This window comes from Lactuca virosa, chromosome 5 (genome assembly GCF_052849685.1).
Source record: "Lactuca virosa cultivar CGN04683 chromosome 5, Lactuca_virosa_CGN04683_v6, whole genome shotgun sequence".
NCBI classification, from domain to species: Eukaryota; Viridiplantae; Streptophyta; class Magnoliopsida; order Asterales; family Asteraceae; genus Lactuca; species Lactuca virosa.
The window spans coordinates 234441613-234513701 of NC_136430.1; the positions used below are offsets into that span (position 1 = coordinate 234441613).

The 72089-nt window shown below is 36.9% G+C and overlaps 2 protein-coding genes and 1 pseudogene across 4 annotated transcripts in view; 1 reads left to right on the top strand and 2 right to left on the bottom strand.

Moving 5' to 3' along the window:
* Nucleotides 1-6, bottom strand: part of LOC145116411 (uncharacterized) — a 1867-nt pseudogene extending 1861 nt beyond the window's left edge. Inside the window, exon 1 of the transcript XR_013712059.1 lies at nucleotides 1-6. This exon is cut by the window's left edge and continues 776 nt beyond it. The product of XR_013712059.1 is annotated as an uncharacterized LOC145116411 (transcript).
* A 35210-nt stretch (nucleotides 7-35216) lies between these two features.
* LOC145116892 (pfkB-like carbohydrate kinase family protein) lies at nucleotides 35217-37758 on the top strand. Its single transcript, XM_079053200.1, is given in 11 exon segments — nucleotides 35217-35313; nucleotides 35316-35450; nucleotides 35644-35720; nucleotides 35905-36014; nucleotides 36098-36212; nucleotides 36286-36348; nucleotides 36569-36732; nucleotides 36794-36855; nucleotides 36964-37030; nucleotides 37212-37391; nucleotides 37524-37758. Coding segments are annotated over 11 exon segments (1080 nt in total). The 5' UTR covers nucleotides 35217-35234; the 3' UTR covers nucleotides 37552-37758.
* Nucleotides 37759-39460: 1702 nt separating this feature from the next.
* LOC145114864 (nuclear transcription factor Y subunit C-3-like) lies at nucleotides 39461-43666 on the bottom strand. Of its 2 annotated transcripts, none has more exons than XM_079050973.1 (4): nucleotides 43538-43666; nucleotides 43376-43457; nucleotides 41069-41867; nucleotides 39461-39788 (listed from the first exon to the last, which is right to left on the bottom strand). In XM_079050973.1, the coding sequence occupies exon 3, from the start codon at nucleotides 41854-41856 to the stop codon at nucleotides 41080-41082; it is 777 nt and encodes a 258-aa protein (XP_078907099.1). In that variant the 5' UTR covers nucleotides 41857-41867; nucleotides 43376-43457; nucleotides 43538-43666; the 3' UTR covers nucleotides 39461-39788; nucleotides 41069-41079. The 2 variants fall into 2 exon arrangements, with proteins under 2 accessions (XP_078907099.1, XP_078907100.1); XM_079050974.1 differs by having other exon boundaries at nucleotides 39461-39800.
* Between the last annotated feature and the right edge of the window lie 28423 nt (nucleotides 43667-72089).

Here is a 72089-nt window from a genome sequence, read left to right on the forward strand (position 1 = left end):
CGAAAGTTTGACTATTGCAGTTTTTTATGTTTTGATGACTTGATACTAAAATTTTATTGCTTCTTTAAAGCAGTTTAATATATGATTCAAAAGTCAAAACACTTAATTACATCGTTCACAAACATGTCATTTTTGTAAACAACTTTCTATCCATGTGCCATGTTTTTTATAGCCCACCAAATTATTTCCCGGCCTATTGCCCATCCTATGTATAATTGTAGAGAAATTAAATATTCTTCTACTTTCTTTTTCTTATAAACCTCCTACCCAATTAAATAGTGGTATGTATGACATTTAATGAAATTTTAATATACAAACACTACTAGAAACCTGACCTACAACGACAAATTTTATCTATAGCTAATTAACCACGGTTTACTGAGGGATCACTGATGGAATGCATAAACATTTCGATCAAAATAATTATAGAAGTTTAGAGATGTATTACCAAGGGATCAACGACGGATTGGTATGATTTTATCGACAAAAAAACAGTCCCACGCTAAACCGTCGAAAACTAAAACCTCTCAACGACGGATTGCAAAAAATTAGTGGCTTTTTTTTTCTGGCCCTCGCCAAACCCTTGCAGAAAATCATAGCCTTCTTTTTTTCATTCTCGACTTTTCTTCCTTTATTCGTTCACTCATTTTATTTTCATTCCCTCCGATTTATTCCAAAGCCCTATATGACCATCAAATCTCTACTATGTCCAGGAAATCGCCTCCACCACAGTCAACCTGCATCATCCCTCTTTGAAGCCTCTCTCTCAAAGGAAAACCTGATCTGAAATCACATCCTCATTGGCTTTCTTCTCGGTTCGACTTCCTTCCTCGTTGACTCGCCGCTTACTTACATGACAATGCCTTTCGATCTTTTGATTCACAGCTACTCCAGACCGTACAACTGCTTACCTGATAGGATAGCGGCGGCGGTTCTGTTTGGCGGTAGCTAGAACACTGAGGTGGTCATCCCATTCAAGCTCTTGTTTATACAAATTTGATTAACTTTGAACTTTATGGACGATATGCATAAGTTTAGGTCATTGTATTGTATTGTGTTAGACGATAGGATTAGCTATGAATTGATATTCTTGACAATTGATGAAGTTAATAGCATGTACCTAATTGAAAACAAGTAGCAATTTACTATTTATTGAACATAATGGCTGAAAAATTCAAAGTGCAGCTATTTAGTATGCATTTTGAGCCATTGTTATGGTAAAGCCAAAGTAAAGAGGTGTAGAAACAAGAGAAGAACTCCTCAAATTCTACAAAGAAAATTACTCAATGAATCTCGTGAATCTTGTTGTATATGCAAAAGGTATGCATATGTAATTTTTTTATAGCCTTAATGAAATAATTTCATTAACCGATTGTATATTCAATATTGTTATCTCCAGAAAGCTTGGATAAAATTGAAAGCAGGGCATTGAATAAATTCCAAGAAATAAAGAATATTGATAGCATCCATCCCTATTTCCTGGTCGACCATGCACCTCTGGACATCGTTAGGTCTAAGTCCTTAAAAAGCTTCTTTGTCTATCATTTATATCATGAGTGATAAAGGACTTATGATTTTGGGATAAATATTGTCATGTTGTATTTATTCTACAGGTTATTGTGAAAAACGTTACTATTAAACATCGTCACAAACTGAGAATTACATGGCCATGGTATGTGTTTCTAGTCTATGTTTCATGAAAACACCAAAAAATGTTGAACATATATATAACTGAGTTCATTTTCAAATACATTTAACTCTTGCAACAATCTTGAGTTTGCAAGTGGTTCTTTGATGAGGTACCTAAGAACACCATCAAATATTATCATATCATGTTCACGTTTTTTTAATTATCTAATGATGTTATTTTGATATATGATTGATATAGTTTTTTTTGCCTTAGAAACCGTAACAAATCTTTTGTGACAAGGGATGCAGCAATTAATACTCACTCAGTCTGTTTGTAGAAGAATTTTATCACATGGAGAACTAATCAAGGTTAGAAAGGTATTCCTATCTTTCTTCTATACAAATTATGTTTGTCGTTAGGTAATAAAATTATTTTGCGTATATGATGATTTATATAATGCAGGCTGCCAAGTCAAATGTTGCTCTCCAAGCCAAAAATAAAACGGATGAACAGATCCAAGAACTGATGTCTCAACTGGAGGCAAAAAATAAAGAAATTGAAAATCTAGAATCTTATATACAAAAGAGATCACAGAGTATCCCATAAAGGAAGAGGGCGCTTCATAGATAGAAAAAGGACAGCTTCCTCGACGTGAAGACGTTCCTATTACTGGCAATGAGACAGCTGATAAGCTTACTGCTGAAAATGTCAGACTCAAGGTAATACAATTAAACAATTACATTATATATTTTAAAATTCAAAACCAAACCAAATAAATATATATCTTTCATTTGTTTTCAGCATTATATATTTTAAAATTCAAAACCAAACCAAATAAATATATATCTTTCATTTGTTTTCAGTACATGCCTAGTGCCCTGCAAAAGAAATTTGATGATGCCCACAAGTTGCGTGAAGAGAGGTCATAGCAAGCTAGGGATGCAGAGACAATGGTAATCGAGCTCAAGACCTCCATGCAAAGGTGATTGATAAAATTGTAAATATTTCATTATTGAGGCAAGGGCAAAGTAGTAATTTATCCTTGAATTCATTCAGCCTTCAAGAAAAAGGATGTGACATGGAGGAGGAGGAATTTATTCTTCGCCAGCAAGCCATGATGAAGTCAGGTTCTTTCATGGCTAAGGCAGTGTTGTAAAACTCGCCTGGCCGATTACTCCTCCGAGTACTCACCGATCGGCCCTTACTGACCCGGTCAACGCGGTGATTAATATATATAATATACTTAACGATTTATTATTTAACACACACATGCGATTATTACTACATATATCTTAAATTTTTTAGTAATTATTCACGAAGTGAGACCATTATGTGTTTTTCAGTTTTTGTGTATTCTCATGTATCTAATTTTGTTATATATTTCAATCAAAATAAGATTTTAACTTGTAATTTTGACATATATCAGTTCCCTAAAAATATTTCTACATGAATTATCAAATCCGAGTACTCCCGAGTACTCGCTACTCGGTAGTCGGCCGAGTAGGTACCGAGTAACGAGTTCTACAACCATAGGCTAAGGTGTATATATATATATATATATATATATATATATATATATATATATGGGAAAAGTGAATATACATTACAGCCCCACCTAAGCTTAAGTACTAAACCTCATTAAAATACGTTGTTTTACTATATAAAGATTGCATTTATGGGATTCACGATTAACACATGAAGATGTAGATTCAAGATCGACGCAATAGTTTCGATAAGGAAGCAAAATATTGATTATATTCGACCTTCGTGACAGTGGAAAAAAATAATGTTCACTGGGGAGAAGTAATAATCGATAATGGAGGAAAGAAAACAGTGATAGTAAAATGTAATGGAGAAAAGAAATTTTGTCGAGTATGATATATTTACCAAGTGAAAACCAAACCGGGTATAATTACTAAGTTAAAATGACATATTTTAGAGGTTTAGTACCTAAGCTTAGGTGAGGCCGTAATGTATATTCTCTATCCCCTATATATTATATATTATATATATATATATATATATATATATATATATATATATATATATATATATATATGTATTAGTTTTATTTTTATTTAGTTTAGATAGAAATATCTTGTAAAAACGGATTTGATGCAGTATGAAGAAAGCGGTCAACATGGAAGTCCAATGACTCCTGGACGTATGAAGAAATTCAACAGCAGTTTGAGGCGTTCTTCCAATGAAAAGCATAATGTATGTATGTAATTAATGCATGCATGTGTTTGATTTAAAGTTTAAAGTAATATTTAAATAACTATATGTGAGTTTGACATTCAATATTATTCAGGAGAATGTTGATGCTCTTATTTCGGCTGTTAGACAAGAGATGGGTTTCAGTCAAGGAAAACCAGTCGCTACTTTAATAATATACAAAAGACTTTTACACTAAAAACTTTTGAAGCTGAAAAAACAAGTGTATTTGATCGTCTTATTCAGATGATCGGTTCTGCCATTGAGGTCAGATCATTTTCATTTTTACTTCAAATTAAACCATAAAAAGTATAACACATTTTTCCAAAATGGTTAATTTGGAAATTACAGGGTAAACCTACATATCTCAGGTCAATTGGTTACTTATTCGAATAGTCATTTTGAACAACATTACAGTTATGCCCTTCAAAAGACTGACTAGTTGGATCATCTTTACCTTCGACTTTGTTGTACAAAATGAGCTCACACAAAACAATGGTAGGTAGCATATCATCTATCAACGAATTTGTTAATGTTGCCTTAATTTATATGATTTCCCAATTATACCCTTTTGTTGCCGCCAAAATCTTTTGGGAGTCAACAAACTTTGATGGACATACTGAGCTGGCATAGCCATGCTATGGAACTGTTGAAAAATCATTGGTTCCACCATTCAGTTATTACTTTGACTTTTCTTTAGATGTGTTTTGACTTTGTAATCAGAATGATATCACATGTGTAAATAAATTACAGGAATGGATGAAAAGCATTTGTTAAATTGGATTTTCTACTCCATAAGCAAATGTTCTTACTACTATTTCTACAAGGTTATTCATGGATTGCTTGAATGAACAAGGTTACTTTTCGGTTGATTTTACTTGATAAATATTTCTTATTTGTACAGTTCGGCTTACGATGCTAACATCTTATAAACAAAAACAAATCGATGTGTGGGGAGATGGTTGCTAAAGTTGCAGATATGGAGGCCAAACAACAACAAATCGATGCAAGTTACGAAGCAATGGAGATGATGTATGTGGCAATGCAAAATATGATAGAAAACTGAGAATTATGGTGAATTATACTTGAAATCAATGTTAAACTTTTATATTTGATGTTTCTAGAAGCTTTGGTAAACTAGATAGTTGATGCTTTTGGTATTTTAATGTTAAACTTTGGTTTTGGATTGTATAATAATAAGTGATTTTGGTATTTAAATTTAAATGTTTGTTTTGGGATTGTATAATTATTTGATTTTTTTGGTATTTTTGTTTTAGATTTGTAAATAAGAAAAAAAATAATGATATTATATATTTGCAAGGGATCAGCGATGGAATGAAAAAAATATGGTATCTTAAATTTGCAATGGATCTGCGATGGACTCTAAAAAAACAGATATGGAGATTTGCGACGGATCTACGATGGAATAATTTTATTAGTTTTGTCGCCATGCTATAAAAAACTGTAATAAGTGGCGAATTTGCGATGTATTATCCGTCGCTAAGTACGTCGCAAGGAAAAACTAGGTTGTCGCTAAATCCCTAGCTAAGTCATTAGCCACACTTTAATTGGCTATGGAGGACTTCTGTTGCTGGTCTGTCGCAAACTTCCATTAGCAATGGAATTGCGACGGATTGTTCCGTCGTTGTAGGTTAGGTTTCTAGTAGAGTAATATGACACATGTCTTTATTTAATTGGTAGAAGAATTTATAGGAACAAAAGTAGAAAGATATTTAATTTCTCATAATTGTAAAAAACTTATAAAGAAAATTGCATTAATAAACTTGATATGCATTTTATTATTATATTTATTACATTTAAATATTATACGTAATTTAATAAAATGGAAAAAAAACCCAGAAAATGACTTTCTCTTGGGTCCTGAGTGTCTCTTCCACGTAGTCGTTGGTTCAAGTCCCATGGATGGTGCCAAATGATGCGAATTGGTTCTCCGGGATGACTTCTGGACAACTATTATGATGGAGATCTGAGGATCATAGAGCAAAGTTGTTAGAACCGCCCCAGGGGATGTGCCCCAGGAGCAGGCTCCGACGATCAACTTATATCGGTTGGTTGAGATGAGATAGTTCTCCTTAGCTAGAGAGAACCATCTTCGTGTTGGGGTAGTGTATGGACATGGTGGTTGTAGGTGCTAGAGTGACGGTTGAGCCAAGGGGAAGCTCCTGAGTGGCGGCTGAGCCACCGGAGAAGGTCTAGGGTGGCGGTTGAGCTACCGGGAAGAGTCTAGAGTGGCGACTGAGCCATTGGGAGTAGGGATGAGCATCGGAACCGGCCCGAACCGGAACAGACCCGGGAACCGAACTTGTTGGAAAATAGGAACCGAACCGGACCACCGGTTCTACTGGTTCCGGTTCCGGCTCCGGTTCTTGTCGGGTCTTTAATGTTGGAATCGATCCTCGAGAAATAGCAACATATTTTGAGAAATATAATCTTCTTCTGAATCTTCTCCATAACCCTATATTCTCAAAATAAAACATATAAATATTACATTGTTAAATGGTGTTGAAACAAGAAAAGTCAGATTTGATATGCTTTCTTGTGGGCTTTGTAAGTCGTTCAATTTTTAACCAAATCAAGAGTTTTTATAGTCTAAAATTAGATACAAAACCTAAACAACATGTAGGAAAAAGAATCAAGTCAATACAACTTAAAATGAGTGGGATATGCACATTTAAAAAAAAAGTCATATTATGTTTTAGTGTCGAAACAGAAAAAAAAAAGTCTGCTTTGATCACAAACAAAGTGTGAATAACCATGCAAATTAGCTTGGTACTCTCGGTGTCAATTATCATCTAATCAATGTGCCGGTTAGCCACACACCCTCCATTGATCAACGATAATTTCACGAGCTACCCATTGCCATCCTTCATTAGTCTCATATTAGTGTGTCAGTTAACCACACACGCTCCACTAACGACTAATAAGGCGCAATGTGCAATTTCATGGGTTAACATCAAATTCACATTTTTCCTAAGTAACTAAGATTGGGAATTTATAAATGTTTAGTTACTTTGTATGTTCATCATACATTAAGTGGGAGTTTGTGTCTTATCCTACCCGTTCGGCTAACGACCCTTCACCAATGAAGGAAGCGGTGGGTGAGAGCGGACACCTATTCAACTGTCATTTTATAGGCAGTTTCCTTATACCCCCCTTAGAGATTGTCTTCGTGAATGAGGCCTACTAACGGTAAGACTAACTTTTTACTTATACTATATAATATATTAAACTTTTAATTTTATATAGTATAAGGGTGTATTTTACACATTTAAAATACATGGTGGTTTAATCTATTTGTTAAACTATACTCTTAATTTAATTAAACTTAAACCATATGATTACGGATTTAATAATACTCTTTTAATTAAACATTTAATTAACTATTAATAAAGTCCATAAGAGTTAATTTGAACTATTCAACAAAAACATCAAGGTTCCAAATACTAAATTCAAAATTAAAACCATTTAATTAATTTTTTTAAGTTATGAACCCAAGAGTTTTAGAATTCGATGTTTTATAAAAAAAAACTTTTCAAATTCCAAAACTTGAGGGCAAGTTTTGTAACACTTGAAAACTTTTGGATTCCATAACTTATGGAGTTAATGTTTTTTTATGAATGTGACTTTTCATGTTTCATAACTTGAGGACAAGTTATGAAACTCGTCAAAAAAAACATTTAGATCAATTTAACTAATACTTTTGTAACTCTTGAAAAACCTTTGAGTTCCAAACTTGATGACAATACTTGTAACTTCATAAAAAACTTTTGAGTTACAAAACTTGATGGCAAGTTTTGTAACTCCTAAAACATTTAGATTAAATTTTAAAACCAATAAAATAATCATAATTTTATCTTTTACAAATATGACTTGATGCAACTCTTAAACCAAGATAACTTCAAATCAAAATATTACAAACAATTAGCTTATCATATAAACTAGTAATAATTTCAAATTTTGACAATTTATCTTTTAATTGGATGGGATAATCATTACCATATCAGGAAAAACATATTTTATGATACTAAACAGTTCAAGGTAATGATCCTAATCCAACTCTTGCCAAAAAACCTGAAAAACTGCAAACAGGCTATCCGACTCGTCGAGTCAACTTATGGACTCGTTGAGTTCATGTATGGACTCGTCGAGTCCCTCTTTCAGAGTGCAGTTTTTCGACTTTTTCCATATTTGAACAATTAAGCAAGCATCAATATAATAGAAAACTACCCATGGTTCTGATACCACTGTTGGATTTATGTACTATAACACTCATATGGTGCACATACAACCTTAATAGCTTTGGATCTAAGTTTTCTCTAGTTATACATGCAATAAAAATTCTAAAGCATGAAGCCTACAACTAGCATATAATTGACATATAAATCATAAAAATAATTTAGAAGATTACCTCTTATTGTAGCTTGTTGAATTTGGCCTTTTAAGAGCTTAGCACCCCAAGTGTTGTGCCTCAAACAAGTCACAAACACCATGAACAATTGGAGAATAATGAGAGAGAGGATATGAGCTCTAAAATCGGCTAGGTATACACCCTAAGAGTCATAGGGCCAATTTTAGCAAGCTAAGGGTTCATTTTATAGTTTGGAATTCCCAAGGTTTAACTTGTAAACCCTAGCCCATTTACTTAAGCCTTTAAGCAATCCAATAATCCATATGATGGGCCTTTTGGACTAAATCTTCATGGACACTCACATAGATTTAGTCCATCCCTAATCAACATGGATCATTGGCCCAAACTATAAATATTATTGATTGACTTAATCAGTCCCCGTTAATTTAATCTGTCTCTTTTGATCACTAAATTAATTTCAAATTAATTCTTGATCAATACTAATTAAATAATATGATTCCTCAATTAATATATTATACTTATAATATATTAATAAATCACAAATAACCTCTTTCTCAAATATACATCCTATCAAATTGTCCTGGTGAAGGCAACCTGAAATCGACTATGATACTCTCGGGTCAAGTACATACCAATTATAGTTATGGGCTTAGACACCTAATCCAACAAAGGCAACGTAGGTGGGGAACCAAAGTTGGAATGCCTGCCAGCTGATCAAGTGAGTAACACTACTCTAGCATCCGTAGTTCTTAATATTCATGTAGTATAGTTATATGATTTAGGTTGCAGTGATCATTATGATAGAGTTATACATATATCATAGGATGGTATGATTTATGTTATGGTGATCAATATGATGTTATAGAGATGTACACACACACTGTAACATCCCGTTTATTAAATAAATAAATGGATAAAATTAATAAACGAAAATTAGCCCTAAATATGTAATAAGTTACTAGTGTTAGTCATAAGGAGCTAAATGACATAACTTCTAGAAATTAGGATCTTTATTGTAACATTTGGACTTGAATTGTAATAAATTGTGGGAAGCAAGGGCTCAAAAGTGAAATGGGGATTTAGATGGCAATGATTAAAGAATGAAGGGTTGAATATGTCATAATTGAGATTTTGGGGGATTAAAAGTGTAAGTCCAGATTGCTTTTGTAAAGATTTTCAGAAGTCAGTGAGTGTTTGGTAAATAACAGACTTAAAATTGAAGGATTTTGGAGGCTAAGGGGCTGAATGGTAATATATGGGTTAAATTGAAAATATTTTGTAGAGAAGGGGCTATTTGGTTAAATTGGGATTTAATTTGAAAGAAAAAGGATAATAAGGGGTTGGAAGTGTCAATATGGACTAATGTTTGAAATGGGATGGGACATATAACCCGTCACCCATGCCATGTAACCCTAACCCTAGAAGTATTTATCAGTCGCCACCCTCACTTCATCTCTCTCCAGCCGCCACCCTCCGGTCGGCGCCGCCACCACCGTTGTTGAGGTCCCAAACCACCGAAGCCAACCACCACGATCATCCTACCATCGGGAAACAAAGTTGCGGGTGTTGCTGCCGCCGTTTGCTAGTTAGACTGCCCTTCAGCCGTCGCCGCCAGTCTCCTCGTCATTTCCTTGCACCACCGATGCAGTCACTTACGTTAAAGACGAAGACCGCCTTGGGGCGTTATGGCAACAGTCGATCGGAAGAAGCCATCTACGAGTGTCATTGCTACTATTTCTGGTGGGAGTCGCCCACCTCTTCTTCTTCCGTTTCGTCGTCGTTCGTCGGTGCTACGTCCCAGATTATTCCGTCGTCGCTAAGTTTGGCTGTTAGAGTTGTTGTTCCTGCCGTCGTCGTACGCCACCATGAGGTGGGTGGTTGTGTTCTTGTTTCAGGAAAAGCGTGTGTGTGTGTGTGTGTTTCTGCTTTAGTGTGTGTCGTGTGTATTGGTTGCTTGGTCAAATATTGCAAGAAAAGTCATCACCACCACCGTGAGGTGGTGGTTGTCACCTCCAACCACCGCCTGTCGCCACAAGGGTGGTTGAGTGTGTGTGGATGTTATTTTGTGTGAGTTCATTTGGATATTATGTTGTATAATTGTATTTTGGCCGGAATAATCAACGAAATCTGTCACCACCACCGTGAGCCGCCGTTGGCCACCACTACCCGAGGTGGTAGTGGGTGGTGCCCGACTTAATTAACATTAATTAACCTAAAAACTTAATAAATGGACTAATTGGAACGCGATTGGGTTGGAAACCGTAATTAGGGTTTAGAAAACCCTAATTTTGGATATGTTAATTTGGAATTGTCGGGACCCGCATGTTTGGACTATTGGATTGGAATTATGAATTAATCTCGACCACATTGTATGGTTGACCTAATAGAGTGATGAACTTAATGGATTAAGTCCTTAATGGGTTAAGCGGGAACACTTAACCCTAATCGTCATTTTATGTGAAAAACCCTAATTATGTTGGGTTCATGTTGGGCCATTTCTTGGGCTAAGTTGCTATCGGCCTTCGTGGGCTAAGTTGGAATACGTTTATGGACTAAGGAAATTATTGGGCTTTAGGATAAGGCCCATAGGAAAGGCTTGGGCGCAATTTGGAAAATTGGGCCATAGATGGGCCATAATTGGGCCTTGATGATTATGAGATTTTGAACCATCGGAACGCCAAGTATTGGGACTAGAATAAATGGTTGGGCCTTAGGGTAAGACCATGTAGACGTTTGGGCCCAATTTGGAAAATAGGGCCATATGTTGGGCTTTGGCTCATTGCTTGACTTTTAGGTCCTTGGAGTGTGAGTTTGGGCCTTGGGCTTGGGTCAAGCTAGGTTGGGGGAAAAGTAGTCTTTTTACCCCAAGCATGCACTTATAGTTATGTATTGCAACCCAATTATTAATTGGGTGTTTTATTGATGTTGACAGTTCGGGAATCTGTCATCCAGCAGCTAGAGTTTTATCCGCGGGACTTCAACAGTGTGAGGTGAGTTACCTTCTCGGTAGCAGTGTGTCTAAGGCACCAATGTCGGCCCACTAGTAGGTGTTTTTAGTAGAGATGATTGTCTTTGTGATAATTTTCTGGTATGTCACTATCTTTTGTGATTTATGTGCTTATGTGCTATGATGTATGTGGTGATGGTAGGGGTGAAATAGACCCAGTATCCGGTTGAAAGAGACCGAAGGGAGAGGTCGGGCACCCAGATATGTCTGACAGTATGTTTATGTATGTTGTTATGTGGTAGTGGTAGGGGGTGAAATAGACCCTATATCCGGTCAGATAAACCGAAGGGGAGGCTAGCACCCAGATATGCTAGGCAGTTACCGGTTGAAAGAGACCGAAGGGGTAGGCCAGCACCCAGATATTGTGACATCCCCAAATTCACGGCCAGAAAAGACCGGTTTCATTTATGCTTTTAAAATAATTTCAGAGTAAATCCATTGATTTAAAAGAGTTGCGGAATTTGTCCCCAAAACAATACATGATAAAATAAGGTTTATCAAAGCATTTCTTAAAGAAATGTATTTTCATTATATATCAAACTCGGGATGTCACGTTCCGATACAGACACAAAAGCATAAACAATAAAACATAGACCTTACACAGTTATATACAACTACAGGTCTATAAACAAAAACATCTTCACAAGTTCTCCAACTTATGCTCTCGCGCCACTACCTGTAATACAAAGAAACTGAGTGGGTCAGGCTTGGGAGCCTGGTGAGCATATAGGGTTTTCAACCCACAATAAATAATTATATTTAATTTCACCAACCAACAATAACCCGATTACCCATTCCCGTTATCCTCACTTTACGTCCCTAAAACAACAACTATCACAAGGGACCTAATCTAGGATTTTTCATCGGGATGGACATTACTGCAAAGGGGTTTCCTCAACAATAGATGTCCTAAAGGCAACCATGAGGGGGATAGAGTACACCGGTGAACACATCGTTCACAACACCTACAGGTTATGAACCTGCCAGCGTTCCACTGGACAGTCTAGAAAAAGTCTGTGGTCGTCATCCATACTCCGCTAGATGACTAGATCAACAACAACATCGAGGCCTCTCATCATTTTTATTTCATCACACATCACTATCTACCCATTTTCTACCCAACATATTTGTAGATAAAATATACTTGTTTATATACAGCTTAAAAACCTGTATAACATATTCATTCAATACTCATACCACATAACAAATAGTATAAAATCACATAGCACGTATTTCATAGAGTATAATTCATATATGTGTATTACAGAAGGCAACTACACACTTACTCATATCATATATCTAATACATTCATCAATACTTGTATTAAAATCATGTATATGAAAGAGACTATGCACTCACTTGATAAGAAGTTTATCGGACAGCACTACGGCTCTCAAAGCAGTATTCTTCGGTGAAACTGTGATCTCTTCACACACCGGGCTTCTCGCGGGCAGAGCTTCGGCTCGAAAACTCTTTTCTTCTCGGGATCTTCGGTGCTTCGGGACTCGCTTTGGGTCTCGAGATGATACCGGGGCTTCGGGGTATAACTTGCACGTAAATCGAGGTAATACGGGTGAGAGGAAAGAAATTGAGCAACAAAACTCGACTGGCCTTGCTTCCTATTTATAGGAGGCTGGAAATCTAGGCTCACGTCGTCAGCCACTTATGCTCACATCGTGAGCTCGAATATGTCACTGCGTTCGTCATGGCCACTTGCCCTGGAAGGTGTCCATCACCTGCTCACGTCGTGAACACTGTGCTCACGTCGTGAGCTCTGACACAGGTGGAAGTTCGTGCCCCGAACTTCAGAAATTCATATCTTTCGCATACGAGCTCCATTTTCGACATTCTTTATATCCACGCGTAGGTGAGATTATGCTCTACAACTCTCGTTTAGACTCCGTCGGCTAATTTTGAATTTAACTTTTATTATATTATTTTTAGTAGGCCGGGACAGGAAAACTTCGTTAGGAATTCACAACTCCTTCATCTGACGTCTGTTTTCGTCTGTCTTTTTACCGTTGGACTACTATCGACGAGATCTTCGATTCCCGTTTAGATTGTTTCGGCTAGAAATCACTCGAACTCATAATTGAACTTTGGGCTGCATACCGCTAAGTCGAAACTTCGAAAAATCATAACTTTCTCATACGAATTCAGATTTAGACGTTCTTCTTATGCACGCTCTCGGTTTAACTTATTCTACGACTTTCGTTTAGATTACTAAGGCTAAAAATCACTCTATCGTAAATTCACATTTTACGTCATTCAGCGTCGTGTCGGTTCTGTCGCGAAACTTCGACAGGTCATAACTCCTTCGTTATAACTCGGATTTCGGCATTCTTTATATTTTTGGAATCCTCGTCACGACCACTACAACTTCCTTCATAGATATAGGGCTTATCTAATATTTTATTATTACGCTTATTCTTGTTCTTAATTCATTTAAATCACAACAATTAAGTATAAAACACATAACACTCAAATAATACATTTCTATTATTTCAAAATGAGTTACAAAGGTTAACCTAGAATGTTACATCATCATTAATGCCTAGCCTAGAAACGCGGGCGTTACAGATATGCTAGGCGGTTACCGGTTGAAAGAGACCGAAGGGGTAGGCCAGCACCCTGATACGCTAGGCGGTTACCGGTTGAAAGAGACCGAAGGGGTAGGCCAGAACCCGGATATGCTAGGCAGTATGTTTATTGTATGGTATGTGGTATGATGGGGGAACTCACTAAGCTTCGTGCTTATGGTTTTTAGTTTTGTTTTTAGGTATTTCTTCTTCAAAAGGAAAGGAGCTGGCATGATAGCAACGCATCACACTATGATTTCCGCATTATGAGATCTTTGGGAGTTGTACTCTGATATTACTTTTCTATGACATGTTTTAAGTTGTTTGAAATACTGGTTTTTGATTATGAAATGAGTTGACACTAATGATGTTTCATACTTCTGGTTTTTATAATTACTTATGTAAAAATGAAATTTTCGGTCTTGAATTTTGGGATGTTACAAGTTGGTATCAGAGCCCTGGTTTGAGGGATTCGGGCACACTCTCGGGTGTGTCTGGACTCAAATCTAGGGTTTGAAATATTTTTAAAAGAAAAATGATTTTTCTAAAATTAAAATTAAGGGTTTCTAATAAAGAATAAAGAGTGTGATGCGTGCAATCAGCCGAGCTCAAGTAAGTTTTCCCCAAGATACCCGTACATGTTTATATTATGATATGAAGTGTGAATATGTGAACTGCATGCTAGATTAGGGATAAGGATCTTGGAAGGATGCCTTATACTCCTACTGTATGTGCTTATTGAATTGCATGCTAGTACTGATTGGTCAGTGATAGGATGGCATGTTTAGGTTATGCATTATTGTATGAGCCTTAGAATTGCATGCTAGCATAGATTCCTGATAAGAGGATAGAACGGCTTGATGGAGTATGTTGGTTAGATTTTCCATTGTCTGAATGCTGCTTGCTTTGTGATTTGTGGGACTATTAGCAATGTGAGCTAGCTACTAAGTGAATATGCTAAGTCACATGTGGCACAGGCTAGATAATCTCAGAGTGATGGACTTGTCCCTATTGCGCAGCTCTTGCCTGAGTCCAACCGTTCTAGGATTGCATCTTTTACTCGAAGGATTATCTGATCTCTGTTGCATATGGCTATATTCATGAGGTAGCTAGTTGACATTAATGGGAATCCTTCAGCAGTTGAGGAATATGTGGGTTCGGGAACCTAGGAAAGCCTAGGATATGATGCAGTGGGTTAGTAGTGCGGTTAGTGAGTTTTGGGTGCATCAGTTTAAAGAAGTGATTTAGAGGACCCGGGAGGATCGTTTAGGAAAGTATGGATATGTGTGGAAGGTAGTATTGTGCCCGTACTACTGAAAGCACAAGATCCATACTCGAACCGGTGAGAGTCTTGGAGAATCTAAGAAGCTTATGGGAAGGAGAATTTTGGGTTATGCTTTGATTGTGGGGATAGTTGCTTGCCAGATGAGGATGAGTACACATGGGGAAGGACCAGGGATTGGTCCCGGCTCCAGTGGTGAGCCAGTTAGTGGAAGGAATGCCAGGGTTTTAAGTTCGCGTTGGATTAAGGAGATGAAAAGTGTTTTCCACACCGGTCCCTACCCCATAGGAGCTAAGGTTCGGTTCGCCTTGGATTTCTTGTATCAGGCGGCAAGGATTGATTGTGCAATTTATTGCGCTTTCGTGATTGGAGGCTATGTCTTGGGAGGAGTTTGTTACCCGGTTTAGGGTAGATGTTGTTTTAGCTACTACAGTTCAGCAAGGGACGATTGAGTTGGTGAGTGTGTCAGGGTGCGAGACCCTGAATGATATGATTTCTAGAGCCCGAGAGGGGGAGACTGATTTGGAGACCTCAGGAATGGGATCCCGATTCTGGTTCCGGCTCAGAAGCAGGACCTGGGCCAATCGATGTGCGATCGCGGGAGTTCATCTCATCGGAGATTACCCGCAGAGTTTGGAATGGACCTCTGTGGTCTTTCATTCATCCAATGGAGAGATTTTAGGAGCTCTCGATAGTCGTCTTGGGGCTTTCCGGGCCGGAATTGTCACGAGGCAGTTAGGGGATTATCTGAAGCCCAAAGCCTGTGGATTCCTAGAATCCTTTAGGAAGGAGGATTCTACTATTATTTCCTGTCATTGGGATCGGAAGGGAATGTTGCACCATGTCCTCAGAATGGTCGAAGTAACTCAGGAGGAGGTGGTCGGGAATTAGTGGGATAATTCTCCAGTGAAGTCAGAGTTCAATGGTTCTATCATTTGTTTGGGTATGATCGACATTTGCATATGGAAGAACTTTGGAGTTCCAGGCACTACCGTTGCTAGGAAAGGAATGGTAGCATGAAGATGGTGGTGTCAGTTGCGTGAGTTGTTTGATCATTGGATGTGTCCGGGAATCGTACCTTCGCGTGGACTGAAGTAGGTTAGAGTTCAATGATTCCTTGAGGATAGAAATTAGAGTAGAGACTCGTCAGTACATGGCAAGAGTTATGGTTCTTAGTCGTCGGCATAAGTACTCAAGGAATTGGTATGGTATCATGGGAGGTGATTTGGATTATCAGACTGGTTAAGGTCTCAAGAGTACTCTTCTAGATCCCAGGAGTTGGGTAATCGTTGAGATTGGCTAGTGATGGAGCACTAGTTGGTAAGCGCTAGTTGTCATCGGGTCGATCGTTGTAAGGTAAGAGGGATTGGGAATCCTTCAATTCTCGTGTGCTTTGGGAATTTGGTTAATTCAAAGTGCGGGAGAATCATTCAGGTATTCAGGAGTAGGAGCGGTTACGAAACTAGGTTGACTTTCGCATCCCCTTCAAGGAGGAGGACGGCCCAAGTGGCTGTTTGGGTTGAGGGTTGTGTGAGTTGGGAGTTTGGTAAAGCTTCCCAGCATGTGAATCGCGTCTTCTTGGTGCTTGATAGCAGAATTTGGGGAATCGGGTTAGGGTTCCAGTCATGAATTGAGTTCAGTTTGGGTGTTTGGTCAAGTACGTGCTCGACTCTGTATGTGTTTCGAATTGATAGATTAGGGGTAAGGCATCAGGCTGCAGTTGTGTTAGGGCGAAAGTGTTGTAAGACTGTGGGGGTAGTCGTAGCATTCACAAGCGGTCAGATAGTATGGAAAGTGTTGTAAGACTGCGGGGGTAACCGTAGCATTCACAAGCGGTCAGGTAATCTGGAAAGTGTTGTAAGACTGCGGGGGTAGCCGTAGCATTCACTAGTGGTCAGATAGTGTGGGAAGTGTTGTGAGACTGCGGGATGACCCGTAGCATTCACGGATTCTTTCAGATGATTAGGCTAGGGTGAGCCAGTTCATAAGATTGTGGGTAGACCATTGCATGATTGGGATCAGGAAACGGCAAGTCGTTGGAGACCGGGCATGATGTAAGACTATAGTTATTTTGGTAGCGTTCACTTTCCGTATTAGATTCGATGGCGACAAGTACTCAGACTGTTATGATCGGGAAGATCAGAAGGAATAATGGAGCCATGAGTGGCAATATGGTTAGGGTAGAGTTTGATAGCCGAAATTCTCTTCGGAAGTCGCGTGAGGCGACTGTGAGGTTGCTCTTGGCTCAGCAACCGGGCAGGAATTCAGTATTCCAGATAAGTTGGGGACCAGGGAGGTCTCGGTTACCTTTGGAAAGCAGATAGGAGGCAGCGTGATGTTACAGGCAGTAGTAATGATCAGGGGATTCATATGGGTGGAGTAGCTTGTAGATCAAAAATGTTAAGTCACTTGTAGTTTGGATTGAATACTCTCAGAGTAATTGATTTGACCCTGTTGCGCAGCTCTAGTTTGAATCTAATCGCAGCAGGGATGAACCTTCTACTCGAAGGATTATATGTGCCTTCTGTCAAGTATAAGTGTTCTGCAGGGACATTTGGTCTGTGATACTGTTTTCTAGTGGGAACCTCCAATTATCAGAAGTTGAATAGTTAGTTGGGAGATAAGTGGACTGGATTCAACGATAATGATTCAGTATGGGCGGTCTGTCAGGGAATCACACCATCTCGAGACTGCAGATTTCAAATTGAGTAAATGCGTTTATACTACAAGGAATTCGTTCATAGTTGTGTCGTAGAGCTCTACGAGGGTTGGTTCTGGTTGCCTTGGGAAGGTTGTGGTATGCTAAGGGTTGTGGCCGAGTTGCTCAACTTGTTTGGCGTGTCAGGAATGGAAAGGAGTGATTTCGAGGACGAAATCTAATTTAAGCGGGGGAGAGTTGTAACATCCCGTTTATTAAATAAATAAATGGATAAAATTAATAAACGAAAAGTAGCCCTAAATCTGTAATAAGTTACCAGTGTTAGTCATAAGGAGCTAAATGACATAATTTCTGGAAATTGGGATCTTTATTGTAATATTTAGACTTTAATTGTAATAAATTGTGGGAATCAAGGGCTAAAAAGTAAAATGGGGATTTAGATGGCAATGATTAGAGAAGGAATGGTTGAATATGTCATAATTGAGATTTTAGGGGATTAAAAGTGTAAGACCAGATTGGTTTTGTAAAGATTTTCAGAAGTCAGGGAGTGTTTGGTAAATAATGGACTTAAAATTGAAGGATTTTGGAGGCTAAGGGGATGAATGGTAAAATTGAAGGATTTTGGAGGATAAGGGGCTTAAGTTGAAAATATTTTGTAGAGGAGGGGCTATTTGGTTAAATTGGGATTTAATTTGTAAGAAAAAGGAGAAGCAGGGACTGGAAGTGTCAATATGGACTGATGTTTGAAATGGGACGGGACATCTAACCCGTCACCCATGCCATGTAACCTTAACCCTAGAAGTATTCATCAGCTGTCACCCTTACTTCAACTCCATCCAGCCGCCACCCTCCGGCCGGCGCCGCCACCACCGTTGTTGGTGTCCCAAACCACCAAATCCAACCACCGCGATCATCATACCGTCGGGAAACAAAGTTACGGGTGTTTATGCCACCGTTATCTAGTTAGATTGCCCTTCAGCCGTCGCCGCCAGTCTCCTCATCATTTCCTTGCACCACCGAACAACCACCGATGCAGTCACTTTCGTTAAAGACGAAGACCGCCTTGGGGCGTTATGGCAACATTTGATTGAAAGAAGCCATCTACGGGTGTCGTTGCTGCTGTTTCCGGTGTGAGTCGCCCACCTCTTCTTCTTCTGTTTCGTCGTCGTTCGTCGGTGCTACGTCCTAAATAAGTCCGCCGACGCTAACGCTGACTGCTAGAGTTGTTGTTGTTGTCGTCGTCGTACGCCACCGTGAGGTGGGTTGTTGTATTCCTTTTCTGGGTGTTGCATGTGTGTATGTTTCTGTTGTTAGTGTGTGTCGTTTGTATTGGTTTCTTGGTCGAATATTGCAAGAAAAGCCATCACCACCACCATGAGGTGGTGTCTGTCACCTCCAACCACCGCCTGCCGCCACAAGGGTGGCTAAGTGTGTATGTGTGTGTTAGTTATTTTGTGTGTGTGATCATTTGGATATTATGTTGTATAATTCTATTTTTTCCAGAATAATCAAGGAAATTCGTCACCACCACCGTGAGGTGGTGGCCACCGCCGTGAGCCACCGTTGACCACCACTACCCGAGGTGGTAGTGGGTGGTGCCCGACTTAATTAACATTAATTAACCTAAAAACTTAATAAATGGACTAATTGGAACGCGATTGGGTTGGAAACCCTAATTAGGGTTTAGAAAACCCTAATTTTGGATATGTTAATTTGGAATTGTCGGGACCCGCATGTTTGGACCATTGGATTGGAATTATGAATTAATCCCGACCACATTGTATGGTTGACCTAATAGAGTGATGGACTTAATGGATTAAGTCCTTAATGGGGTGAGCGAGAACACTTAACCCTAATCTTCATTTTATGTGAAAAACCCTAATTAGGTTGGGTTCTTGTTGGGCCATTTCTTGGGCTAAGTTGCTATGGGCCTTCGTGGGCCAAGTAGGAATAGGTTTATGGACTAAGGAAATTATTGGGCTTTAGGATAAGACCCATAAGCAAGGCTTGTGCCCAATTTGGAAAATTAGGCCATAGATGGGCCATAATTGGGCCTTGATGATTATGAGATATTGGACCATCGGAATGCCAAGTGTTGGGACTAGAATAAATGGTTGTGCCTTAGGGTAAGACCCAGTGCCGGCCCAAGCCCAGGGCGAGCTGGGCCACGGCCCAGGGCAGCAATTTCTAGTGGGGCATCAGTTTTTCAAAGCCTCTTAGAGGTAGTATTGTATATTTAGGCCATATTAAGAAAGTTAGTAGTCCAGTAAAGACCCATTCCCGTCTAAACGTCAAGGGCAACCGATTCTTGCTTCTTGGAGACCTAATTAGCGACAACTACAATCAATTTCGCATAGTGAGTGGTGACTCTTCGATCGCCTAATAATTGAAGATGAAGAACACGAGGTGTCTCTTCTGGAGAATCGAGATGGACGATTTTAATTTAAAATTAAGATTTAGTCCTCCATAGCTGCATCGATCGCCTACTGTCTCATCCGCTTCACTTCTTCAACGCTTCTCTTGCCCTCTCTCTCGATCACTTCTCTTATATTCTTCTTTCTTTCTTTCTAAATCCTATATTCTACTTCTTTCTTTCTATTGCTCTTAATCTATTATTTTGTTGTGTTAAAGACTTAAAGTGAAGATTCAAAGGTGCGATACCGACATACCGTGATTGAATGAATTCGTCCTCCTAAGGTCCTAAATCCTAATCCAGTAAGCTTTTTCTAGTATTTCAAATTTCTTTATGTGCTGCGTTTTGAACTTCATAATCCCATATTCCCCTAATTCTTATTAGATGTGTTTTTATTGAATGCTTTTTGAGTGATTTATGTCCTTTTGGAGTTCAAGCAGCCAACAACTAAGTGATTTATTCCCTTTCTCGAGTTCCAACAGCCAAGTAGTAAGTTTTTCGATTCCTAACTCTAGTATTCTGATTAGATGCCTTTTAAATGAATGCTTATTGTTAGTTTTCTTCCACAGATTGTTTTCTATGACTTGAAATAGTATGGTCTGAACTTTTGTGAAACCTTTCCAAAATTATGCATTTTTTTTTAATTTACATCATTACTATATTAATGTTTCTAATGAAGCAATGTAAGTAAACACACTTCCTATAAATTTATAAGCTTATTGTAGTGTGAAGAAATGGTTGAAGTAAACAAGGCAAGACAATTGGATCATGAATCTGTTTTGAAGAAACAAAAGAGAATAAAGAATGTTCTTTAGCAAAGAAGCACGAGAATGAACTCTCGAGGAAGGAAAATGTTGCTAACAGGAAACATGAAGTTGATAACCAAAGAAGTCAAATAGTACCCCAAAGAATATGAGGACCAAATGTAGTTAATTAGTCATATTTACTGCCTCTTTATATAATGTTCATATTTAATAATCTATGTACATGGATTTGATTTTAAATTCAGTAACTGAAGCTAATTTAGTTAAAACCTGAAGCAAGACTGGATGGCAGATTCAATTTGAACCCATAACCAATGATGTTGTTCATCCTTCATATTCGTGGGTCGGTGCTTATATTACCAATAAATTAGCAATCTTGAGTACTGTATTTTGTTTTTTTATTGTTAACAATCATATAGTAATTAATGTAATTGCTTCAACAAATGTACAAATTATTTAGGTGATTTTTGCTAACTTGTTATATGTATTGATCTGAGTTTTAGTTAATTGATGAAATTTTGTTTTATAAAATTTTGTAATACGTGTGTTGTGTGTTGGGTGACACGAAAAAATGGGCATTATTATTAGACTCGCCCAGGGCAACGTGGACCAATGGACCGGCCCTGGTAAGACCACGTAGAGGTTTGGGCCCAATTTGGAAAATTGGGTCATATGTTGGGCTTTGGCTCATTCTTTGACTTTTGGGCCCTTGGAGTGTGAGTTTGGGCCTTGGGCTTGGATCAAGCTAGGTTGGGGAAAAAGTAGTCTTTTTACCCCAAGCATGGACTTATGGTTATGTATTGGAACCCAATTATTAATTGGGTGTTGTTTTGATATTGACAATTTCGGAATCTGTCATCCAGCAGCTAGAGTTTTATCTAGGGATGGCAAAAAAAACCCGAACCCGACGGGAAAAACCTGATTCCCAAAGTTTTTGGGTCGGTTCGGGTTGCTATTATCGGGTCATTATCGGATATTTTGTTCGGGTTCGGGGTAGGGAGTGGGATATGCGTGCCCCGACCCACCCCGCCCCGAAATCTCTCTCTCTCTATATATTAAATTCCATTTATGCCCCCTTAAAGAATTAACCCTAAAAAAGGGGCTAGGGTTCGCTCTATATTTCTGTTGATCTACTCCAGCTCCAGCCGACAAGACACTCCCAAAGGCTAATGACCCAAATCGAAATTAAATTCTCAGTTCTTCAGACTTTAATCTTCATACGTTCAAGTCGCATAGAGATTAGAGAGATGAGAATTAGAGACGACACTCCACCGGCGATCTCGTGAACAACTAAACACCGAATTCAACTCCGGCGCACCAATCTTCTGGTCAACGACAACTGGTAACCCCTTATGCTCTTTGTGCTTGTGGTTTAGCCTTGGTTCCTCGTTCAACAACTGAACACAGAATTCAACATTTCGCTCGATTCCTCGTTCCTTTTCCTTTGTGACAGGCTAGCACCAGCAATAGCAAGCAGGTAAGATTAAGTATTTTTTGCTTATTCCATTGGAAGTACATCTATTGAACATATAGGTTTACCTATTGAAATACACATAAATCTGATTTCGAAGCACATCTGACCTTGTGAGTTGTGAGTTGTGACATGTTCAAACCTTGTGAGTTGTGACCTGTTAAGTATTTTTTTTTTTTGTTGAATCTAATTTCGAATTTGCTGAATTGATTTTTGAATCTGATTAATGTTAGTAGAGATAGGAAAAAAAGAGGAAAAGAATGTTCTGCATACTGAACCACAAACTATTATGACAGTTTGATTTATTGACAATGATTCTAGAAGTATGTTAGACGAATATTGATAAGAAATTTAATCATCTAGATTGATAAATAAGTGTGGATAATTGCTCGATCAAATCAAGTTAAGTTACAATGAATAGCACACTAAAAATCAAAACTCAGAAGGTAGGATTCGGAAGTAACTAGTATATAAAGAATCAAACGAATGGATCCAAAGATCTGAATGAAATTTACAACATACTGTATGATGATAATGTGATAATGAGATAATGTCCACCTTTGAATTGATTTCTCATTATGATTTTTGATTTTTGATTAAATCAAGTGTTAACTATTAAATCTAGACTAAAGCTCTCTTTCCTCTGTATAGTATTATCGTGGTTGAGTTTTTTTAATTTGCAGGGAATGGGTGTGCTCCTAATTGAGGAAGAACATCATAAATGTGAAGAAAGAGTAAGAATTTACATCTTTGAATTGGTGGTAATATAGCCATTAATCATTACATAATATGTGTTATGTATCTGTTGAAAAGAAGAGGTTCATGGCACATAAAGCTTGTCATATTGTATTAGCACATATATTTCCTTATGTCTTCTCTACAGCCTTTAGATGTGCTTACTTTATTCTTCCCTTTTTGAGTTGGGTAGGAAAACGTGGTCAGTTCTAGGAGAGCATAATGGAGTGTTTTTTTATCTGTAAAGGAGGGACACCCTTGAAGAAACCTTACACTTTAATGGTTGTGGAACAAGTTTGGATGGTTATGTTTGATTATGAGTTTGTTTTAAACGTAATGTAATATTTTGATGAATTTAGTTTTTCTTATTTGATTGTATGATGTTATGGTCTAATTTGGTGTTGTGAGCTTGTGTAAGTTTTTAATTTTTCACTATATTGGAGTTTTTCCAAACAATTTCAATTTTTTTGGCATAAATTTCGGGTTTTGGGTCGGGGTTTCGGGTCTTTATCGGGTTTAGGGTCGGGTTCGGGGAAATTTTCAGCCCCGACGGGGCGCCTCGATATGAAACCCATCGAGTATCGGTTTGGGGTCGGGGACAAATTTAGATATCGGGTTCGGGGATGGGATACGTGTTGGATTAGTGTCTAAGTCCATAACTATTTTGGTATGTACTTGACCCGATGGTGCATGGTCTTTTTGGGTTGCCTTCACCAAAGCAACTTGATAGGATAATTTATGGAGAAAGAGATTAATTATGATTTATTAATATATTATGAGAATAATATATTAAAGGAGAAATCATATTGTTTAATTAATATTAGTCAATAATTAATTAAGAATTAATTTTGTGGCTAAAAGACATTAATTAAATAAAGGGGACTGGAACTGTCAATTGTGTGATAGTTGGATATTGGGCTAATGGACTCCATAGAGGATGGAGTGGACGAATTCTATGGGGAAACCCATTAGAAATCGTCCAAGGCCTCTAAAGGAGGAGTCCATGGGTTGCTTAGGGCCTAAGCAGTCAAATTAGGGTTTCCTTGTTAGATAACCCTAATAGCCTCACTATTTAAGCACCCCCAGGGCACCAAGAACGTGGACAACTGAATCGTTAGGTTTCTACACGTTTTTGAGTGCCTCTCCTCTTCTCCTTCTTCATCCTCTTGCTCTTGGTGTTTGTGAGCCATTAGAGGAGTGACATTTGTGACTCTAAGCTTTTAAAAGCCAATTACAACAAGCAATAGATTGTTATTACTACATAACAATCAAGGTATGATCTAAACCCTATTCTTATGTTAATATTGATTATCACATGCTAGATCTAGGGTTTATGGCTTTGGATGATTATTGCATGTTCATTAGACAAACTAGATCCAAAGCTTTAGGGTTTGCATGTACACTATAGGAATGTTGTAGTGCTCATAACCCATCAGTGGTATCAGAGCCTAGGCTGTTTGTATAATGAATTGATGCTTAATTGTTCATTGCTTGCTTAAAAAATCGAATTTTTTGGATTCTGACTGGCAGACTCGCCGAGTCCATTCTTGGACTCGACGAGTAGGTCCTACTCGACGAGTTCCATTGTGGACTCGACGAGTCCAAGGGCCTGTCAACTTAATTTCGCGATTTTCTTGCCTTTTTGGCTTGGGATAATTACCATAAACGTTTTTAATTAGTAAAATCCGATTTTTATTGATTTTGGGTGAATATCCTTACCAAAATAGTAGATAATTGCCAATTAATCAAATATTCGTTGCCTTATATGATAATGTATAATTATTTTAGTTATTTGGTGAATTGTCTTGCAAGTAATTGGACTAGGTCAAAATTAGATACCCAAATTAATTGTTAATTGCCTTATTTGAATTGTTGATCTAGAATGTTCTTGATAAAATTTGGAAAAGTTTCAATTTTCTCCCTTTAGGTTTCATAGTTTTAAATTTCAACTTTAAAAGTTTTAGTTTTGAAATTTAAATAGTTAAACCCTAATATTTTGAAATGTTTCAAAACTTGCTCTCAAGTTTTGGAATTTAAATTTTGATTAAAAATTTGATTTTAAAATGTTAAATTCTAAAAACCCTAGTTTTGAAAAAGTTCAAATTACACCCTTATGGTTTTATTAAGTCAATTAAAGGTATAATTAAAAGAAAGTTAATAAATCCATAATAATATGGTTTATATTTAATTTAAATTAAAAGTGTAATTTATAAAATTAAACCACCTAGTATTTTAAAAGTGTAAAATACACCCTATACTATATATAACATTAAAAGTCTAATATTATATATGTATAACTTAAACTGCTAGTCTTACCGTTAGTAGGCCTCATTCACGAAGCTGGTCTAGAAGGGGTGTTTAAGGAAATTGCCTATAAAATGGCGATTGAATGGGTATCCACTCTTACCCACCGCACTCTTGACTAGTGGAGGGTCGTTAGCCGAACGGGTAGGATAGGGCAAACCCTCTCCTCATTAAAAGTATAATGAATGTTAAAGTAACTAAATGTTTTACTAAATTCCCAAAATCTTAGTTACTTTAGGAAAAAGTGAAATCGATGCAATTCCATGGAATTACACTTTGTACCCTTATCGAGACAATTAGTGGAGCGTGTGTGGTTAACCGGCACACTAAGTTGGGTTTGGCATTGGTAGCGAAGGGTGACTCAATGTTTGGCATAGATCGATGGAGCGTGTGTGGTTAACCGGCACGTCGATTAGGTGACTGTAACATTGAGGGCATCACGTACATTCGCATGGTTATTCACACCTTATTTGTGATCCTCGGCATCCCAGTCACAAATGAAGGGCATAATCGAGATTAAACATGACATTGAAAAGTTCAATGAATCTCAAAAGATCTAGGAGTTTCAATTCATTTAAAACTTAAACCTTCTTTTCGTTTTTCATGGTGGAAATTGGTAAATTGTCATTTACCTACCTTCAAATGTTCTGCGAGTTGGATTACGGCATCGCTCTTCCAATTTGTAGGATATTGTGTTGGGTCCTAGCCTTAATATCTCATTTGGGTGTTTTATTAAGGACTCAATCAACTAAACTTGAATTTTCTCCCGTTTTATAGTTGTCAAAAGTCTGACAACTATGGTCTTCCTAAATCCGTTGGAAAAGGTTTTCCACATGAAGATGATGTTCCACGATTGGATTGTGGAAATAGAAATCATGCTTCTTTTCTCCACCTCCTCCAATAATTCTCCCTGCCCCACGTGTTCGACGACTTGAAAAGTTCAAGGTCACTCAAGCCCTATTGACAAAAGACATGAAAATGGAAAGTCTATATGTGCTCATGTCTTCAATAAAAGGTAACATATTGATAGTTTGAGAATGTTAGGTGTCGATGTCTCAAGGAAGTTGGCTATTGACTTGATTCTTCAGTCACTTCCCGAATCATATGTAAGTTTGTTAGAGAGTACTATATGATGGACCACGACATGACCCTTATTGATTTGACTTATTTGCTTATTTGCTGCTAAATCAGGAATGATTTGGCGCACTGGTCAGCAAATTTGTCTGGTAAATCAATATCCCAACCCTCTATGGGCAATGGCAACATTGGAAGTCCAGAAATGTTTTCTCTACGCAAGAGTAAGGCTGAGTCTGAGATAGTCCCGTGTACCATTCCAAGAAGAATCCATATGTTTCTACTGCCAAAAGAGGGGGCATTGGTTACGAAGCTGCCCTGACTACCTGAGAGATCTAAGAGATGGGAGAGTCAAGATGTATGGCTCTGCATCAGGTAAAATCCACTATCTAACTCTATTAAGTTCTTTTTAGATTCTTAACACATGATGTGATAAGATTACATTTGATGTTTTGTAGAATCAAAGAAAAAGGAAGCTTAAAAAGGAAAGAAGTGAGCTACATCTGGTCATGAAGAAATGGATCTTGATCGCATGATTCAAAGATCGGATTGTTTGAGCTACTACTTTAGAGTTAGGATAGATTGATAAGTAATATTTACATAGTTTTCATTTGTAATCGCATTGTAAGGACAATATTTTTCCGCAATAAAATAAATTTTGATTTATCTTATTTATGTTTCCTTACGATGGATTTTATGAAAATTGGTGTTTGAATGATTCTATTATTAGCAATATTGTGAATGGATTCGATTCTTAGTTATGTTATTTGTGGTAATGTTAGAAATCTACCAAATGAGGAAAGTTTCTCATCACCCAAGTTTCAATAGGACAGAAACTTGGAATCATGCAACTGGTATTGTGTGATGAATGAGAACCTTCGTATTTGGGAAATTAAGACTAATTCCTTGTTCACATAAGTATGTGAGTCAAGTGAAGGACTAGGAGATCTGGTACACAATGTTGTGCACTGGTCAAGTCCACCACAAAGAACGATAAGTTTATTCGTCATGATTTACTAAAATTCTAGTAAACGTGATTATGCTTACAAGATTAAGTGTGATTCTGAATCATTGAAAAGTTTCAATGAATGGCAGAACGAATAAGAAGAATCAATGAAGGCAGAAAGATAAAAGGTTCTCCAATATAAGAAGAAGGGAGAGTACCTTTTGTATCGTGTTTTATGATCGTCTTGGTAATTGTAGGAACCATATTACAATTCATCCTCTAAGGAGACCTTAGTACGCTAGTTTGGCTAAGAAAAGGAATGGTGAATTGTAGAAATGGTTAAGTCAATAAGATGTATCGTACTTCGTTCCAATATCAAGTCTTAGAGTTATACTCCAAGATTGTGAATTGAGTGAGATAATCTTAAGTAGAAATGTTCTTACACTTGCACATTTTGGTAAGTTGTGATGTCTTGAATAAGACAAAGACCAACTAGAACCAAATTGCACGTAGTTTTGTCTTGATAAAGACACACAATGACTCTTGAATATATGTTTTGTCAAGAAATGCTTCTTGATAAGAGAATCTAATGTCAAGAGGTCAGTGGGAGTCTAAAGATCTTGAAAAGTTTCAGGAACAAATCAAGAAGTAAAACTATTAAACACTAGCACACGACTTGAGGATTGTAATCTATCGTGTTGACAAAATTTTATTTCTGTGCCAATCCAGTTGAGTGATTATGCATATGAGTTCTACGAGTTCTCAATTGAATGCATAAGTGCAAACACCTTGATCAATGAAAGTACATTGACTGGCATAGGTGAGCTGCTAAATGACTTGGAAGCAATGGTGGGACCCTTGATGGCAAGAATTTAAGAATGAACAAGTTCTGTCCATAAGAGTTTGAATTTGTCACGAACATTATCTTACGATTATGATTATGACAGATTCACATGGATAGGAACACATACACCATAAAATCTAAGTGTCATAAGGTTTCTCTCCTTCATGAAAATGATTGTGAGGAAACGATTTCACTAAGAGAGATTTTAAGGAGATAGCGATTATGTAAATTGCATTCTCAAATTCGATTATGATTACGACATCCCTTTTCATAGTTCGAATTGTGAGATTTGGCAATTAGTTTGAACAATCGAGACTTATTGCTATAAGTTCTGGAATTGTTTAAGACACACATGTGAGCTGTCTAAAGTAAGGTGTATGAGTTTGAGATGCTTAGATAAAAGCTTATCAAAGCATATCGTATTAGAAACTATGAACTTTGGAAAGTCGATAAGTATTGTCTTTTAGAAGTCCAACTGTTTTCTGAATACGTGTCAAAGCTAGTGGGAGTATAAATGTTATGCTAAAAAGAATATAATCATCATGTTAGTGGGAGCATGATCATTATTTAAAGTATTGCAAGTTGGCAATATTAATTATAGAAAAACAAAAGTTTCACTTTGCAAAGTTGCAGGGGTTGAAAAGTTGTTTTTGCTATAACTAAGGGAGAGAATAGTATACTTCGTTTCAAATCTAAAAGGTTTAGATCGAGAAATTTTAATCAAATTTAGTCAAAAAGATATATGAATGTTATGTTGAAAGGATTCAACATAATAGAATTCTATATATATGGAAATATTTGTTGCGTTCTCACACTCGATTATGATTACGACATTCCTTTTCATAGTTCGAATCGCGAGAACATGGCAAATAAAACTATTATAGCAAAAGACTGGTAAAAGTATCATGTCGTTGTAATATTTGATCGTTCTAAAATTTTCCAAATGCCTAGGGCATTAAGAGGGAAAGAGGACTAGAATCTGAATTGACTAAATTAGTTAAACAACTGTCAAGGATAATCTAAGGTTCGCCAAGGATTGGTCACTTGTGAACAGTTGGAAGTATAGTAATGGAAGGACCATATTGACATTATTATTATTAGATATGATTCTATTAATAATGAGTTGTCATATGGCAAATATGGAAATGTTTCCTTATTGGGAGTTGGACGTTAAGAATCTATATGTCTAGATTAGAAACTTTTATGCAAGAAGGATGTTCAAAGGAATGTACTTTGAATGTGAGACTTCGTGTCTATGGAATTGTCTTGCAACAATCTCCAATAGAGGACTTTGTAATTTCATTGGCAATAGTCTTTGTGACTTTGGTGCTATGACATTACGAAAGGACCGTTGCATAAAGTGTTAGAATCTAACATATTCTATAAGTGGCAAGAATTTGGTATTCTTACACCTGTGGTAGAGATTGGGAATTGTGAAATGAGTGTGATTGAAAATGTTATTCAATTATACTATTTCACAAAGTAAGGACCATAAGTAAACATAGTGTGCATGCTAAGAGCATGGGACAATTGTCGTTATAATTCAAGTAAGAAGTTGATTAACCGAAACAACAAATAATGAGTAATCAATATGGTGATTAAATAAAAGGTGTTTTATTTATACTCAAAGGTTTGGGGCCATATAAGATTAGTATTATTCTTGTGTTTAAATTTGCATGTTTTGACTTCCTAAATAATTGAGTTAATTGAGTATAATCGAATTATTTGAACGTTCCACAGTCGCTCATACTTTGGGAGTAGGTATGAAAGAAGATTGTCATGAATTGGTGTGTAGATTGTCTAAAGTGTATTAGACATAGCAAAAGTTTGCTACAACGTTCATGAGTGCTTACGAATATGATTTGAGCATTGGATTAAACCCACGCTCACTTGGATCGCTTCATGGATTTTATCACGAGTGATTGGTGAGACGATAAAATTTTATATTCTTGAAACCGAGATGTGTGAGTTGTATCTTGCGAGTCGGTTACACATTGATAATATGTAAACGCAGCAGTAACTTGGTGTTATAAAACGTATTGTTGTGTGTGATTCGATGAGTGAGTACAAACAAGCATTGAGTCGAAGTTTATCCGTTCCTTTTACCCAAAGTGGGATAAAAGCGATATCTGTGGGCCCCTCGATGATTTAGTGATGACAAAGGAAAATGCTCGGCCGGTCCAGGGCTAATTTGATTTGTTCAATTAGTCAGTCGTCGTAAATCAGAAATCGGGAAACAACACATAGACTGAGAGAATGATTTCAATCCATGTCTCACGTCTATACGATATCTAGAATGGAGGAATATATGATTCCTTATCTAAAGGACGCATATCTGATAAGATCAGAGTTGACAGCGGCTTTTGAAAGCTACGATTGTGGATCAGGATCTGAAGTTATACGCGGAATAGTTATTAGACTTATCCAAGTGGGAGACTGTTGGATTAGTATCTAAGTCCATAACTATTTTGGTATGTACTTGACCCGATGGTGCATGGTCCTTTTGGGTTGCCTTCACCAAAGCAACTTGATAGGATGATTTATGGAGAAAGAGATTAATTATGATTTATTAATATATTATGAGAATAATATATTAAAGGAGAAATCATATTGTTTAATTAATATTAGTCAATAATTCATTAAGAATTAATTTTGTGGCTAAAATACATTAATTAAATAAAGGGGACTGGAACTGTCAATTGTGTGATAGTTGGATATTGGGCTAATGGACTCCATAGAGGATGGAGTGGACGAATTCTATGGGGAAACCCATTAGAAATCGTCCAAGGCCTCTAAAGGAGGAGTCCATGGGTTGCTTAGGGCCTAAGCAGTCAAATTAGGGTTTCCTTGTTAGATAACCCTAATAGTCTCACTATTTAAGCACCACTAGGGCACCAAAAACGTGGACAACTGAATCCTTAGGGTTTCTAGACGTTTTTGAGTGCCTCTCCTCTTCTCTTTCTTCATCCTCTTGCTCTTGGTGTTTGTGAGCCATTAGAGGAGTGACATTTGTGACTCTAAGCTTTTAGAAGCCAATTACAACAAGGAATAGATTGTTATTACTACATAACAATCAAGGTATGATCTAAACCCTATTCTTATGTTAATATTGATTATCACATGCTAGATCTAGGGTTTATGGCTTTGGATGATTATTGCATGTTCATTAGACAAACTAGATCCAAAGCTTTAGGGTTTGCATGTACACCATAGGAATGTTGTAGTGCTCATAACCCATCAATACGCTGCCTCGCCTCGAACCCGCCCCGTTGTCATTCCTAGTTTTATCCGCGGGACTTCAGCAATGTGAGGTGAGTTACCTTCCCGATAGCAGTGGGTCTAAGGCACCAATGACGACCCACTAGTAGGTGTTTATAGTAGAGATGATTGTCTTTGTGATAACTGTCTGGTATGCCATTATCTGTTGTGATTTATGTGCTTATGTCCTATGATGTATGTGGTAGTGGTAGGGGGTGAAATAGACCCAATATCCGGTTGAAAGAGACCGAATGGGTAGGTCGGGCACCCAGATATGCCTGACAGTATGTTTATGTATGTTATTATGTAGTATTGGTAGGGGTGAAATAAACCCCGTATCCGGTCAGATAGACCGAAAGGGAGGCCAGCACCCAGATATGCTAGGCAGTTACCGGTTGAAAGAGACCGAAGGGGCAGGCCAACACCCTGATATGCTAGGCGGTTACCGGTTGAAAGAGACCGAAGGGGCAGGCCAACACCCTGTTGAAAGAGACCGAAGGGGCAGGCCAACACCCTGATATGCTAGGCGGTTACCGGTTGAAAGAGACCGAAGGGGCAGGCCAACACCCTGATATGCTAAGCGGTTATCGGTTGAAAGAGACCGAAGGGGTAGGCCAGTACCCGAATATGCTAAGTAGTATGTTTGTTATATGGTATGTGGTATGATGGGGGAACTCACTAAGCTTCGTGCTTACGGTTTTCAGTTTTGGTTTAAGGTATTTCTTCTTTAAAAGGAAAGGAACTGGCATGATCGCAGCGCATCACACTATGATTTCCTCATTATGAGATCTTTGGGAGTTGTACTATGATATTACTTTTCTATGACATGTTTCGAGTTATTTGAAATATTGGTTTTTGATTATGAAATGAGTTGACACTACTGATGTTTCATACTTCTGGTTTTTATAATTACTTATGTAAAAATGAAATTTTCGGTCTTGAATTTTGGGATGTTACACACACACACCACGTGATGGTGTATTGATCTAAAATAGAGTATACTCTAGAGGTGTATAGAGATAATGGTTCTTGGTTAGTTAAGCCTTAGAATATTATTAGGCAATAGCAGTTAATGAGTTATTTGTTGGATATCTTAAGGAGATATTGAGAATACACTTGTCTGGTGGAATATTAACTATGATATCAAGTTGTTTGATATATGTGTGACATATGTGTGAATTTATGTGTTATATGTTATTGTAGTTGTTCTTCACTCAGTCGTAAGGCTTACAATGTGTTATTTGCGGTTGTTTTGTAGGTAGTTAATTGTGACGCCCGACTCGGATCTTGTACTTGTGGTCAGTACAATCCCTGGTGATAGCTTCTTGTACTCCAGAGTGTCAGTGTACACCAAAATGTTTTATAAATCCTAAATGAGAAAGTGTGTTTTTAGGGTGTACCTAGTGTGAAAAACTAAGTGTTACAATATAAACCAATTTAAGAGGTCATAACTTGTGCATAAACTCAAAGAAAATCTCATTGCTTTATTGACAAAGGTCTAGAAGCTAAATATATCACTTAGAAGTTATGGAATTCATCAAACTCCAAGAACACAAGGTTTTGGGACCAAAACATGACAAGATGAACCAAAACACAAGATACTCATAGATCCAAAGGTAAAACTCAATAAAGCATGGAACTTTGTGACTTACAAAGGTCTAGAGTGTGAATGAAGGTTGGTTTCTTCAGGGATCAAGCTCCATAGACAATCTTGCAAGCTACAACACCAAAATTACCCAAAAAGCACCATTAATGGATGAGAGGAGAAAAGAAAAGCTCAAAGTTGTGAAAAAAGAGGTTATTGTTTGTTTCCTAGGAGCTCTTGATGTGATGGCGGTTGTAAAATGACATAAAACACAGAGGTAGAGTCTTTAAATACGAGGGGGGAACCTAATTTTATGGGCTTGGGCTGCATAGCTCACCACGCCGTGGTGATGCATTTCACATATTCCATTTTTAGCTTCAAACATTCATAACTTCTTCGTTCTAAACCCGCTTTCATTGATATTTATATACATGCGAAAGTATTAACAAGCCCCATAATTTTATCCAATTACTTTTGACTTAAAGCATACATAACTTAATTCATTAATACATGTAAAAAAATCCACAATATCATTTTTTCCCATTTTACCCATTGGCTCCAATACATAATTTCAAGGGCTTAAATCACTTAAACCAACATTATCAACATTAAATAATGTCTAAAATTCATCCTTTGAAGCCCAAGACTCTTACTTGATCTAATTACGGTCCGATATCCCGAAATAAGAAACATCCTGGATGTTACACTTGTTCTTCATACCATGTTTTCAATGTTTTACTCTTAGTTATTTGCTTACTTAGATGTTATTTAAATTTCACATATTATTTGTCATGATTGTTGGACCTTAAAATGATCCTAAAAAACAACCGAAGATCTCCCCCTCTATAGATTCTTTCTATATAATTTCACACACACTAAAAACGGAACAACCGACGATGAAAAAAGAAAACCCTTTTGACCATGTTTGTTCACATCTCTCTCGCCAATTCAAACTCATATTTATGATTAAATCCAATTGCTTTTTCCATAGGTTTCTCTTTTTATTTGAAGATGTGGTGGGGGGTGGTGGTGCAGGAGATGCTCACATTTAAAGGGGGAGATGAAACATGAAATGGTAGCAAGAAAAGGGGAAAAAGGTAAGAGGAAAGAGGTGGGGGTGGGAGTGCTTTTTGTTTAATAACCATAATAATCAATAATCAATAAATTAAAAAATAAATTCTTAAGAGAAAAATAGTCTTTTTATAGTTGTTACTTGTTAGGGACCAATGAAGTAAGAAAAACATATCACAAGGACTATTTAAGTTAAAAAAAACAAAGTTAGGGACCACGGTATGCATTATCCCAAACCAAAAGGACCATTTACTTAAAAAAAAAAAGACGAACTCTTTTTCTTTCTCTCTTTTTTCCAGCGACCGATCCTCACACCTCCGGCTCCTCCTTCCTAGCCGCACCTCCGTCCACCGGTTTCCCCAACCGCCGCCGTCTTCCACAGGTACGAGAAATCCGTTCTTTCCTTGAAATCAGATGCCGATTTCTTCTGATATTTGATAATTATTCGATTTATCCAATTTTTTTTAAGTTCCCAAACACCTGTCCACGAGGACAAGGCACTTAAACGCACACCATTTCGCAAGCCCTAACCTCAAACCCTCGACTCGGACCGAAGGATGACGACGTAGGAACGAGAACGACGGTGGAAACAAGTTTTCGCGAATCTAATTTATAGGGTTCGTCGTCTTCCTGAAAATTCGTTGTTTTTCCATAAGATTCTCTGTTTTTGGTTTTGGCATAACAGTGAGAACATGATGTGTTGCTTCTGCTCGTCTTTGCCAAACGTATCTTGTTCTAACATGTTGGGTGGAAGTAGCTCACAAAGCTACCTGACACCGAAGACCATTTTTTCAAAATTTTCTAGAACATTTGGATTTGATGCTCCTCTGTCCCAAATTTTTGCATGTAAATAACCAAATTTCACATATGTAAACTTTTCCTCTTTCATTCACTTCATGTTCTTGCTATTTCCCCCTTTTCTAGCCCTAATTTACATTTCTATGTCTATTTTGTGTTTTCTTTCATCAATTTTGGATTCGTTGTGCAGTTGAAAGAATATATATATGCATGCAGCAGTCATTTGGTGGTATAATAAGGAGACAACAACACTTGATCAGGTGTTTGTTAGGCGATTACTGCAATAAAGACACCTTTTTTTGGTAAATAAGGGCACAAGAATGCAATCTGTGATGATTGGTGGACCCCATTTAGAAGTTGATGCTCTCTGTATTTTGAGGTCAATTTCTCCTGCCCTTGATCCAACTAAGCATAAAGGCCAAGCTGGTGAGCTTCATTTCCAAATTCATCAGATGCTTATTTTTCAGAGCTGATTGCAAGAAATTGTAGCATACTTTCATTTATTTGTTTATTATAACATTGTACATTTTCCTTGTTATTCTACCTGTTTCATGCAAATGTAAATCATACATTTTGATATTTCTTATTTAATTATTGACAATATTTGCAATTTAATCAGGCAAAATAGCTGTTATAGGTGGTTGTCGTGAGTACACTGGTGCCCCATATTTTGCTGCTATTTCAGCTCTCAAAATTGTTAGTTTCTCCATATTTCATTTCTTTTTCTTTGGACAATAATATTAAATGTAAGAAATAACAATTTACTTACATTCATTTGTTTATTATATACTTTTATTTCTTCCTATTACATTACCTAATTATAATTATAATACACAAATAAATGAAAGTAGGTTGCTATTTCTTGTAAATATTTATTCAGGGTGCAGATTTATCACATGTGTTTTGTACTAAAGATGCTGCTCCAGTAATAAAAGGGTATAGTCCTGAGTTAATTGTACATCCTTTGCTAGAGGAATCTTACAATATAAGGTCAGTTAATTTAATTTTATATTTTATAATATTATATATAAGTTTCTTATGTGATTAATTATTTTAAATATATAATATAACAGGGAGGAGGAAAAAACATCAATCTCAAAAAAGGTTCTTGATGAAGTTGACAAGTGGATGGAAAGGTTTGACTGTCTTGTGATTGGTCCAGGGCTCGGAAGAGATCCATTTCTTCTGGTTTGTGATTTTTTTTTTTTAATTATTTATTTAAGATTTAAGATTTAAGATATAATGTTTGATATGATTGAAGGATTGTGTAAGTGATATCATGAGGCATGCTAGGCGAAGCAATGTTCCCATGGTCATTGATGGGGTAAGAATTGTGAGGTAGTTATTTGGTGTGATGGAATGGAATCGTGAATTCCATTGGAATAATGGAATGGAAAGGAATGAAACTTTGTTGAAGGAATGTAATGACTCATTCCATTCCTTTATTATTCCATTCCATTCCATCCAACCAAACAAACACTTGTGCAGATATTTATTTATTTATTTTCATTTGATTTTTGTGGATGATTATATTATATATATAGGATGGGCTATTTCTTGTGACAAACTGTGTTGACTTAGTCAAAGGGTATCCTTTAGCTGTTTTGACTCCAAATGTAAATGAATATAAACGTCTTGTTAACAAAGTTTTAAACTGTGAAGTAAATGATCAAGATGGGCCCCAACAATTACTCTCTCTTGCCAAAAGGTAATTTCTCTTTTTAAACAGAAGGGTAAAATGGTCATTTTACTCACCATCCTTTTGGCAGTATTGGTGGTGTGACTATTCTTCGTAAAGGACAATCTGATTACATTAGTGATGGTGCAGCAGGTACTTATTTATAATTCATTTAATCTATTTATCCATTTATATATTTTCTTTATATATATTTTTTAACTGTTTAAAAAATAATATATTAATTAATTGTGTCTGATGCAGTTAGATCAGTAAGCATATATGGCTCCCCTCGACGCTGTGGTGGACAAGGTGATATACTCTCTGGAAGGTAATTTCCTTATTTTAAATTTTAAAATAATAATAATAATAATAATAATAATCATATTCATTATAACTATTTATTATGAAATATTGAAATACTATTTTCATTGTCATAATAATAATAAGATAAGATAAGTAAAATGGTATATTACAGAAATAGTTAAAAGTAGGTTGCTATTGTTGATCAGTGTTGCAGTTTATGTAGCGTGGGCCCGGGAGCTTGTGAGTAAAGGGAAATTTGATGCAAACCCAACAATGTTGGGTTGTATTGCGGGGTCCACTTTAATGAGGAAGGCTGCATCAGTTGCTTTTGCAGATAAAAAGAGATCAACTCTCACAACTGATATAATTGAATGCTTAGGAAGAAGGTAAACACTATACATACAAATTTCTTTTTGACTTAATAATGGACTTAATATAATATTGATATAATGTATATGTTTATTTCATCTTTGTAAATATTCTAATTGTGTGGAACCATATCTTATTATTGTGTGCAGTTTGGAGGCTATATGTCCAGTTGGTTAAAGCATCTTACATCAATCTCATGTTTGACTTTTGTCTACTTTGGGGTTTGACTTTATTGTTAGGGTTTTTGAGTTTGGAAGATGTGGTTTGTTTTAAGGTTGGAGTAAATCGATAAAATAATAAAGTATGTTTGGGTTTTTGTTGTCTTGTAGATGTGTGCAATAATAGTTAAATCTTGCTATTGTATTTATGTTTTTTAGTTGATCACACTATGGCGACAAAAATCATATTTAATAAATGGAATCAATGTATAAAACTATACATGAGCAAAATATTTTAGCATGAAAATACGTGGATTGAGTTGGTATAATGAAATGAAATCCACTAATCTAGCGATTGCAAGTATGGTAAGATTCAGGGGAGTTTGCGTAATTTTGATATTATTAAAAAAGAGTTGTAATAATTGGTGAAAAAGTAATAAAGTTTAATAAAAAGAATAACTTTTAATAAATTAGAAAACGGTAATCACCGTTTCATGTTTGAATTCTAAAAATGGTATTGTATTAATACTTATTAATTTTGGATCCGACCATGTCACATTAGACATTATTGTACTATAAATATTTAAGTCTTTGATCAAATTATGTGCATCCGCACCTCCGTCGTACACATTGTTTTAAATGTTCGGGAACAACTGGGAATACTAACAATAAAGTTGTCTTAAAAATAAAAATAAATAACAGTTTAAATAAAACAATTAAATCAAGCAACTCAAATTAATAAAATTAAACAATTGTTTACAAATCTATAAAGAACAATACTACTAAAAATTAAAATTAAACCCTACTCCCGATTGTAATCAGGGGTTATTTAGCCCCACATGCTGAAGACGATAGTGGGGAAATGCATTGAGGAAGTATTATAAAAAATAAAATAAAAAATGAAAAATTTGGACCTGCAATTTTTAGCTCCTCACTTTTAATTCAAGTTATAGTTAAAGTGTCATAATTTTAAATAATATTGGATATTTTACAATTAAATATCTATTCTAATAAATGAAATTTTTTTTGACACATGTCACATTCTCATTCAATTTGTCAAATTCAATTTGTCAAATGTGATTTTATGGTTATTTTGAATTAATTTCTTTTCCACATGTCATTTTATGGATTTTTCTATTTTAATAACTTTCACATAATACTTTAATGTAATAATTACAATAAATGTACTAATAATTGAATATCAATTTCATTAATGGACTTACCTTCTTATTTCAAAATTCTCCAATTAAAGCTCATTAGGTTATTTTGTTTATTTATTTAAATTTAAAAGATAAAAAATCAATTTTAATAATTCATTATTTTTCTTATTTTCTTATAAATCCGAAGTTCTTAAATATTTAGACATTTATATTTAATTTTTTTGATTAACCCATATAATACATGGATCTTATACCTAGTTAGTTAATATATGTAATCCAAAGTCTTGAGATTGACTTGATATCCAAAATTGTACTTAAAACCGTAATGTTCCAATTCATGGCTTATAAAAAGAAATGCATATTTTTGAGTCAAATATTGTCTAGTCGGTAAACATCATCTCACTGTAGATCCCCAATACATAAAATGTTCCTTCTATAAAGTTCTTTTTGGTTATGAATATTATATTAAACTTATAAAAATTCATCTCCTTACTAGATTTTTTTATAATAAAATTTATTGACCGATAAACCTTACTCTCCCTAATATATAATTTGTTTGCATGCTACCAATAGAGGTGATCATCCATTATAAAAACGACAAATATTTTTATCATTGGATCGTTTTTATGTTAGTAAAACTAAAACAAAACACAACATTGTCCCTAATAGTCAATATCAAAGGTCAGCTCTCCTCTAAATCAATAAGCATTCAACGCGTTCGATACAACCTCTAAGTAACCACTTAACGAATCATATGTCATCAAACAGTTAAAAAAACTTTCTCTAAACCATTAAGAGATTGGAATCATTCAACTTACATGCATCAAAAGAGCAATCAAACATTCCTCTTGCAATGGCCATGAGTTTTGAGATTTTAAGAACCTAATCCTTCTTAAAACAAGAGTAGTATCATTTAAGGACAAGTAGACAAACATGCACACATAACATAGTTTTTTAAAGTTATATTTTGACTACTACTACAACCATTACCATTGCATTCTTCCTAATAACCAACCACATGAGAAAATTTAAACAGATATCAACTCTTCTTCCTTCATCTACACCCACCATCTTCAGGGTCTCTTTGTTTTCATCACTGCAATAACAACTATAAATCATTGAATCATTCTTTTTTACATTTACATGCAGTTTATTCACTCAACTACCAAAGTATTTTTCATCCTAATTAAACAATATATATATATATATATATATATATATATATATATATATATATATATATTGGTTTAGTGGTTAACTCAAGAAAAAGGTCAAGTATGATGCTACAAAAATAAAACAAATTAACAAAAGCATGATGCTTTTTCTTGCACTTAAACCCTATTTTAAAGTAAAATTCTTAAATCATGTAATAAACATCATATTCCAAAACGACAACATTAAACACATTATCATTAATGTAACTTGTTTAGCTAATACTTGTTTCATTAATACTTTTATTAATATTTTAGCATATTACTTCCAACTATTATTATAATATATACTAATTCTAATTGAAAAACAAATAGTACATTTTAGGCTTTCTTTGGCCACAACACTTTTCTAGATTAGCAGGTTTGGTCCCTATGTAGAAAATTACAAAAAACGGTCGCTATTCCCAGTAATTTACAGAAAAGGTCCATGTGTTAAAACTTACAAAAAATGGTCCCTACTCCCTGTAACTTACACAAAAAGTCCCTATGCAGTTTTTATTTATAAAAACAGTCCATATGTTTAAAAAAAACACAAAAATGGTCCCTGCCTAATAGAAATTTTACAGATTACCAGGTTTGGTCCCTGTAGAAAATAAATTACAAAAACATTCCCTGTAATTTAAAGAAAAGGTCCCTATGCAGATTTTTTTACAGAAACAGTCCATGTATAAAGTTTTGTAATAGAAATAAGAGTTTATTGAACTAAAGTCCTATTATTTTGAATTTTTTTTGATAAAGTCCTAAATGTTTTTTTTAACAGAAAAGTCTCATTGTTTTGGGAAAAATCACATAATCTGTCATTTCCTGTTAAAATAAAAAAAAGACTTTTTCGTTATGTTAAATAATCGGGACTTTTCTGTTCAAAAAAAACATTTAAGACTTTATCAAAAAAATTCCCAAAATACTGGGACTTTTCTGCATAAAACCCAAAGAAATAACTAGGGTGATACTAGCCCACGTAATCTATATATTTTCTATTAGGCAGGGACCATTTTTGTAACTTCTATTACAAAACTATACTTCAAACTTTTCTTCTTATTAATCACTTTTTTCTTATCAAGTTTGAATATTCTAACCAACTATAGCAATGAAATGAAATATTCTAATACAAATAAACAAAAGTACATTGGCATTAATATTATAAATTTATGATATAATCCAATACCTGTGTTCAATTCAAGCATCTTCTTGAGGCTCCTGTTGTTGCTGTTGAGGCCACATAGGCTGAGCCATATAAGGCCTAGGCTGCTGTCCGTACATCGCCTGAGGATCCACCGGCTTCCCCATATACATCCCTGAACCACCAACCTGTGGTGGCGGCATATAGTAATACGGTAGACCCTCAGTGGGCCCCCCCACCGGAAGTGGCCCACCTCTTGGAATAGTAGAAGCAATCACCTCATCTTTCAAATCCTCACGTGGAACAATATCAACCAAAAAGTCAAAAATATCAGTTCGTGTAATAGCAGCAGCAATATCATTCTTCTGAAGTGTCCTCCTTTTATTCTCTTCAGTATGATTCCATGACCTTAAAGTCAACTCAAGAATGAACATCTCACAAGCACGTGCAAAAATCACAGGTGCTTCTGCAGATATCATGCGAACATCTTCATCTGCTTTCATGATTTTCTTGATTCTGGCTAAAGGGAGAGAGTGGTTTTTGAAATCAGTTGTTTGTTCGATTTCTTGATATTGATTTGCCCAAAAGTTTTGGAGTTGTTGGTGGAGTTGTTGTTGTTGTTGTTGGTGGATGTGTTGATAGGCGAGTTGTTGTTGGGCAAGTTGGGCAGGGGGGGAAGGGAGACCCGAGGTTTGGGAAGGCTGCCCGGGGGCAGGGGGGACAATGCCCATCATTTGGTTTGGAGGTGGGTATGGGGGCATGGTGTAGGGCATTTGGGCAGAGGTGTTCACTGTGTTCATCCCTTGGGCCTGCCCGTGGCCTTGTTGATCCATTTTTGGAATACCTTGAGGGTAGAAAAGTAATTTTGATTGATTAGAAGAATGGAATTGTATGGATACTAAAAGAATATTTGGAAAAAGGAATGATATATGAGTGTAAGAACAAATTGATGTTTATGTTAATTTGTTAAAAAAGATAGCTTTACATCTTTACGCAACTTTTTACAAATTTGCCCTTGTTATTTATTCCTTCAATTTCCCCAACTGTGCTGATATTTTTTCAAAGAGCTTTTAAACATCATTTATACAGATAATAATTTACTCAATTGGGTCAAATGGGTTTTTTTTCCTTTAATGTTTCAATATAATGTTATAAATGTTGGACAAAATTTGCCTCTTATAGAATGTGGAAAAAGAGTATTTATTACGTTTGTGTATTGCCAGAAGTCAAGGTATAAATATAATCAACCTTTAGGGCTTAGTATGATCGAATTGTTACAAAAAATCAATAATTGTAGGTAAGCATGATATATTTATGATGAAGAAATTAAGAGGTGTAAAATCAAAAACAGGAAACCCCAGATATACATAACTGAAATTCATTTTTTTTGTTTTTCCATCTTTGAAATGAACAGTAATGGTGGGTAGAGTAAAGCTAGTACAAATTTGGTAATATCCCTTTGAGAAATATTAAGATTTGAAGGATGCTAAAACTTAGAAAAATTTTGTTATAAAGAAAGCTTTCATTTAGTGAGAGTATTGAGTAGCGATCTGAAAGTTACATTTATGAAAAAAAAAGGTGTTTTGATCAACAAAAAGTCACTTTATGAACTCAAAGATCAAGAATCCCTATCAAATATGATGATCTAACCACACAAAACTAAAAACCATCAAATTGAAATCAAATGCAAGGTAACTTCAATAATTTTTTTAGTTTATGTACCTTAAAACCAAAGCCTTACCTATTTATAATAAAAACTGACACAAAATAGATAAAGAAGCAGCTGCTTAGAAGCAATTCCAACAAAAAATAAAAATGGAAAAACTCATGCTTGTATAAATGCTCTAAAATTGTGATGTTCACTATACTAAGCTCTCCTTGTTGCAATGGCATGCGTAGGAGTACATAATCAACAAAAGACACCACTGTACTTTCATCCTTTAAACAGAGTAATCCCATCAACAAAAATAGGTATCATCAGAGACAATAGGAAATGGAAAAACAGAGTAATTCCATCAGAAAAGTAAGCTCTTTTAGTAACAAATCGGATGAAGTTTGTACTTTCCGTTTTTAATACGGTTAACCTAGGTAAAGATTGAATGACATATTAAAGAGTGAAATGAAGAACAATTTTATAGAAACAAATACAGAATGATCTATACCTAATTTGTCTGGTAACTAATTTTGTTATCTATACCACATACCACCAGCACTCTTTAACCTTTGAGGCTACAAAATTGAAATATGCCTCTTTACCAGTATAATATTTATAAAAACATACATGACGATAAAAAAAAGGCACATGTTCATCGCATATCACGCTCAGACGCAAATGATAAAACTATTACATACCTCGTGTTTTATTTAGTTGCTTCAAGCTACTCGGATCAAACCCTAAAAAAACTAATCCAGTGGAAGAAATTCAGAGAAAATTCTGAAAATAAGAGCAGATCGAGTTGAATTAGAAAACTTTCATGTGATGAATTGAATAACTTAACGAAATAGAGATCAAACCTCTTGTTTGATATTTAATTCGTAGCGAAGTATGAGAGAGATGGATCAGCTAGGGTTTGGAAGTGGGACAGCGAACTTGATCGAAAAAGGAAGTGAGTAATGACGCAAATACCTAATACGCTCGCTGACCGTATTTATAGACCGGAAAAAACGCATTAGAAAAAGGAAAAAGAAGAAAAACATTAGTTAAAAATGTCCCATTGCTTCGTTTATAGAATCGTTTGATTTGTTGTACAACTAAACAAATTACAATTTATTTAAAGTTAATGTTACTTTTAATTTTTTTTTTTTTAAAACAACTTTGTTTTCTACGGTTTTTCCAAAAAAATAGTAAACTTTATGAAAAATTCTCCAAACAAGCATTATTAGTCTACATATAATTATTGTAATTTGTAATTACCATCTTCGCAGCCAAGAGGAAATAGGGTTCGAGCAAAAAAAAATGCTTAAAAATGTCGTTTTGAGTCTTTTCTCGGTATGACTCGAAATTTAAACGCTACATGAAGTAGCTTTTGAATTTAGAGTGTTTTGTTTAAATTAAACGTTAGAAACTTATAGTGTCAAACAATACTTTCTGTTTAAAATGAAGCGTTTTGTCAAACGCTAGAAGCTAGAAGCTCTCAAACGCTACTAAGCGCTACATGTCGATCACATCCTAAGACCGATCAAAACAACATCCTTTTGAGCATTTCTCAATTTCGAACCTCATTTATAAGTTGGGACTACGAAATAAGAAGGAAACTCAAAAATGCTCAAAACAACAATTTTCTTCCCATAAAATGCTCATTTGTGAAATATTAATTAATCTAATTAACAAAAAAAATTTATAAACTCTAACACCTATTTCTATTGTCGGTTTCTAGACAGGAATAGAAAGTCTTGTAAAATATTATTAAAAAAAAGACTAAATTGCAAAAATGGTCCTTATGTTTAGCCGAAAATTGTCACTTTGGTCAAAAAAGTTTTTAACTAACATCACTGATCTAAATTGAAAAGTTTATTTAGGTTTTGGTCCAAAGTTTTTTGAAAATACTTAAAATGACAATTATACCATTACTTTTATCTTTTCCTTTTTCTTTTTCCATTTATGTATTTACAAGAAAATCAAAAATAAAAATCTTACATCACTCTTACTATCCTACCACACCCACCATTTTTAACATATGTTCCTTCTTCATCCCTTTATCTCCTCCCAACAGCACCACCACTATCTGTCGGAAAAATCAGAACGCTGACACCACCAAACATGACAGAAAATCAGAACACCGACACCACCACCAAACATGACAGAAAATCAGAACACCGACACCACCTGTCAAAAATTTAGAACGCAACCACAACCACCATCCTCACACCATATTTTCGTCGTCAGATGCATTAAAACCCTAGAGCAACTGAAGGCATCAAAACCATAAGTTCCTTATCATTTGTAACCTAGTGTCACCTCTACCGTCGTCGTTATCTCGTTCAGACGACCTTCTGATAGAGGGAGAGAGGCATTGTTGTCGAATCTAGAACATTACCGACTACCTTCTCCAACATTGTCAGAAACCATAAGTCATCGGCGCTACTAGGGTTATTAGAGTCGTTGCCGATTTTTTTTGAATATATTGTCACAAATTTGGTTATTGTCATCGTCGTAGATCTGGAAGATCGTTGTCGTCTTCGCAAATCTGGAACGTTGTCGGTGAGATCTCTATTAACTTTGTCGGCGTTGCCATTCGTCTTCTTCGGTAGTGGAACCCCAAGATCTCCAGGAAAACGACAGCGAGCTACAAATTCGACTTCATATTTCTCGTTCTCTGAAGATAACGTTGAGCTACGAGCTAAAGAAACCCCCAACGATTCTCAAAAAAATGTTTAAGGCGGCAGAGAAATGGATGGCACCAACAAAGTCGGCATTGGAAAAACGAGGGTTTTCCAGTTGGAGGTTTTCCGGGAGGTGGTGGTTGTGGTGTTAAACTATGGTGGTGGTGGCGGTGTTAACTTGTGGTGGTAGAGTTCGTATTTTCTAGCGGTGGTGGTGTTCATATTTTTTGGCAGCGGTGGTGTTTATATTTTTCGGCAGTGGGTATTATAGTTGAAGATGAAGAGAGAAAACGAGAGAGAGAGAGAAAAAAAACGAGAGAGTGAGAGAGAGAGAGAGAAGGGGAGCAAGAAGATGGGGTGGGGTGGGGTAGGGTTATATATTTTTTCTTTTTTTGTTTAATTTTTAATCAGGAAAATATAAAATTAATAAAAAAATGAGAAAAATTTACCAAGGGAAAACCTGTCATTTTATACATTTTCAAAATATTTTGGACCAAAACCGCAATAAACAATTGATTTTGGAACAATGATGCTAGTCCAAAACAATTTGGACCAAAGTGACAATACATGGATCACTTTTACAGTTTAATCATTTAAAAATCAAAAGAAATTAACCGTAAAGTCCAACACTCATTTAAGTGATGTGGATTCTCTTATAAATTTAAACATTAGAATTAGGTGTTATGAATTATTACTATTATTTTGTTTTGTTTTCTCAATTAATATTTCACAATTCACATGCCATCGAGAATTTTCCACAAGGAAATAAAATGACATTGTTTTGAGTAATTTTCGGTTCCTTGAAAAGAATGTAGGTTACAAAACGAGGAAGTGAAGGCTCACGAAGTAGACAGTAAGCGAAAGCTTTCGCATGGTTACTAAGAAAATGACAAGAGCACTAAGATATGCTCAAAATGATGTCGTTTTGAACATTTTGTAGTTCTAAGCTCGAATCTCATTTCCAATAAGTAGGCAGGTCGACCCATAGGCCAAAGAAAGTTGGGCGGCCGCCCCGGGCAAAATTCCTAAGAACCTATGGTTAGGAGTTGTTAGTATAGGTATATTGAAATCCAATTTTTTAGCGTGCTATATTAAAAACTGCCCATAATTTAAACCAAGTGCCATATAAAGGAGGGAGACAGGAACCAGCAGGTGTGATTTCCAAATGCATCAATTTCTCAAACACCATGGTTGTTTCCACTTCTCTAAGTGACCAAATATGTCCTACCCATGTAACATCCATAAAAAATCATGAAAATTTTAAACTTTTAAAACCAACCCAAAATCATAAATTGTTTACACATAGATTTCAAAACATGTTCAATATCAGAGTTTCCCAAAATCATAAGTCAAAACACGAGGATGGGTACGGTCACGCCTTCGCCTTCCCGCAATCATCTAGAGTACCTGAAACATAACTCAAAACTGTAAGCCCAAAGCTTAGTGAGATCCCCCAAAGTACCAACACATAAAAAGATAACAAATATAATTAACAGCATACTATGGGTCCAATCAACCATCGGGTTGGAATACCTTAGTCCCCTAAACCATCGGGTTGGAATGCCAACATACTATGGGTCCAATCAACCATCGGGTTGGAATGCCAATACATTATGGGTCCAATCATCGTCGGGATGAAATTCCCTCAGGCCCATTCAACCATCGGGTTGGTATGCCCCGACCTGTTGGCTTACGCACAAAGCAGTGAAGCCTCAACCACCGACCAAACATGTGCACATATAACAGGTATTCATATAACATTCTACAACCAGTCAAACAGATCTACAGATCACTAAGCATAGCATCATCCTATACAACAAGATACCAATCTAACAGATCACTACAGTATAATAGCATGCATAACAGGATATCGAATCCAAAGGGCCGGCAGTGGTGCCTTTGACCCACAAGTACAGTGAGGAAAACTCACCTCGAACTGGACAAAAGATGATGAGGTCTCGGCTTTGAATATCATCTCTAATCAACACCTATCCCAACCAAATGACCAATCTCAGTTAAAATCCTAAAATACCCAAAATACCCTTAATGTCAAACTTGGTTAATTCCATGATTCGATGGTCACATCATGACCCAATAAGTCCCAAATAGGTGAGGATTGCCATCCTCACGTCATGACATCCAAGAACTCACGTCGTGAGGATGTCCCTGAACAAAATTTCTTAATGAAGTTGTTAATCCTTTGTGCCAAGTAACCAAACCTTCCCTATGTTCTTAACCACTACAGAGCATCATAAAAATCGTGGCTTTTTGGACATGCATGTCCCAACATTACAAAAGTGCAAAATGGGAAAATAATACCAAATCTTCATGCAAGAGTCATAAAACTCCACCAAAATCCAGATTTAGAACTTATAATGCAAGAGACACAGGAGATCCATAAAGTTGCTAACTTTATGGATTCCAACCACTATTTCATCTTGGGAAGGAAGGATTTAAGCATAAAAACTTAGATCTAATCTTGTAGACTCATAGAACAAGGAACTTGAAACTCACAAAGGCCTAAAACATGGAAGGATGCTTGATGGGAAGACTTGAATGCAAAAATGATGGGCTAGATGCTCTTCTTTTTCTTCTCCTTGGCTAAAAATCACCCAAAAAATGAGCTTAATGTCAAATATGAGTGATAGGGTTCCAAAAAGAGGTGAAAAGAGGAAATGGGGGCTGAGGGTGGGCTAACCCTAGCCCTCACTTCCTTTAAATACAGGGAAAACCCCAAAATTAGGGTTTCATCACGGACTAACCTCGCATCGTGAGCCAAACCTTCTCTCGTCGTGAGGCCCAAAATGAAACGCGGTTGCACCAGCCTCCTCACGACGTGACATCCAAGGACTCACGTCGTGAGAAGGGTTAAATCTTGAATTTTTAAAACTTAGCAATCTTTCACCTGAAATGACTGTTACAATTCTCCCCCACTTGATCTAGGCTTCGTCCTCGAAGTCAACTGTGACGAATAACTCAGGATAATGCTCACGCATCTCAGCCTCCGACTCCCAGGTCTACTCAGAGCCTCTCCAATGCTGCCACTGTACCTTTACCAAATGTATCTCGTTGTTGCGTAGAACTTCCATCTTCCTCTCCAAGATAGCTACTGGCCTCTCAACATAGTTCAGGCACTCATCAACCTGAATATTGCCCAAGGAAACCACCGCCTCGTCATCCCAACACACACTTTCGCAACTGCGAAACATGGAAAGTGTTGTGAATCTGTATGAGCTCCTCAGGTAGGTCCAACCTGTATGCAACCTTGCCAACCCTGGCAATCACCCAAAAAGGACCAATATACCGGGGGCCCAGCTTCCCCCTCTTCCTAAAGCGTATCACACCTTTCCAAGGTGAGACCTTCATTAATACCATATTACCGACCTGAAACTCCAACTCAGATCGGAGCCGGTCGGCATAACTCTTCTGTCGACTCTGAGCGGTCTGCAGTCTCTGCCTGATCTGTTGAATAAGCTCCGTGTTCTGAAGGAATACTTCGGTCCTTCCCATAACCATGTGACCAACCTCCCCCCAACAAATCGGGGTACGGTATATTGACCATACAAGAGCTCAAAAGGTCGAGCACCAATGTTGGAGTGATAACTGTTGTTGTAGGAGAAATCCGCAAGAGGTAGGTAGGAATCCCAACTCCCTCCAAAATCAATGACACAGGCCCGCAACATATCCTCAATGGTCTGAATCGTCCGCCCACTCTGTCCATCGATCTGCGGATGATAAGCAGTGCTGAAGTGTAACCTCGTGCCCAGTTCCTCGTGGAACTTCTTCCAGAATCGGGAGGTGAACCGAACATCGTGGTTTGAAACAATAGAGACCGGAACCTCATGGCGTGCAACAATCTCACAAGCATACACATCGGCCAACTTCTCGACCGAAGAACTCTCATGAATCGCTAAAAAGTGGGCACTCTTGGTCAGTCGGTCCACAATGACCCATCTAGCATCATAACCCTTTGTCGTCTTCGACAACTTGGTGATAAAATCCATCGAAATCTGCTCCCATTTCCACATGGGAACCTCTCTAGGCTGCAGCTTGCCATGCGGACTCTAATGCTCATCCTTGACCATCCTACATGTCATGCATCTCTCAACATACCAAGCTATCTCCCTCTTCATACACAGCTACCAATAGCTCAATCTTAAATCCCGATACATCTTGGTGGCCCCCGAATGAATAGAAAAACGAGACTTATGAGCCTCCTCCAACACAATCTGTCTGATCCCACCAGAAATTGGAACCCATACCCGACCACACCGGGTCAATAACCCTCGACTATCCATGACAAATCTGTCAATCTCACCTCTAATCCTCTATTGCTTCCAATTCTCCTTCCGAACTCCCTTGGGCTGAGCTTCCCCGATCAATCCCAAAAGCAAGGAATCCACTGATATCCTTATACACATCTCCCTATCCGAAGATCCATCCCATTTACGGCTCAAAGCATCCGCCACCACATTCGCTTTACCCGGATGGTAAAGGATCTCACAGTCATAATCCTTGACTACGTCCAGCTACCTGCATTGTCTCATGTTCAGGTTCGGCTGATCCATAATATGCCTCAAACTCTTGTGATCCGTGTAGACAGTACAACAGACCTCATATAGACAGTGCCTCTAAATCTTGAGGGCAAAAACCACTGCCCTCAACTCCAAGTCATGAGTGGGATATCGCGACTCGTGCGGCTTCAACTGCCACGAAGCATAAGCAATCACCCGCCCTCTCTGCATGAGGACTACCCCCAAACCAGTGAAGGATGCATCACAGAATACCACAAAATCTTCAACTCCCTCTGGGAGGGTCAATACCGGGGCCTCACATAACCTTTGCCGAAGAGTCTCAAATATTGACTGCTGCTCAGGACCCCATCGAAAATCCACGCCCTTCCTCGTCAGACGAGTGAGGGGTACCGCAATCTTGGAGAAATCTTGAATGAATCTCCGATAGTACCCTGCCAAACCCAATAAAATCCTGATATCGGAGGTAGATTTCAGAACCTCCCACAACATCACAACCTTGATCTTGGCCGGATCGATCAAAATCCCATCCTAGTTAACGAGGTGCCCTAGGAACTAGACCTCTCGTAACCAAAACTCACACTTCGAGAACTTAGCATAAAGTCGTTATCGCCTCAAAACCCCCAAAAGATCTCAAAGGTGCTCCTCATGCTGCTCTCTGGTCTTGGAATACACCAAGATATCATAAAGAAATACAATGACGGATCGATCGAGCATCGGCCTGCACACCCGATTCATCAAATCCATGAATATAGCAGGTGCATTGGTGAGCCCAAATGGCATCACCAAGAACTCATAATGCCCATAACGAGTCCGAAATGCAGTCTTCTCCATGTCCTCCTCTCTTACTCTAACATGATGATACCCAGACCTCAGATATATCTTGGATAATTTTTACTTGAGCATAATGATAATGTTCACATTTATCGCTATATTCTGCTTGAAGTTTTCTAAAGTCCTTGGTTTTGGCCTCTAATTGACTTTTGAATGGTTTTTGGTCCTTTCTGATAGTATATAATTCATATTTAAGGTCCTCATTATCTCTATGTAATATATCACTTTGATCACAAAGAAATTTAATTGTATCACTACAGGCTTGAGAACAGGGAGTTTCATTAACTTGGTGATTAAAGAACTCATTATTCGCCAAAAAGAATAATTTACCAAAAATAGAAATGATTGTGAAACCAAAAAAAATATGTTTTCTTTTGTTAGTATTATTGGGAAGTGATATGAAGTTTAGTGCTAAAGGGCAATCTGAAATGCGTGTAATGCACTGAAGCTAAATTGTTTTGACTTTGTGTTTAATGTGCTGGTAGGCACGAAGAATGAAAAATTAAAGGACTAGACACAAATGACAATGAAAGGACTAGACAATGCTAACTCATCTGGACTTAGATAGTTTCATTTGGACTGACCATACGACGCTTGGATAGATTGAGCAGTGAGATAAACAAGGGAGCCTACAAGAATACATTAAAGTTACTTATTATCTAGAACTGTGGCTCAACACTTCTTTGATGTACGAAATTATGTCCTTAATTTTGGTGCTAATAGGGTGGCTGGGGGGTTCTGATAAAGTAGGTCTGTGTGAAATTGTTTTTCTTATCCTCTCTGTCAGTCATATGTTGCCCCCCTTTGCGTGATCGGAAGATCCGACCTGGGACGCAACATATGCACCTCTATTTCTATACATCTCTATCTATGCTTCTCTCTATCTATCTATGTCAGTCATATGTTGTCCCCTTTGCATGATCGGAAGATCCGACCTGGGACACAACATATGCACCCTTCTATCTCTCTAACCCTCTATCTATGTTAGTCATATGTTGTTCCCTCTGCGTGATTGGAAGACATCCGACCTGGGATACAACATATGCATCTCTATATCCATCTTCTCTCTCAAATAATTGAGCACTCACCTAAAGTAAAGAGTTCTTTGGAATTCCTTGATTGCTAGGGTATGTTGTGAAATAGGGAACACATTCTAGTGAACTTAAAATTGAATTAACTAAAGGCTGGCTATAGGTCTCGCTGCTGAATTTAAGTGGATAACAATATCCTTGGTCGTCGTCAGCAAAATGGTCTATTTAGGAATAAGATCACAATGACTTGTCACTTATGATCTGCAACTTATCAATATCCTTTGTGTTTAAGTGGATCACTATATTGGTGATTGACCAGAGCTAAACATGCATGTGTGTGCTGATAAACGATATTGAATTGCTTGAGAACTTTGATCCCAAAAATGTTTTAAATTTAGTTATTATTTTTTGTTTTTGTTAAATTTGTTCATATTTTTCCTCTATGCACAAATTAGGGGGAGAATTAAAAAATCAAACAAAAATCATAAAATTTAAAAAATCCAAAAATATGTTTATTTCTGTTTTTAATTCTTTTTCAGAAAAATCAAAAATCCAAAAATATTTTATTTTTACTTTTGAGTGTATTTTTAATTTTATTTTTATTTCTTAGTTATTTCTATTGTGTGCTAAGTTTATTTTTACTTTTATTTTTTATCTCAAAGTTTCATTTGTCTTAAAAAGCGAATTCAAAAAGAAGAAGAGACTCATGAGACTGTATCAGAATTTCTTGAGCAAGGAGAAGAAACTTGGAAAGGAGTTGATGGTCATTACACTTTACTCTATTTTCACAAGGAATTGAAGGATTGAAATTATACAAATTGTCAGTTAGGCAGTATCTTTCAAAGAACTGTCGTATTTAAGGAATTAAAAGTCTGAAACTATACAAATGCCATGGCACCAGGGCGATGCACCTCGCAAGGCACGATTATCGCTGAACGTCTCGCCAAGGGCCAAGTTACCTTGTTTAACTTGAAAAACTGTATTGAAATCTTTGATCTAGGATATACAGGGGCTAACATAAAAAATGTTGGGTTTTGAGCATTCTAACACTCCTATGGTGTACATGCAACCCTATAAACCTTGGATCTATGTTTTCTCTATTATACATGCAAATATTAACTATTCCAAGGTTTCATCCTAACTAGCATATTATGAAGCACCTATACTACAAAGTTCTAGTTAGATGACATACCTTTTGATGTAGCTTGATGTCTTCAAGCTTTAAGAGCTTAGCCCCAATAGTGTGGAAGCCTCAAATGGAATCACAAATCACCAAAACACCTTGGAAGAACTTGAGAGAATATGTATGCACACTAAAATCGGCCCACTCTTATTTTCACACACTTGTGCCAATTTTGTGAGCCAAGGACCCCTTTATATATTATGGAGGATTAGGGTTACATCCATGTAAACCCTAATACCCATGACCTTTCATTTACATAGGATCCATGGGTTAAAAGCTCCATGGACCATCCATGAAAGCTTAGCCCAACCTAAATGAACTTGGCCCATTCCATATATATAAGAGTCCATATTTAATTAGTTCTTTTTGATCACTTAATTAATTCTAAATTAATTCTTGATCAATGCTAATTAAATAATATGATTCCATATTAATATATTAGAACTTATAATATATTAATATAAATCATAAATATACTATTCTCAAAAGACTATCCATATAAATTGTGCCGGTGAAGTGCAACCCAAATAGACCATGCCGGGTCGGGTCAAGTACATACCAAATATAGTTATGGACTTAGACATTAATCCAACAGTCTCCCACTTGGATAAGTCTAAAACTATTATTGAGTATGACTTCAAAACCTAACTGGCAATCGTAGCTCTTAAAGCCGCTGTCGAACTCTGACCTTGTCAATGACTTGTCCATTAGATAAGGGATCATATATTCCTCCATTCTAGATATCATATGGACTGAGACATGGATTATAATCATTCTCTCTGTCCATTTGTTGTTTCCCGATTTTCGATTTATGATGACTGACTGATTGAACAAATCAAATCAGTCCTGGCTTGGCCAAGCACTCACATGTGTCATCGCTAAATCATCGAGGGGCCCACATATATCGCTTTTATCCCGAAGGTAAAAGGAATGGATAAACTTCGACTCATATGGCTTGTTCTACTACTTGTTGAATCATACACAAAGGCACGTTTTATAACATCGAGTTACCAAATGCGTTTTCGTGCAATCAATGTATAACCAACTCATAGTATCAACTCATATCTCTAGGTTTGAAGAATATAAGATATTATCGTCTCATGATCACTCGTGATAAAATCCATGAAGTGATTCAAATGAGCGCGGGTTGAATCCAATACTCAGAACTTATGAGCACTCATGAGTGTTGTAGCACAACTTTGTCCACCAACTTGGACCTCTACAAACCAACCCATGACATTCTTGATTCATATCTACTTCCAACATATGACCGACTGTGGATGGTTTGAAGAACTTAATCATTCAGGAAGAGCGACGTAGTTATTCTGGAAGTCAAAACATGCAAAGTGAAACACAAGAATAAATGAATCAAATATGGTATCAAACCCTATGAATATAAATAAACACTTTTATTTATCACCATACTGATTACTCATTATTCATTGTTTCGGTTTTATCAACTTTATACTTGAATTAAAAACACTAGTTGTCCCATGCTCCAAGCATGTACACTATGTTTTTATTAAACAATAGCTTTGCCATACACCAAGTATGCACTCTATGTTTGTCTATGATCCTTACTTTGTGAAATAAACCAATTGAACATAATTTCAATGATTCTAATTTCACACTCCCAAATCCTTATCGAAAAATGTGAGAATTTCAAATTCCTATCATTTATCGAAATCTGTTTAGATTTTAAACTTATATGCACTGACCCTCCTGTAATGAATATGTACAAAGTCACAAAGACTTGTCAACAGTCATTATAAGGTATTCCAATGGAGATCAACTCCATGGAAACTAAGTCTCATATTCAAAGTACATTGCTTTGGACATGCTTCTTGCATTAAGTTTTCTAATCTTACACAGATAACTTCCACCTATGGAGACAACTCCATATTCTCATTTTGACTATCACTTCTGAATAAGAGATGCCTCTTTTCAGAATATGTCAATATGGTCCTTCCAAAATTAGCACTATACTTCCAACTGTCCCTGAGCAACCAATCTTTGGTAAACCTCAGATTGTCCTCGACAATTGCTTAATCATTTTAGTCATATCCAATTCTAGACCTTTTCCCTTCTTAATGCCTCTGGGCATTTGGAAAAATTTAGAAATGACAAATATTATAGCACATGCAATCGATCCTGTACCCAAAGCAAATGGTACACGATTCATGATGTCTCACATAAAGACATGATTCTAGACCAGTCTTTTGCTACAATATTTTTATTTTCCATGTTTTCAAAATTTGACTATGAAGAGGGATGCCGTAATCATAATCGATTTTTGAGAACGCAATATATAGAATTTCCTTAAGTTGAACCAATCCAACATGAAATTCATATATATATTCTTGACTAAAGATGATTAAGGTCTCAATCTAAGCCTTTAGAACTGAAATGAAGTATATCCTCTCCCTTAATTATAGCAAAACAAATTTTTCAATCCCTGCAGCCTCACGAATTGAAACTTTTGTTTTCTATAATTAACATTGCTAACTTGCAACACTAACAATAATTATCATAACACTTATGCTCCCACTAGCTTTGACATGTACTCAGAAATCAGTTGGACTTCTAGAAATCAATACTTTATTGACTTTCTTACCAAAGTTCAGATTTCTGATATGAGATGCTTTGATAAAACTTTATCAAAATCATACACCTTTCCTTAGATAACATGCATGTGTGTCTAAACAATTTCAGAACTATGAAAAGGGATGCCGTAATCATAGTCTCAATTGTTTAGACCTTTTGCCATCTGCTTCAAATCTACTTGGTGGAAGTGTTTCCTCACCATCATTTTCATGAATCGGAGAGAAACCTTATGACCCTTAGATTTTATGGTGTATGTGTTCTTATCCATGTGAATCGTCAAAACCATAGTCACAAGACAAGGATAATGACAAATCCAAACTCATATGGACTGAACTTATGCAATCTTAACTTCTTGCTACCTGGCAGTACAGGGCCTGCCATTGCTTCCAAGTTGTTATGCAACCAATTGAGAACTTTCAGAACTCCTATGCAAAGCCAACTTTAACTGGAATGGGCACAGAATATGTCAACACGATAGGTTATAAACCTCAAGTCGTGTGCTAGTGAAGAACCTCATGTTTTATTCTTGATTAGTTCTTGAAATTCTTTTCAGGATCTTTAAGACTCCCACTATCCTCTTGACATATAAGACTATCTTGCCAAATATTCAAGAGATAGTGCGGATTCTTTATCAAGACAAACACTTCACACAATTGGCCTTAGTTGGTCTTTGTTTTATCCAAAACATCACAACTTACCAATTTCAAATGTACAAGAGTAGGACACTTTTACTCTTACATTTGACAAGTGTTTTAAACCTTCCTTTAAGATATGTCACTCAAGTTACAATCTTGGAGTATGACTCTAAGAATTGTTTTGGAACGAAGTATGACTCATCTTCCTGATCTAACCATTTCAACAATTCATGACTCCTCTTCTTAGTCATAAGAATGCACTAAGATGACCTTTAGAGGACTAATTGTGATATGATTTCTAAATCATTAAGATGATCACAAACATGATACTAAAGTACTCTCCAATCTTTTCAGATTTGAGAAACTTTTATCTTTTTGCCTAATTTGATTCTTCCCATTCGTTCTGCCATACATTGAGACTTTTCCAATGTTTCAGAATTATACTTAAACTTGTAAGTATAACCATATTTACTAAACTTTAGTAAATCAAATAGTCTTAACGAGCTTTGTGGTGGACATGACCAGTGCACAAGAATATGTACTCGATCCCTTTAGTCCTTCACTTGACTCACACATCCATGTGAACAAGTAATTAGTCTTGATTTTCCAATGCTTGAAAGTTCTCATTCATCATACTATTCAACTTGCATGATTCCAAGTTTCGGTCCAATTGAAACTTGGGGGATGACGAACTTTCCTGATTTGGTAAATTTAGACACTACCACAAATGAAAGAATCAAATCCATTTTCCAATATTGCTGTCAGTGGAATCATATAAGCAACAATTTTCCACAAATGCCATTGTAAGGATACTTCAAATAAATAAAATTAAACAATTTTCTTTTATTTTAAAACTTTGCGGAAAAACTTATCCTTACAATCCACATGGAAAATTATTGTTATCTATTCCTTAGCAATATATCATAACTTCTTAAGCAACTGCTCAAAATTCTGATGCGATCGAAATCCACCTTCGCGATCAGAATCAACATATACTTCCTTTAAGATTTCTCTCTATTCTTTGATTCTTAAAACATCAACATGTGACCCAGTCACATCATGTAATGAGGATCTCAGAATAGAACTTAACAGAGTTAGATAATGGGCTCTACCTGATGTAGAGTCAAACTTATTGACTTTAACATCCTTAGGTAAATTTGGCAGCTTTGCAATCAACGCCCCTTCCTTTGGCAAAATAAACATATGGACCCTTTGGTAATGGGACTATCTCAGACTTAGCCTTTCTCTTTACCATTTGGTCAACCGGGTTGACTATGGCCAATCCCTTTCCATTAGGAAGAGAATGCTTTTTCTGGATTTCCAGTGTCACCATTGTCACTGTCCATAAAGTTTTTGGGAAGTTGATCTTCTAATCAAATTTGCTTTACTATCGTTCCAAATCATTGCTGATTCAACAGCACCAAGCAAATATATATGATCATTAAGGTTCATGTCATAGTCTGTTTCATAGTAGTCCCAAAGGAACTCACTATGTGACTTAGAAAGTGATTGAACATCCAACTTTCTCAAGACTTTGACACCCAACTCTCCCGGCTTGTCAATATGTGACTTCATCTCTAAGATGTGATCACACATAGACCTTGCTTGCCATTAGGGCTTGAGTGACCTTGAACTTGTGGGTTAGGGAGAATAATTGGAGGAGGTGGAGGAAGAGAAGTATGGCTTCCATGAGCCAAACTCGGGAAGTCATATTCATTAGGAAAGCTTGGTTTGGGAAGATCATTGTTGTCTAAACCAGACATCAACAATGGGAGAAATTCACGTAAAGTTGATTTAAGTCCTTAATATAACACCCAATATGATATATTAAGGCTAGGACCCAACAAACTATTTTATAACTTGGAATAGGGATGCCGTAATCCAAGCTATAAAATATTTGAAGGTAGGTGAATGACGATTCACCAATTTCCACCAAGATAAACGAAATGTATTATTAGGTTTTAATTGGTTTTGAAACTCCTAGATTCTTTTGAGATTCATTGAACTTTTTAATGGCATGTTTCAATCTCGAGTGTGCCCTTCAGGTTTTGTGACTGGGATGTCGAGGATCACAAAACAAGGTGTGAAGTAACCATGCAAATATACTTGGTACCCTTAATATTTACCCCTCAATCGATGTGCCGGTTAACCACACACGCTCCAACGATACTATGATAAACATTAAGTTACCCTTTGCCTACCTTGTTAAGTCCAGGTTAGTGTGCCGGTTAACCACACACGCTCCACTAACAGCTTAAACAAAGTGCAAAGTGTAATTTCATGGATTAGCACCTTATTCACATTTTCCTAAGTAACTAAGATTGGGAATTTATAAGTGTTTAGTTACTTAGTATTTATCATTATACTTATAATGAAGGGAGAATTATAGTCCTTGTCCTACCTGTTCGGCTAACAACCCTCCACCGGTCAAGGAAGCGGTGAGTGAGAGTGGACACCCATTAAACTGCCATTTTATAGGCAGTAACCTTATACCCCCCTTATAGACCGGCTTCGTGAATGAGGCCTACTAATGGTAAGACGACTTGCTCTTATACATATAATATATTAAACTTTTAATATTATAATAGTATAAGGGTGTATTTTAGACATTTAAAATACTTGGTGGTTTAATCTATTAATTAAACTAGACTTTTAATTTAATTAAACTCAAACCATATATTTATGGATTAATAATACTCTTTTAATTAAACGCTTTAATTAACTATTAATAAAGTCCATAAGAGTTAATTTGAACTATTCAACAAAACATCATAATTTCAATTATTAAACTCAAAATTAAAACCATTTAATTAATTGTTTAAGTTATGAACCCAAGAGTTTTAGAATTCAATTCTTTTTTTCATAAAAAACTTTTCTCAAATTCCAAAACTTGAGGGCAAGTTTTGCAATTCTTGAAAACCTTTGGATTCCATAACTTATGGAATTAATGATGTTTTATGATGAAACTTTCCATGTTCCATAACTTAAGAACAAGTTATGGAATTCTTTAAAACATTAACACCAAATTTTGTAACTCCATAAAAACTTTGAATCAAATTTTTTTTTTAAAAAAAAACTTTCATATCCATAACTTATGGAAGTTTCAAAAACCCTTAAGATCACAACTTTAAAAAAACTTTTGAGCTCCAAAATTTTATGACAAAATATGTAACTCCTTAAAACATTTAGATCAAACTTTTAAAACTAATAAAATAATCATATCATTTTATCTTTTACTAAATTTGACCTAATTCAACTCATATAACAAATGATTCAAATTTTACAAATAATTCGTTTTTCACAAAACAAGTAATTATCTTAAAATTTGACAAACGTCATGTTTTTTTTCCTTTTTTTTCAACTTGAAAATAAAACATTTGCATCAATATAACAGAAAACAACCCATGGATCTGATACCACTGTTGGGTTTTGAGCATTCTAACACTCCTATAGTGTACATGCAACCCTATAAACCTTGGATCTATGTTTTCTCTATTATACATGCAAATATTAACTATTCCAAGGTTTCATCCTAACTAGCATATTATGAAGCACCTATACTACAAAGTTCTAGTTAGATGACATACCTTTTGATGTAGCTTGATGTCTTCAAGCTTTAAGAGCTTAGCCCCAATAGTGTGGAAGCCTCAAATGGAATCACAAATCACCAAAACACCTTGGAAGAACTTGAGAGAATATGTATGCACACTAAAATCGGCCCACTCTTATTTTCACACACTTGTGCCAATTTTGTGAGCCAAGGACCCCTTTATATATTATGGAGGATTAGGGTTACATCCATGTAAACCCTAATACCCATGACCTTTCATTTACATAGGATCCATGGGTTAAAAGCTCCATGGACCATCCATGAAAGCTTAGCCCAACCTAAATGAACTTGGCCCATTCCATATATATAAGAGTCCATATTTAATTAGTTCTTTTTGATCACTTAATTAATTCTAAATTAATTCTTGATCAATACTAATTAAATAATATGATTCCATATTAATATATTAGAACTTATAATATATTAATATAAATCATAAATATACTATTCTCAAAAGACTATCCATATAAATTGTGCCGGTGAAGTGCAACCCAAATGGACCATGCCGGGTCGGGTCAAGTACATACCAAATATAGTTATGGACTTAGACATTAATCCAACAAAAAGGCCATGAGTAGTTCTTCGATACTCAACAAATCGCAGTGTGTTCCTCCGTGATCACATAGATACTGCGAGTAGTCTCCATCTGAGCAAAGGCTGGGTCCTTGAACAACTGTGGTGAGAAGGGTCTTTATGATTCTGTGATCCACATGGGATTTTTTAGTCATGGTTATTTTCAAGACGCATCGGTGATCGTTGAAGAACATTTATTCGAAGGAACTAGAAGTGAAGATTATTTTTCAACATTCAATTTTTCAACCCCAGAAGCAAGGTGAAGCTGTATTTGAAGTTATGTGACAGATTGCATTGAAGCCTCCTCAATCAATTTCCTGCTATCTATGAACCTGCTGAAGTGATCCAGAAGAATCGGTCTCTCTGTTATTTTCTCTGAAGTGTTTCAAAGCTGAAAGTGCTGATTTTCAAGAATATTTACAAGAAGCCTCTACACCTAATGTGCATTCAAGGTCAATTCTTTGAAGGAAGTCCAACTGTTCAAGATAAAGTCATTCATGCAGAAATTCATATGTTTATCTTGAAGTTGTGAAGAAATCGAAGATTAGAGCTGAAAGCCAAAGATCAAGGAAGACTAAGTGAAAAGAAAGCTATAAATCAAGGGGGGATTGTTAGGACTAAATTATGGTTTATACTAAGTGAAAAGATAGCTATAAACGAAGGGGAAGATTGTTAGGTCATAAATTATGGTTTATACTTTGCTTTTCATAAGCTATTAGAGTTCTCGGTCTAGGACCGAAAACACAATGTTTTGGTGTTATTTGGACCGAAATCACATGTGATTTCGGTTAGGCTTAATATTGTTTTGTTTGGGTTTTGGGCTGGGCCTTGGTTATTAGGTCTAGGTATAAATAGTGTTATTTTAGCCTAGATAGGTGAGTGGGACGTTTTGGGGGCTGCCATAAGCTTAGAACGTGATTTGGAGAGAAACAAGAGAGAACCAAGTGTAATCGAGAATCTTATGTACCCGACTATTCAATAATAGTGTGCATTGAAGATTAATCTTTGTGTTCTTATTCCATATTTGATTGTGTATCATTCACTTGATTGGGATTCCACACCATCAAGTGAATCTGATTGATACATCAAAGCATTTTGGGTTTTACACACCTTGCAACCGATAAAAGAGGCCATTAATCCGCGGGAGGGGATAACGATTCTTCACCGTTAACTTGTTCAACTCCCGATAATCAATGCACATCTGGTGCGAACCATCCTTCTTCTTGATGAACAGTATCGGCACTCCCCACAGAGAACTGCTCGGTCTAATGAACTGCTTACCTAGCAGCTCATGCAGCTGAGATGACAACTCTTGCATCTCCGACGGTGCCAAGAGGTACGATGCCTTAGCAATTGGGGCTGCACCTGGCACAAGGTCGATCCTAAACTTAACCTGCCTCTCGCGAGGCACCTCGGTTAACTCCTCCGGGAACACATCAGCAAACTCCCTAACAACTGGAACCTCTGAAACTGAAATTGGATCCCCAACTCGAGTGTCAACCACATAAGCCAAGTAACCTGCACACCCGCGCTGAATATACTGACGAGCCCTGGGTGCCAAATAAAACCCTGAACCGACCCTGGTGCCCTCTCCATAAATAACCAGTTCTCCCCTACTTGGGGTTCAAACTACCACCCGCTAGCCCTCACAATCAATCATAATACCAAACCTGCTAAGCTAGTCCATACCCACTATCACGCACACATCCCCCATGGTGATAGGAATTAGATCAATCAGATAAGGCACCCCAAAGATTTCTAGGAAACAACCCTGATATACCGCAGATGCAGAAACTCCATGTTCGTTGGCGATAGAAACCCGCAACAGACACTCCAACTCCCTAATAGGCATATCAAACTCCCTACTAAAAGATCGAGATACAAAAGACCGACTCGCACCCGAGTCAAACAACACAAGAGATGACAAAGATTTAACTAGGAAAATACCTATCAGAGGCATAAATATAAGCATAACACAAAACATAATCAACAGAATAATGAATAGATACATACTAGTAACAACATCTAGAGCTGTTATGGCCTCCTCGATAGTGAGCTGGAAAGCGCGACCTCGAGCCCTCGGGGGCTCCACCTTGCCCTGACTCCCGTCTGTGATCCTTAAAGTAGACAACGTTGGTGCCTACGCTGGCCTGGCAGCAAGCAAGGGACACTGGGCCTTAATATGGCCCACCTGATCATAATGATAGCAAAGTCTGATGCCAGAAGCTGGAGCCTGCTGCCGACAGTCCCTCACAATGTGACCCTGCTTGCCACATTTGTGGCATCCTGAAGCAGACCGACAAGCTCCATGATGAACCTTGCTGCACTTCCCACAAGTGCGGACCCTCTGACTCCCCGACCTCGAATCAGCAGTCCTAAACCGCTTCGGCACAGGCTGCGACTGCGTTGGAGGGGGGGGGTCGGTCTCTACTCTCTCGTCTGAAACTTTATCTCAATTTCACGCCGCCTGGCGGCCTCCTTCAACTCCAACAATGAACCATAACGTTGAGTGGATACAAACTGCTTGATATCCGTATTGAGCATGCTCAAGTAATGGGTCATCCGAGCCTGCTCAGAAGCAGCAAATTCAGGACAGAACATGGACCTCTCCGTGAACATCGGCACATATCTAGAATAGAACATCTCCGAAAACTGCTCCCAAGACACAACAGATCTCTGCTCAGTAGAATACGATTCCGTAACAAGTCTCCACCAATCCTTCGCTCCGGACCTTAGAAGGTTCAGAGTGCACATGACCTTCTGGTCAGCTGGGCAAGAGCAAGTGAAGAAACTGTTGGGTTTTGAGCACTATAACACTCCTATGGTGCACATGCAACCCTAGATGCTTTGGATCTAAGTTTTCTCAAATTATACATGCAATTTCAATGTTCCAAAGCATACACCCTAACTAGCATGCAATTGGAGATATACAACATAAAACCAAGTTAGATGAATACCTCTTAATGTAGCTTGTAATTATTGGCCTTTAAAAGCTTTAGTACCTCAAATGTGATGCCTCTAATGTGTCACAAACACCAAATGCAAGAGGAGGCTTATGAGGAGAGGCTAGATAACACTAAAATCGATTATGGTTCTTCTCAAGAATGCATGGAGCGATTTTAGGGGTTAAGGGGTTGCTTTTATAGTGTGGCAAATACTAGGGTTTCATCCATGCAAACCCTAATTCACCATGACCCTTCATATTTCTTAGGCCCTATGGGTTAAACTTTCATGGACTATCATATAGGTTTAGCCCATCCCTAATCAACCATGGATCATTTGCCCAAACTATAAGTATTACTGATTAACTTAATCAGTCCCCGTAAATTTACCTAGTCTCTTTTGATCACTAAATTAATTCCAAATTAAATCTTGATCAATACTAATTAAATAATATGATTTCTCAATTAATATATTATACTTATAATATATTAATAAATCACAAATAACCTCTGCCTCAAAAGTCCATCCTATCAAATTGCTCTGGTGAAGGCAACCCAAAAGGACCATGCTACTATCGGGTCAAGTACATACCAATTATAGTTATGGGCTTAAACACCTAATCCAATAGTCTCCCACTTGGATAAGTCTAATAACTATAACTACCAATGCAACTTCAAAATCCGATTAGCAATCGTAGCTCTCAAAAGCCGCTGTCGAACTCTGACCCAGTCAGTGACACGTCCTTTAGATAAGGGATCATATAATCCTCTGTTCTGCAAGATATCATGCGGAAAAATACATGGAACATAGTCATACTTATTGTCCTGCAGTTTGTTTCCTGATTTCTGATTTGTTTGATATAGAACTTAATTGAACACATCAATTGAGTCCTGACCGGGCCCGACACATAAGCCAAAACAAAATCATCGAGGGGCCCAAGATATCGCTTTTAATCCTCTTAGGATAAAAGGAACAGATAAACTTCAACTTATATGTTTGTACTAACTACTCGTTAAATCATACACAACAATACGTTTTATAACATCAAGTTACTGATGCGTTTTCATACCATCAATGCACAACCAACTCGTACTCAAAAACTCATATATCTTGGTTTGAAGACTATATGATATTATCGTCTCACAATCACTCGTGATAAATTCCATGAAGTGATTCATGTGAGCGTGGGTTTAATCCAATACTCAAATCTTATTTCAAGAGCACTCATGAATGTTGTAGCAAACTTTTGCTATGTCTAACACCTTAGACAATCTGCAAGCCAATTCATGACAGTCTAGCCTCATAACCTACTTCCAAAGTATGAGCGACTGTGGATAGTTTGAATAATCTTATTATTCCGGAAGTCAAAACATGCAAAAGTGAAACAATAGTAAACAATTGACACAAAATAGTAACTTTACATATAAATAAAACTCATTTTATTCAATCATCAAATGTCAATTACATTTTAGCTATTACAAGTTTCTAATTATCTAATCACTAAAACTAATATCGTCCTTCAACCCGATACTCTTAGCATGCTGCAAGTGCTTAACCCTACTCAGTCCCTTCGTAAGGGGATCTGCTGGGTTATCCTCTGATGATACCCTCTTTACTACGAGGAGTCCTTCTTCTACTCGATGTCTTATGAAGTGGTATTTTCCGTCGATATGTCTGGATCTTCAATGATCTCTCGATTCCTTGTTTAACGCGACCGCTCCTTCATTATCTCAGAAAATCTCCACAGGCTCCTTTATGGATGGTACAACTCCAAGGTCTCCGATGAAGTTTTTCAACCATATCGCCTCCTGCGATGCTTTGCTCGCTGCTATGTACTCTTATTCGCGTTGAATCAGCTACAGTCTCCTGCTTGGAACTTTTCCATGTTACAGCTCCTCCATTTAGGGTAAACACCCAGCCCAACTAAGAGCGCAAATTATCTCTGTCGGTCTGAAAATCGGCGTCACAATACCTTGTCACTCTCAAGTCATCACTCCCACTAAGGGTAAGGACCCAGTCCTTTGTCCTCCGCAAGTACTTAAGAATGTTCTTTACTGCAGTCTAGTGAACTCCACCAGGGTTCCCTTAATATCGACTAACCATGCTCAAAGCAAAAGCCACATCAGGGCGAGTACACGTCATAGCGTACATGATTGATCCAACAGCGGAGGCATATGGTACTTGACTCATATCCGCTATCTTTTCATCAGTTCTCGGACTCTGAGCCTTGCTCAGTTTGGTATTGCTCTGGATGGGTAAGTCACCTTTCTTGGAATTCTCCATGTTGAAACGTTTCAACACCTTATCCAAGTAGGTACTTTGACTAAGTCCTATTAGTCTTTTACTCCTGTTTCTCAATATCCTTATCCCTAGAATGTAAGTAGCTTCCCCAAGGTCCTTCATAGCAAAACACTTCCCAAGCCAGGACTTAACCTCCTGCAAGGTTGGGATGTCGTTTCCTATGAGCAGTATGCCATCTACATACAATACCAGAAAGCTAACTATACTCCCACTAGCTTCGACATATACGCAGGAATTATCTTCGCTTCTCGAAAAACCAAACTCTTTGACTTTCTCATTAAAACAAAGATTCCATCTGCGAGATGCTTGTTTCAATCCATAGATGGATTTCTCAAGCTTACACAATCTATTAGGGTACTTTGCATCGATAAAACCCTCTGGCTGACACATGTAAACATCTTCAACCAACTTTCCATTAAGGAAAGCGGTTTTGACATCCATTTACCATATTTCATAATCATGAAATGCAGCTATGGCTAACATAACCCTTATAGATTTAATCTTTGCTACTGGTGAGAAGGTCTCATCATAGTCAACTCCTTGAGTTTGAGTAAAGCCCTTCACAACCAGTCGCGCCTTATATGTGTGTACTTTCCCATCCATGTCGGTCTTCTTTTTGAAGATCCATTTGCACCCGACTGTCTTGAGACCTGACACATTGTCAACCAAGCTCCAAACTTAATTGTCATACATGGACTGAATCTCGCTGTCCATTTCCTCTTTCCATTTTGCAGACTCGGGGCCTGCCATGGTTTCCTTGTAGTTATTAGGTTCATCCAAATTTATCAATGTACTATCACTGATATACGTATCACCTTCAGTTGTTGTATGAAAACCATATAACACAGGTGGAACACTAACTCTATTGGAACGTCTCAGAGGTACGAACTCGTCAATCAGTTCAACAGGAGTTTCCTCCTCGGGTTGAGCACAAGTGGTTGAGGTTCCTTCATCACTTAACTCTTGAAGCTCTTCAAGGTCAATTTGCCTCCCACTGTCCTCTTGGCATATGAGTTTTCTTTCTCAGAAAACCCCTCTCCTCGCAACGAAGACAACATTGTCACTCGGTCTATAGAAGAGATATCCAAAGGACTTCTGCGGGTAGCCGATGAAAATACATCGCTCACTACAAGGTTCAAGCTTGTCGTGAGTCTCTCGTCTTAAGAAAGCCTCGCAACCCCAAACTTTGATATGTGCTAACGAGGGAACCGTCCCTATCCACATCTCGTGAAGTGTTTTGGCAACCTTCTTATTTGGGACTAGATTAAGGATATGGGCGACAGTCTCTAAGGCATACCCCTAGAATGAGATAGGTAACGAAGACCGACTAATCATGGAACGAACCATGTCCAACAAGGTTCGATTGTGCCTCTCAGCCACACCATTCAACTGCGGTGTCCTAGGTGGCGTCAACTGTGAAACAAATCCACATTCCTTAAGATAGTCGTGGAACTCGATACTAAGATACTCACCACCTTGATTGGATCGGAGCATCTTTATCTTCCTACCCAATTGATTCTCCACTTCTTGCTTAAACTCTTTGAACTTTTCGAAGGTTTCTGACTTATGCTTTATCAAGTAGATATAGCCATATCTGCTGTAATCATTAGTAAAAGTCACATAGAAGCGGTTAGCATCCCTTGTGGAGGATCCGAAGAGTCCACACACATCGGTGTGTATAAGATCCAACATACCTTCACCCCTTTCACAAGTACCCATGAAGGGTGACTTGGTCATCTTTCCAAGCAAACAAGATTCACAAGTGTCATCCGACTTCAAGTCGAATGACTCCAAGACTCCATCATTTTGGAGTTGGGCTATGTACTTCTTGTTGACATGTCCAAGACAACAGTGCCAGAAGCATGCCTTGTCCAAACCATTGGATGAATCAATATTCAACACATTATTTCCTAAGTTATCTACAACCATCACAATTTCATATATACCATTACAAGGCAATGCTTTAAAATAAAATACACCATTATAGAAAGCATTAATAGAACCAATTTCATTATCAAATGAAAATCTAAAACCTTGTTTATACAAACCATGAAAAGAAATAATGTTTCTCGCCATATCCGACGAGTAGCAACAATTATTCAACTCTAAATTTAACCCACTACTAAGCAACAAAGAATAAACTCCAATCTTGGTGACAGGCGTCACTTTTCCTATTCCCCATGATTAAGTTTATCTTCTCGTGCTCCATATCCCTACTTCCTTTTAATCCTTGCATATCAGAACAAATGTGAAATCCACAACCTATATCAAGGACCCAAGAATTAGCATGTGATGATTTATTAGATTGAATAGTGTAAATACATGTGAAGGTGGGCTTTATCTTCGCATCCTTAATGTCCTGCAAGTATTTGGGGCAGCTTCGTTTCCAGTGCCCTTTTTCGTGACAATGGAAGCACTCTGCTTCCTTTGGATTGGTAGAGGGTTTAGCAGGACCACCTTTGGTTCCACTAGAAGAGGATCCATCATGGGACTTTCCCTTGTGGCTCTTAGAAGGAGCCTTCATCTTCTTTCCCTTCTCATGTCCAATTGCCAAGACAGGGGCAGTAGCAGTAGGGGCGGGTACAACAGCCTTGCCTTTCAAATTACTTTCTGCAATTCTTAGTATGCCTTGACGCTTGCTCAGAGTGACTTCCTCCTTGTTCATATGATAAGTCATTCTGAACTGATTATAACAAGGAGGCAAAGAATGTAGGATGATGTCAATAGCCAACTCTTCATAGAAGTTCACATTCAACTTAAGTAAGCAGTCCACAAACCTCTGCATCTTTTGCAAGTGGACCGTGATGGACTCTCCATCCTTCATTTTGGTTGTAATCATGGAGGAAATGATCTCATACCTTTCCTGTCGAGCACTTTGATGGTATCTTTCCATCAAATCTTGGTGCATCTTGAAGGGCCAAAAGTCCTCATAGGACTTTTGAAGGTCAGCAGTCATGGTAGCAATCATAATGCACGAAACCTTTGTCACGTTCCTCTCATGAACCCTGTATTCCTCGATTTGCTTGGGAGTAGCTGTTTGTTCATCAATCTCCTTCAGCTCTTTATCGAGGACATATTCTTTGTCCTCGTAGCGAAGGGCCATACGAATGTTTCGAATCCAATCGTTAAAGTTTGATTCATCGAAGATAGTTCTCCCAACCAAGTTCATGAGGGAGAATGAGCTAGAAGGGTTGGAGCCTGCAGCATTGTTTGGGATAGACATCTGAAAAGGAAAAAAAACAAGTTTAGATTAGATAAGAATCCTTAATATAACACCCAAATAAAATATTAAGGCTAGGATCCAACACAATATTCTACAATTTGGAAGAGGGATGCCGTAATCCAATTGCAAAATATTTGAAGGTAGGTAATGACGATTTACCAATTTCCACCATGAAAAACGAAATTGATTATTAAGTTTTAAATGAATTGAAATTCCTAGATTCTTTGAGATTCATTGCACTTTTCAATGGCATGTTTAAATCTCGATTATGTCCTTCAAGTTTGTGACTGGGATACCGAGGATCACAAACAAGGTGTGAATAACCATGCAAACTGCTTGGTACTCTTGATGTCACTTATCACCTAATCAATGTGCCGTTTAACCACACATGCTCCATTGATCTATGAAGAACATCAAGCTACCCTTTTCCACCCTTTTTAGTCCCAAATTAGTGTGCAGGTTAACCACACACGCTCCACTAACGACTTGGCAAGGTGCACAGTGCAATTTCATGGAATAGCACCATTTTCACATTTTTCCTAAAGTAACTAAGATTGGGAATTTACAAAAGTTTAGTTAATTTATAAGTTATCTGGTGAAGGCAACCAAAAAGGACCATGCTACTATCGGGTCAAGTACATACCAATTATAGTTATGGGCTTAGACACCTAATCCAACAGAAACACCCCTCTATGTCAGACAGCCACCTCATGGATATGATCAGGTCTTGAACTCCATAAAATTTCGGGGGCTTCATATTATCGAAGTCCCGATACTGGAAAACTCTCCAGTACCAACCCCAGCAGCAACAACGGCTGCAGTGGCTGCATCAGCAACAACCTCAATCAAAGCAGCATAACGCTCATCAAAGTACTCCACCATCAAAGTACTCCACCATGGCAGTCTTAATATACCCAGCAGCATAACGCTCATCAAAGTACTCCACCATGACACTGATTCTGTCTTTCCGAACCAGCGTGTTAGAGCAATGACACCTCCGGTGCCAGCAAAAGATTTGGGTTTGGCATTAGTGAAGTCTTTATAGGAACACTTCCTTGGGTGTTCGTGGCTTTCTCCGTGGTTAGAATTTTTGGCACCACTACCCGCCTCACTAGCACCACTTGCGTTGATTTGTGTCATGGCGGCTGCCACAATAGCTGTTGCTGCTACTTGGAAAACAGCAGAGTCAAACTGTGGAGATGGTGGAGTTGGTGGTGTGTTGTTGAAACGCCTGTTTGATTTACGTGGCGACATCTTTCTTTATAAGGTTTAAAGAGGAAGTGATGATAAGTCCTCTATAGTGGTCATGAGTCAGGTGATATTGAACAAGATATATCTTAGTTCTAAACGCATCATATCCTGACTTTTATAGTTTTATGTTAAGCGATTTTATAATAGAAGTCTACTAAAATAAGTAAACAATCGCAATTTCAATTTATGAAATTTAGACTAACACTTTTAATGAATTTGTATAGTGTGACTCATACTGGCTCCTCCTATAATCACATAGTGTATACAAGTTGTATATAATTAAGATCGAATAGACCTTCGAATAAGTGATCCTACTCTAAGACCACAACCAAACAAGGAACAAGAAGTTAAGCGAAATCATAAATTCTAAGTCTATAAAATCTTAATTATATATAACTCTAACGTATACACTTAGCAATTATAGATCTACCAACAAGGGTCCTTTGTTTTCACATGATTGATTCTCGTAAGAAGGCCCTTCTCGACTATTAGTTTATATAACTATCGAGATCTAAATATTGTTGTTCTAGTGTTATAGTACCATAAAAATACTCCAATAGTATTTTAATTTCATGTTTGGTTCTTAGAGTTTCCTTTTATGTAGTTCTTACTGTGATACTGTTTCTGGTAAGTATGCATGTTCGTATACTTTTACAAAATACTTGTATTTTTAAAAGTATACTTTTAGTCAGAGCGTTTCAGCCCCATTGTATTTATAGTTGTATATATTGTATGGTTTGATATACTTAGTTCACTATAAACAATGCTCTGATACCAATCTTTCACACCCCCAAACCAGAACGGCGGAAACATTCGGGGATGGATGACGTCATGTACAGTATCACAACATTTGAATAATAGTAATCAAAGTACAACAAACATCATCAAATGTTGTGATTTCCTGTGTGGATACCTGTCTATTGATTTCCTGAGAATACAAGTGGTTTTGAAAACCTGTGTGGATACCTGTCTATTGATTTCCTGAGAATACAAGTGGTTTTGAAAAGAGTGTCAACAATTAAGTTGGTGAGTTCATAAGCATTTTTGTATTAGAAGTCTGTCATTTGTTCCTTGAAAATGTAAGTGTGTTCTTCCAGAAAATCCATATTTTCTGTTGTAAATGAATTCTAGTCTTAATACCTTAAGACCAAAATGTGTAAGTGTTATTGTACTCTGAAATAGTATAATGAAGTTTTATTATTGAATAAAACCATATGAAAATGAATGTTCCCTGAAATGTAAGTTTCGCTGCACTGGAAAGCAGTGTTATGTAATTGTACTTGTATGAAACCTTTTTGAATGTATGTGCCTGGGACTACCAGTTGTACTGTAAAGTATTGTATTGTACTTTTATTATTAACTAAAGCTATTTGAAGTTATGTATGTATTCGTACACTAATCGTATTGTTCAATACCAAATTGTGAGTTATTATAACCATGCTTGATGACCTAAGATGGTCTGATACGACTTTCTTTAGGTGTCGGAAATGGTACGACAATTGTCACCCCAGGCCTGCCGGCCTAACTGTAGCTAACAGTTTAGGTGCGGGATTGTCAGTCCTGTATACACAAGTGTCATACTCTCCCTCCAGGAGACTCTATCTATAATTCAGGACTTTTGTTGGCACTTAGATAAATACTTGAAGTGTGTCTCACAAAGCTATATTTACGGTTACGTGTAGAATAACGAAAAACCACTTTTGTAATGAATAAAATGTATGTATGTCTCCTTTCTTAGTGTATTCGTAGTGTAAATAATTATACTTTTATATAATTATTTTTGTATTGTATCCCTGACTAGAAAAATGGTATGTGTGTTCCATAAACTATACATATTATAGTTTAAAGTGGATGTTTAACTGAAATGAAAACCTTTGTATTTTTAACAACTATATATGTTTATAATCGTAAATCTGAGATAAATATATTCCGTGAAATTTAACATTTTTGTACAAATGGTAATAAAATAAGTTGCGAAAATATTCTTTTTGTTTAACGTGTTGAAATAATTTTTATACTTATA

Bases quoted from the DNA above. Each gene is read 5' to 3' on its own strand.
- LOC145114864 (XM_079050973.1), bottom strand. From the start codon at position 41,856: ATGGATCAACAAGGCCACGGGCAGGCCCAAGGGATGAACACAGTGAAC.